This window comes from Rana temporaria, chromosome 11, assembly GCF_905171775.1.
Source record: "Rana temporaria chromosome 11, aRanTem1.1, whole genome shotgun sequence".
In the NCBI taxonomy this organism is placed as follows: Eukaryota; Metazoa; Chordata; class Amphibia; order Anura; family Ranidae; genus Rana; species Rana temporaria.
This window is the reverse complement of record NC_053499.1, coordinates 139872962-139945050: the sequence shown is the minus strand read 5'-3', so window position 1 is coordinate 139945050 and position 72089 is coordinate 139872962.

The window sequence follows — 72089 nt, the reverse complement described above, 5'->3', positions numbered from 1 at the left end:
TCCGATACATTTGTGTATCTTTCGGCGGGCATAGCGTATCTCAGACACACTACGCCGCCGTAACTTACAGCGGCAGGTCCCGTATAAAGAAAGAACTTGCGCTGTAAGTTACGGCGGCGTAGTGTAACTGGGCCGGCGTAAGCCCGCCTAATTCAAATGTGGAGGAGGTGGGCGTGTTTTATGTTAATTATTCGTGACCCCACGTAAATGACGCTTTTTACGAACGGCACATGCGCCGTCCGTGGACGTATCCCAGTGCGCATGCTCCAAATTACGCCGCAAAGCCACATTGGTTTCGACGTGAACGTAACTTACGCAAAGCCCTATTCGCGAACGACTTACGCAAACGATGTAAACAACGCAAAATTCGACGCTGGCCCGACGTCCATACTTAACATTGGCTACGCCTCATATAGCAGGGGTAACTTTACGCCGGAAAAAGCATATTTGATGCGGAAGTCTAGGGAAGCGTCCCTAGCGGTCAGCGTAAATATTGCACCCTAAGATACGACGGCGTAGGAGAATTACGTCGCTCGTGTCTAGGCAACATTGATGTATGTATGTATGTATGTATGTATGTATATATATATATATATATATATATATATATATATATATATATATATATACTGTACAGTTGCAAGAAAAAGTATGTGAACTCTTTTGGAATGATATGGATTTCTGCACAAATTGGTCATAAAATGTCATCTGATCTTCTTCTAAGTCACAACAATAGACAATCACAGTCTGCTTAAACTAATAACACACAAAGAATTAATTAAATGTTACCATGTTTTTATTGAACACACCATTTAAACATTCATAATGCACGTGAAAAAAGTAAGTGAACCCCTAGACTAATGACATCTCCAAGAGCTAATTGGAGTGAGGTGTAAGCCAACTGGAGTCCAATCAATGAGATGAGATTGGAGGTGTTGGTTACAGCCCTATAAAAAACATACACCAGTTCTGGGTTTGCTTTTCACAAGAATCATTGTCTGATGTAAATGATGCCTCGCACAAAAGAGCCCTCAGAAGACCTACGATTAAGAATTAAGAATTTTCCCAGAAGTCTGCCTAACATACAAGTCAGATTTCAGGCATCCCCTGCAACAATAATTTCATTTTTGGTGAGATACTCCGGGTAGGAACACGTCTAAAGTCTCATTTGTAACATGCAGGTGACTGATTGATAATTATGAAACCACTCCCATTAGACTCACTCATCACAGAGGAACATACATGGGATTACTTCAGAATAACAAAAGGTAGGAATCTGCAACAAAGTTTGTTCTAATCCTTGCAATGTACATAGATTACCCAGAGGGGAATGTTTTTTCTTAACAAAAGTGGAGTTACGATTGAAGAAGGGGGAGGCAATTCCGCCGAAAGGCACTGGCTGGCTCGATCTGTACATATTCTCCCATTTTCTCTTCTCTTCTTCTTCCCTTCTACATCCTCCCTCTCTTGCCTTCTATCCAATCCATCCTTCCTTCCTTCCTCGCCCCCACCCTTCCCTGTCTTTCTCCCTCCTCCCCCCCTCTTTCCTTCTATCCTATCCTATAATATTCTATCCTTCCTTCCTTTTTTTAAGTTCACCGTCCCTTTAAGTATTTGGACTCGCGCAGTGATAGGGGTGACATCTTACATGAGTGAAGGGAGGGGATGCATTAACAACTGACATACCATCCACCAGTGAGATAAAGTCAATACTAATTGGTAAACAGATACTTTTCGTGTTGACTATGTTATAGTATATCTTGAATTGATATGAACATTTTATTTATAGGACACAAAAATATTCTGATGAAACGTATTCTCTAGTTTGACAATTTTATTTTCCCGTTATTTGATATACCTTTCAGACACTGGGGAAATCAATGTTACATTTCGTTTCCCCTACTTATGTCAAAGCGTGAGCTTTTAGCTAACAAATTTTCTTTGCAAGATCCTTAAATGTAGGATGCTTTTAGCACTTGTTTGGAGTTGAATTTCATCACTCAGCAGTGAAATCTAGCATGCTAAAGAACGACTGTGTCAGAAAAACAAGATATCCGGGAAAGGGAGATGGCAATTTGTTTTACTGATTTTATTTTAAAGAGATACTCTAGTCAAATAGAAAAAAAATACATAAAATTCATGTTATAATGCCATCTGATCCATTTGCATGACCCTTTATATATAGTTGAGGTCATAATGTCACCTGACCCATTTACTTGACCTCTACATATAGTCAATGTTACAATACCACCGGATACATTTAATTGCCTTTTACATTTTGTGCCTAAATTGAAGTAAAATGCCAGTATGATGCCTTGCTCTGCCCCTACTATGCCATCTCAACTGCAAGTACAGACATTCCCACGGTCAGTCCAATTTGAAATTTTATCAAATTCTATCATTTGAGATCATTTTCAGATAACAATATTTTGTACAGTAACCATCAGGTGTAAGCAGGGCATTGCCACATGTGTGCGGCTCTCTCGCCATCTGCGTTAATGGTTTATTTTCTCCCATTTACAGGAACGCGAAAATAACCACTAAATCAAGGGCTGTATTGACCTGCGGGGTGTCCTATTCACATAATAGTCCCTAACTTCCATCTCATATTTCTTTCCCCTGCCCTCTCTGTTTTACAAGGGCCTGCGAATCAATGCACTTCAGCTTCTCATAGCGCCGTACACACTCAATAATAGCTGTTTCTCTGGGACGGTTTATAGAAAGCCTTTACGGAGTCCGCAAGTACGAGCAAAGCTCTTCAGATTCAATGTAATGATTCATTGTTATGTTCTGTAGGAAATCTCTACTAGTAAATGAGATGTGTGCACCATGCTGGAACAATGTTTAAGATATATTAAAGGAAACCTTTCAAAAAGAAATATATAGACTTCCAATAATGACCTCTTCTTCTGAAAATAGAAATTGCTCAATGCTCAAGGAACCCCTAGACACCTCTGAAGGAACCCCGGTAGAGAAAGGCTGAAATTTATTATTTAGTTACCAAAAGTAGAAACCATACATTCTACCTGACAATTACTGAAATAATGCAGACAAACATTTGTTCAACTTTTTAGGCAATATATTGACAAGCAAAGTTACGAAGACAACATTTTCAAATGTTCTTCTTTGTTCTCAAACTATAGAAATATCAACATACATATGTGATATGGACAAGCACTTATCACACCAGGGGTGCACAGTATATCTCCGCTGTCATTGATGGGGAGATATCACTACTGTTTTTATGTGGCTGGTCCTCGACCCTACTCGTGCAGTTGGGGACCAATGGGAGGTGAATCTTTTCTCTTCTCCAGGGTACCTGGGCCATCCATACGTGCTACATTATGACATCATTGATTGTTGCATGTCACATGCTGCGTCATTAGGGTTGCCACCTCATCCCTTTAAAACCGAACACATATTAATTACACAGGTTCTGTGGCTGATTAAGGTGGTAATTAAACTCACTTGGTGCTTTTATCTGCATGAAATTTGCCTCAGAACCTGTGTAATTCATATGTGTTTGGGTTTAAAGGGGTGAGGTGGCAACCCTATGCGTCATGTTGTCCCCCACCATATGGCATTATATTTAAAAAGGGGCAAGACTGTCCTTAGCCTGTTCTTGTGATCCTGTTCTGCCATATCGGGTGTGAAGGGAAACCCCTTACTGAGGAATTGTATGAGGCACAAACTCACAACAGGGTAAGCATATCCATTTCTTAGCTAGACCGAGCTACCTTCTGAGCTCTCTATTGAATTGAATTGTAATTACATTTATGGGCTATTCAAGACCAGCATTATTGTTGTTTTTTTCCCCATTTCCCCCTTTTTTTTCCGAATAACAATAAGGCTTAATAACCACTGAGAGGCCATAATTACCCAATATAAGTAATTTACAGTATACTCAGTCTCATATTTAAAGTGTTACTAAACCCACAAAAGTAAAATCAGTCTTTATATGCAGTAAAACCTGCTTGTTATACCAGTGTTTCTCAACCTTTTTTCAATCGAGGCACCCTTTAAAAATGATGGACAATCTTGAGGCACCCTAAATAATCAAACGGGTACTGACTAGTATTCCAGTGTTTCACTTCTCCCTCACTTTTTCTTCATCACTCAGCTAATGTGACCCCAACTCTGATAGAGAATGACAGGGGAGGGTCAAACAAGGATGCTATGCAGGCAACTGACATCCTCCTTATCAACTTATGATGCCATTGGTCGTTAGAACACCGGCAGCTAGAAGGCTGTAATGGTGCACAATGAAAACCTTTGACTTTGTGTAACTAAAAGGCAGATTTCATCCACACAGTGGCTAGTAGGGATGAGCCGAACACCCCCCGGTTCGGTTCGCACCAGAACTTGCAAACAGGCAAAGAATTTGTTCGAACACGCAAACACTGTTAAAGTCTATGGTACATGAATATGAAAAACAAAAGAGCTAATTTTAAAGGCTTATATGCAAGTTATTATCATAAAAAGTGTTTGGGGACCTTGGTCCTGTCACATAGGACATGTAACAATGCACAAAAAAGTTTTAAAAACATCAGTTTTTTCGGGAGCAGTGATTTTAATAATGCTTAAAGTAAAACAATAAAAGTGAAATATTGCTTTAAATTTTGTAGCTGGGGGGTGTTTATAGTACGACTGTAAAGTGGAGCATATTGCCCGTGTTTAGACCAGTACCGCAGCAAAATTACATTTCTAAATGAAAAAAAGTCATTTAAAACTGATCGCGGCTGTAATGAATTGTCAGGTCTTGGCAATACAGATAAAAGTCATTGAAAAAAACAGCAGGGAATCCCCAGTCCATTACCAGGCCCTTTGGGTCTGGTATGAGTATTAACCCCCAATCAGTCTAGAGCTGAGCTGTGGAGAGTCAGGGAGTGTCCGTCTTAGGGGCTCGCTGAGAGGCTGAGATGGCCATCAGTCCAGGCACCTGGCAGATCCAGACTTCAAGAGTCGGGATGACGAGGTGCCTGGACTGATCTTGGTGACGTTAGCGGAGAACGGACTTCAGAATCTCCTGAAAATGGGCCACAGGAGTGCCAAACAAATTGCACTCCTGTGACCCAGAGGAGAAGCCCAGCCAAATGAGCTCAGGCTAGACTTCTCCTTTAAACTACACTTCACAAAAAAGAAATTTAATTGAGAAGCAAGTGAAAAATAAAAATATTGTTACAAAAAATTACTTGTGGGTTTAACCAATCATGTTTGATTACCAGTTCTTCATGGTCCCAATAATTTGATATACCACTGGTGTGTGTCCTTTACCTACATACATTATACAAAAATGTGTCCCTTTTTCTCATCTCAGACTGTTAGAAGGTATAGCAACAGTTAAGCATTTACAGTAAAGCGAACCTAACCTGGTATAGACTTCAACTTACCAACAATTATGTTTGATCTGCAAGGCTTGTGAATCCAGAGAAAGAGGACTTTAAGAGTATGCTTTTTATACATAAGGCATAAGAAAACTAGATGAATAGATCAGCAATATTCATAAATATCCACTATAAGGCCAATCCCAGTCTGAGAGAATCAGTTTGCTCCTCTTTGCCACTTACAACCTATGCACTATGCAGGCCCGAGGGTCTGGATTGTTGTGTCAGGTAATAATAGCAGTACAAGCACAAGAAGATAAAGACAGGAATTTAATTTGATGGTCTGTGAGGCTTAGCCAAAATTAACTCAAGCAGAGAGAAAAGCTGAGGCAAGGATTCCTCTAACGCATTCATTTGCATGGCTTTGTCTCAGAAACTGTACAATTTAAAGAGAACATTAAGTGGGGAACAAACATATAATTTGGCCCTAGCAGCACACAGTGCCTCCAGGTATCTGCATGTCAATTCTGTTTTGAGTGTCCCTTTGATGCCCCTTGGTACTCTTGGTAAGATATCGATCAGATATTGACCCACCTTTCTAGGTCAAGAGCCTGCACGGCCTTCCACCTCCTCTGCCATTCTATTTAATGGCCACAATGATAGGCAGCCTCATTGGCCAAAAGGGAGGTTCAGGAGAATGGGGTCAGACTCTCAATCTATCATTACACAGGATTTCATCCCCTAAACTACACCCATCATTTCACAGGACTCCCCCCCCTTCATCATTACACAGGACTCCCCTCCTCCATGAATACACAGGACTCCCTCCCCCAGACTATTCCCATCCATTACACAGGACCCCCCTCCATCATTACACAGAAGGACCCCCACCCTCCATCAATACACAGGACTCCCTCCCCCATACTACCCTCATCATTACTCAGGACCCCCCCTCCCTCATTACACAGGACCCCCTCCTCCATCATTACACAGGACTTCCTCCCCCATAATTACACAGGATCTTATCCCCATATGTAACCCCATCATTACACAGGACCTGCCTCCTCCATTATTACACAGGACGCCCTCCCCATCCTCCACAGACCCCTGAATTGCCCTTCCCCCTCAATCGGTCTTTCCTTGATAGTGTCCAGAGGATGTCAGGCGAATACCAGACACCCCGCCAAACCCTCCAGCAAAGAAGTTCTTCAGTGGGCCAATGGTCTTCGGCTTGTCATACATGGTGAAGGAGAGGGGTCAAGCTGGCCAATCACTGCACAGGCTGCAGATATAGCACCCAACCAATTACCAGTGCCCCCAACGTTCAATTCTGTCCTCATTCCCTGAGTGATATCCAAATCCACTTATTAAATATTTGTGAGCACTGCAAGCTCAAGGGGCAGCTCAGCTACTTTGGGCCCCACAATAATGACTGGGTCCGGGGAAGCTGCCCTTTTTGCCCCATATTAAAGTTGGCCCTGCCTCTGACATTCATATTTTCTGAGTCACTGGTCTGGAACAAATATCTACATCAGGAGTTCCGTGCTTACAATGTTGTATACGTTTTAGGTCTTTTGACTTTCTTTGACTCTCCTAATGTGTATACTTGTTACAGGTTAATCAGAGGCAAAGTACTGAAACAAGAGGGATGTCACGGTAAAATCAGTTTTGCTGAAAAAACTCTGCTTATCCCCAGAGTTAAACATAGAACAATTAATTCAAGAGTTTTCTTTCAAATTATGTGGGAAAACCAGGTGATATCTGCGTAAATTTCACACAACTGTTTCTGCACCTAATGGGCATAATTAATACAAATTCCTTTTGCCGTTTAACAGCAAGTGAGCTTAATTACTGGGTAATATGCATTTGGGTTTCTGGCTTTATAGTGAATTAGCACAGCATTTAATTGTAGGATCCTGGCAGCTGAAGTCTAATTTCTAATTGGCTAGTGCAGAGTAGGGGAGGGGTTTATTGTCAGATTGCATTGTGTCATGGCTACTTTTCAAATGGCCTGAATTACAATTTAAGCGACTTTGGAAAGACCCATTGTCACTAGACCATTTGTTTCAAACACAATCTTCCCATAGGTTTATATTTATATTCAATGTAGCTCTGAAGAAGAGGGCTCTGCTATTGAAATGCGTAAGCTGTGCTCCTGTGCATGGACACGTTTCCTGTGTGGTACTGGACCTGTTACATGCACTTTATGGTGTACCTTTGCGAGTACATTGCTTTTGGTTTTATCTAATAAAGATTCTTAATGGTATTGCACTAGGCCAGTGCACCTTCTGCTTTTGCTTATATTTCAGTATTCATGGCCCAGCATAGAAAGAAAATAGACATTCCCATTATAGGTGTATTACAACATCTGTTTTTACAACAAGCTGACACTTGCAATCCCATGGTTTTAAAAGGCACAGAGAAATTTGGCCCCAGGAAGAATCTGCATAGCAGGGGGCCTGGCTCCTTTGTGTCTATGACAATAAGATAAGAATCAGTGATTCTACAAGCAAGCTTCAAAGAGATCCAGGGCTCATGGAGCCATGGACTGCAATACCGCCCCCATAGGCCAAGTATGGCAGGACAGTCAGTGAATAGGAAGATTTGCCTGTAAAAGGATTGGCCCAGAAGGCACAAGGGGTTGGCAATGGGGGGGGTTGAATGACTTCGTTTTTTAAAAAGAGTTTGTAACACAGAGCTTAGCGCCTTTCTCTTCGAAGCAAGGTTGTCATGAGGTTGCGTCTCTGCCATCTTGCTGGGACCTTGCTCTGATGGCTATTTTGGGCCTAAGATATGCGGCATACAGAGACCTACAGGCCTTCACTCTATAACATCTGAGACCAGCCAATCAAGAGTATCTACGTAATGTGTTAAGTATCTTTCATTATTATTATTGTTGTTATAGACTTTATAGATATCTGTTGTTAGAATATAATATTCCTACCTTAAGGGAAATAAATCTAACTTGTTTTACTCAAATGCATCTGTCTTCATAGTTAACATTATAGCATTAGGCCTAGCATATTGTGGTTAGATGATATTAGTTAATAAAGGGACATACAAATACACTTTAATACATTTATGCAATAGCTATATATTATAGGGTGCAATAGAGGATATATATTATTGCATATTTTACAACAGGGATCTTCAAACTATGGCCCTCCAGCTGTTGCGGAACTACACATCCCATGAGGCATTGCAAGACTCTGACATTCACTGACATGACTAGGCATGATGGGAATTGTAGTTCCTGAACAACTGGAGGGCCATAGTTTGAGGACCCCTGTTTTACAACAATAGGGGAGGACATTGATATGGCAGAAGAGAAGGGGAACTGTGGCTATGCTAAGGAATCACCTCTTTCTGGAGTGGTTGAATTCCCTAGAAAGTTCTAAGGCACATTACAAGTAAATAAAAAGTTGTTTATGGGAAAGACAAACCACTGCAAGTAAGCACTTCAAATACGTGATATGTCTATATTGTTACCTGCAATTTTTTAAAGTAAAACTATAGACAAACTTTTTTTTTTTCATTTCGGATAGAGTAAGAGAAGGTTGTAACCCCTGTCGGATTTATTTTCAAAATTCGATTTTAGAAAATTAGAACCACTGATATACATTATTCCAGAACTGTAATAAAATAATTATGATAGATTTTACATTAAAGGAGTTGCTGAAATGACTGTTTACAGGGTATAGAGACATAATAGTTAACTGATTCCTTTTAAAATTGATTAAAAATAGATACAAATCAATCATATAATGTACCTGTAGTTTTCGTTTTTGCATTTATTTTCGTTTTTGCATGTTATCCTGCCTGTGTGCATGTACAGAGCCATAGAGCAGTGATTGTTTGGAAAATGAAACTAGAATCTCCCAGTACTGTGGTCATCAGGAAACAGACAACCAGGTAGTGTCCAGAACAGAGAAGAATTACAGCAACATCAGAGCAAAAACGAACAATGAGGACATGAAACCAGGACTGCAGTAAGGTAAAGGAAGCTATTTAGCTAAAAAAAAAATCCTTTAGTGACCCTTTAACACTTACCTTAACCTGTTGCCACCCGTGTGACTAATATGTGTGGCGGATTTAATGCCCACACGCTGCACATATGCGTCACTGGGCAGCCAATGTTTCTGTGCGAACAGCGTGCTCCTTGTGCGTTCCCAGCGCAGAGACAGAGCTGTCACTCACAATCAGTAGCCAGAGGGACAGTCAATTACAATGGTCACATGATTGCCAATCCTTCCCACCCTCCCCGGGTATACAAACCCTATTACAGGGATGCCGCTGGGCAAGAATGGGTTAAAAAGAAGCAGCCAAGCATCTGCTATAGAGTTTGCTAAATCATTATTATTATGTACAGTGCGTATCTGATGTGTAGGCAATGGTTTTATTTTATTTCTCCGGCAATACAGGGTTTCACTTTAACTGGAAATCTTGCCTAATTTGAACAGCTAGAATTATTTTTTTCTGTGACAATTTAGGAATTCAATTACTGTTTTCTTAATCACATATAAATAGCACAGCACCTAATCTGCATAAAAAATGTATGTTCCTTTCGCCTTTCATTTCCTGACCTCACTTTACAGCAAGTGAGCCTAATTACCAGGTTAAGCCTCTGCTGGGAACAGTACGTCCCCTTGTGAAGGGCATGTTTTTTTTTTTGCTTCCTTTTTAACATCTAGATGTTTGAGAATCTCTGCAAGGAACAACATAAGTGGAAAGGAAAAAGTCAAAGTGAAAGTATTCTGATTAATGGATGAGAGCAAAGCCTGTGTTTAGATAGCAGTAAGCAGCAGGGTCTCTCCGCCACCGGATGGGGGGGCAGCGCTCTAACACCTGTGAATGCTCTGCAGCTTTTTTAGCAAATTTCACTCCCCTGTTTCTGCTCTAGCAGAATAAAATAATAGCTTTCACAAAGCCTCTATTGTTCCTGACTATGATATGAGTATATTCAGTCTGATTTTAAATTCTAATTGGTACTAATTTTGGCAATTATCTGCACTTACGTTTTTTTTCTTCTTTTTAAAAGACTGTTGACTGTCCGTTTTTGTGTTCTCAATTGAAGGTAACAGCATAATGTTTATAATTTCATTTTTTTACCTTCACTATTAACCAAATTTATGTTTTCAAAATGAAAAATATATACAGAGTACAGAGGTCACTTAAACATAATTGCATGTTTAATAAAAATATGTATTTGCTATTAAAGTAGATATGAACCGTAACAGTATTATATTATACAAATGCTCATAGAAAAATCCAGATTGTTAAAATAAAATATTTTTTTATCTTTTTTTTATCGATTGTTGCATGTCACCACTGCTGATTTCCTGTAACCTCCCTGTAGACAATTCCTGTCTACTTAAATGAGCTCCAACAACTGTCCCACATCATTCATCAGGGCAGGTTTACTGACAGTGGCAATTGTGAAACACAGTAGCCTCCATTGGGAAAATGTGTTATTGCCCTTAACAGAAACCTAAGACAGAGAGAGGGAGGAGAATATGAAATTGAGCATGAGCTACTGAGCTCTGTAAACATTCCTCAGATCAGATTTCCTGACAGTAACAATTGTGTTACATGCCCGTACATCAACATTGCCACTTGTCGTCTCCATTGAGAAAGTGTGTTGTTGTCCCTGACTGAAACCTTAGGCAGAGTCATACTGGGAGAGGAGAGGGGTGAATGTGAATTTGAGCTTGAGTTTCTGAGCTCTGTAAACAAAAGTCTTTTATAAGCACTGAGGTACGGAGAAACTGTAAAGTGTGAAAAGCCTAAAGGCTAGATATAAGACTACATAATATTCATTCAGAGTGGCTGGAGGAGACGCTGTGCTGCAAGTCTTTCTCCTCTCTCTTTACTGCTACTGGAGCAGCTCTGTTTGGATTCCCCCACTCGAGCCCCCTCCCTTCTGGCAGCATAAGAGCGGGTTGTGTGTCCTCTCACCGCTTGCTCCTGCACAGAGCAGTGGATGGAGCTGTGGACTCTAATACCTAGAATTCCCTGCTCACAAAAAGGAGTAGTCCTTTTCCTTTCAATTCTGGAGAGTTTGGGGACTTTAACCAGGGGAAAGGAGAGCATTTAGACCTGCCATTGGACCTGCCATTGCTCACCAGCTACAGAGGAGACAGACCAGTACAGGGCCAGATCATGCATATCTACTGTAGTGTTCTAAGCACCTAGAGAGCAAAAACGTTGAGCCAGAGAGAGTTGCTGTGTCTTGGGACCAGAGCTGAGGGAACCCATTGTAGGATATGCCTACATCAGTGACATCCTAATCAAAAAGTCTGAGACTTCTGGGACAACTGATCCCCAAGCAGAAGGGGCTGGACCTGTGACATACCAGGAGGAGTGAGCAGAACAACTAAGCTTCACTTCTTATCACACACAGTTAATGGCTATAGAGACTACTTCCCATAAGTAACAGATCAAAGTGCACCACCTTACAGGTGGGCACCAATATCAGTCTGGTTATCATTGCACATTAGGCACCAGGTATCACACAAACACCTTTCAGGGGCACCCTGTTCAGGAACACTTATTCATACTTACATCTGGGGCTATCACAATACAGTGAACTCTAGGACAATTTCTTTGATTGGTTATTGCAGAGTTACTATGAGACTTTCTTTACTGCCATTATATTCTTCACTGTTTATGTGATTCCTTATTAGTGCTGTGGATTGGTTTAGTGTTAATGGGGTTTAGGTAAATTGCCATACTTAGGGTAATATTCAAATTAGTTAGCCTTGCTTATTCTATCATGATCTTTAACCATTTTATGATTCGTGCCTTGTGTTACCTTGTCTTGCCTTAATAGACTTATTTTATCTACCATCCAGTTGCTTGCGGTGGCCTATTTCTGTGCTCTATTATAGAGTGCTAACATACTAAACACTTAAGTCACACAGGTGTGAGCAGAATTCAATCTATAACCAGGAGTGTCAGTGTAGACTTAGGCCTCTTTCACATGCATGGACCGTTCAAGGCCGCCTGTCAGATTTTTAGGCGGGCCTGAACGGGCGCTCCATAGAGGTCTATGGAGCCATGGATGTCAGCTGTGACATGCCCGCTGACATCCGACCTGCTCCGAATTACCAAAGTGTGACAGAGGAGAACCCTATTTTTCCATTCGTCTGCGGATCGGATGACAATGGACTCTACGGTCCGTCGTCATCCAATCCCCCATATGGGAGAGCGGTGCTCTGACAGGTCTATCCCTGCACAGTGTGCAGAGACAGACCTGTCATCTGCCTGCTCAGCGGGGATTGACGGAGCGATCCCTGCTGAGCAAAGTGGAGCCCGCACACGGACACGGACCATGTGAAAGGGCACTAAGCAGTTTTAAAAGTTTTGCATTCCTCTGGATCAACTCTGGGTATAGGATTCTGTATGTGGAAATTTTATGTATATATTTTTCTATTGGTTGAACTAGATGGATTTGTGTCTTTTTTCAATTTGACTAACTATATAACTCACACTATCATTAAAGGTTATCAAACACTCACGATTTTGCTTTTGTGTCCAAGCTGATCAAGTTATATTGCTGAGTTAGTGGTCTCAAGTGAAGGTACAGTAAAGAAATTGGGATTCTGTCTATCTGTAAAATATGATTGTAAAGTCTTTTTTTTTTTTTTTGTTAAAAATAACAAACATGTTACAGTATATTTACCTGCCCTGTGTAATGGTTTTTCACAGAGCAGCCAGGATCCTCCTCTTCTCGGGTCCCTCTCCGGTGCTCCTGGCTCCTCCCTCCTGTTGAGTGCCCCCACAGCATGCAACTTGCTATGGGGGCACCAAGCCGAGACGCAGCTCCCTGTGTCCATTCAGACACAAATCCAGGGACCAGCCCCGCCTTCTTTCACTCCTGGCTGACTGACTTTGATTGACAGCAGTGGGACCCAATGACGCTGCACTGCTGTCCCAGCCAATGAGGAGGGGAGTCCTGGGGCAGCAGAGACACTCCTGCAACATCACTGGATCTAGAGGGACCTCAGGTAAGTATTGGGGGAGGGGGGGGGCTGCTGCACACAGAAGGCTGTTTTAATTAAAGTATAGAATGCATTAAGATAAAAAACCTTCTGACTTTAAATGAAACCATACCAGAAAGAACCAATTTTTTTAATTCTTTGTTTTGTATGTGTTGTGCAAACAAAGAAGACTTGGAAAAGGCAAGAGAAAGGAAGAAAAATGGAAATATGGAAGGATTTTTTTAAAAAAAAAAACAATTATGTGTACTTTAATGTAACCAAGGAAGAAAAAGGAAAGGAAAATGAAGAAGAGGACTTACGGCAAGGTGCCAGAGAAAACTTTTTATCTTTGTAACTATTTTTGTGTATTTTATTGTGGAAGCAAGCAAGCAGAATGAAAGGAAGAAAGGAAAGAAGGAAGGCGATGAAGGAGATGAACTGTGGCAAAGTGCTACAGAAAACCTACAGTATTTTCGAAACCCCTTTGTATAGAACATTGTGAAATGAAAAAAGAAACAGAGGAAAGAGAAAGAGTGAATAATAGAAAAGGGGGGGGGCGATAAAGAAAAGCGAAGAAAAAAATGGTCTCTTTAGGTGTAAATGGAGATAATGTAAGCAATTATTTGAAGCAAAATATTGTCATTTGGACTATAATTATATTACTGTTATTATCATTATTATTTGCATTATTTAGAATGCAGGTTACAGTTATGAAACCGAAATGCGTACATTAAAATCTAACACACTTTCAATCTTTTTTTCCAAAGGAAAAACCTCCATTATATCATTCATAGAACAAGATATCTGTAAAATGAATGAGTCTTATGAATTGGACTTTTGGTGAGCTGAGTCGAGAGCATGTCACAAGAATATATGAAAGATCAATACATTGCTAAAAGGCTTATGGAACAATAAAGAAGCTAAATTATGGCTGGCTTTTGTATCTCAAATAGTCATTTAGATTTTTCTATTCCCAGTAATGAAGTCGAGTTGAACTCCAGGCCTTTTTTTAGAAAATTATAGAACATCAGACTCAGAAAGTAAGCAAGAAAAGTTTTGCTAATTAGGCAGTGTGGTCATAAAGTTAAAGGATAGTTTGGGCCATCTAAAATGCGTTATACATATTGGTCACAATGGACTTCATTAATCAGTGTTTGAGGTAAAAGCTGTCTCTTTTGGCCTATAGCCACCCAACAAATGTAATCCCACAATAGAACATAATTGTTGAGTCTCACTTAATATTGTGGAGAAATATATAGAACATACACAGAGAGCTAGTAGTTCTTCGGAGTCTACCTTGGCTAGAAAACGTTTCTAAATTAGCCAGGGACTATTTAGCTACCAGAAAATTATGGTTTAGAAACACTTTACAGTGAAACCTTGGTTTGAGAGTAACTTGGTTTGAGAGTGTTTTGCAAGACAAGCAAAATTGTGTAAGAAATTGTGACTTGATATACAAGCAATGTCTTGATATAAGAGTAGCGTCATGTCCTAACTGAGTATAAAAGAGAAGAGAGGCACCTCTAATGCCACGTACACACGAACGGTTTATCCGATGAAAACGGACCGATGGATTTTTTCATCAGATGTCCGATGAAGCTGACTTTCATCAGTCTTGCCTACACACCCTCATTTAAAAATCTGATCGTGTCCAACGCGGTGACATAAAACACTACGACGTGCTGAGAAAAATGAAGTTCAATGCTTCCGAGCATGCATCAACGTGATTCTGAGCATGCATGGATTTTTGACCGATGGATTTCCCCACAGACGATCGTTTTTTTTTTTCTAACGTTTTTTTAACCATCAGAAAATTTTATGACATCAATAGGCATGTGGCAGGTACTCTTTAAGAAGGCATCTGGGGTCAATAAGACTCCAAATCCCTGATCTGCACTTAAAGCGGGGGTTCACCCAAAACATTTTTTAATTCTACACACATTAGAGCCAGCATAGTAAGGGCATTTACATTCGGCGTTTTTTTTTTTTTTTCTCTGTACATACCTTTATATTCTGTTTTTCTTCAGGGCTTCCGGGTTCCGATGACTGCGGGACTGGGCGTTCCTATGCTTCCGTTGGATGATTGACGGCTTGTGAAACAGGTGACCTGCCGCACAACGCGCGTCACCAGATGTCGGGAAATACCCGAGCTGCGAGTTGGCACTATACAGCGCCTGCGCAGTGAGCTCTACACGGTGGGCGCAAGCACCGTATAGTGCCGTTTTGCAGCTCGGCTATTTCCAGAAATCTGGTGACGCGCGTTGTGCGACAGGTCACCTGTTTCACAAGCCATCAATCATCCAATGGTATTATAGGAACGCCCAGTCCCGCAGTCATCGGCACCCTGAGGCTGGGATAGGAACGCCCAGTCCCGGATTCATCAGAACGCGGAAGCCCTGGACAAAATCAGGATATAAAGGTAAGTACAGAGAAAAAAACAAACATGCCGAAATGAAATGTCCTTACTATGCTGGCTGTAATGTAAAAAAAACATTTTTTTGTTTAGGGTGAACCTCCACTTTAAAAGCATTCAAAAACACCAAGATCCAATTTTTTTAAAATGGCGCCGATGACATAAACTGGAAGTGTCACATCATCGCCCCTGGGCTACCATAGTGGAGACCCAATCAAAGCCAAATCTAGCTTTGTTTGGGTGTCCAACTAGCCAGCTGATGTGTTGGCTGGTAGCTTGGATCTCCCGGTAGGACGGGAGAGTCCTAGGAAGCCATGGAAGGCTGATGGAGGGGGGGATATGCCTTCCCACTGCTTGTAATAAAAATCATGCAGTTAATTAAGAGAGCCAATTGCCGGCTCTAAAAAAACAGTACCGAGAGGATGCCTGCAGCTTCATCCCGGTACAACAATGTGAAGACCAATGATGTACCAGGTACACTACTAGTCGGCAAGTGGTTAAAAACAGCATGAGCCCATTCACTTTATACACCACACACATGCACTGAAGTCCTTCAACTCACAAAATATGCCTGTGCACAAACCTTTCTAAAAACGTGCAAGTCGAGTAATCTAATGCCTCGTACAGACGGGCAAACATGTACGATGAAAACGGTCCGCCGGACCGTTTTCAGCGTACATGCCCGCCCGGAGATTTCTATATGATGGCTGTATACAACATCATACAGAAATCCGCGCGTACACGAAACGCGGCGACGAGGCCGCGCCGTCGCCACGACGATGACGCGGCGACTTGCGCGGCCCTGGCAGTTCAATGCTTCCACGCATGCGTCAAAGTCATTCGACGCATGCGAGGGATGGCGGCCGCTCGGACATGTACGGTAAGTCTGTACAGACGACCGAACATGTCCGACGGACAGGATTCCAGCGGGCATGTTTCTAAGCAAGTTTAGAAACATTTGCCCGCTCGAAAACGGTCTGGCGGGCAATTGTACGCTGGAATCCTGTCCGCTCGGCTGTACAGACGACCGAACATGTCTGCTGAAACTGGTCCGCGGACCAGTTTCAGCAAACATGTTCGGTCGTGTGTACGGGGCCTGAGTGTGAGTTGGAGATGTTCTTCACATTTTCAAACCTATGGCCAGTGCTGCCAAAGACTGGCACCTGCCAAGTTCAAACCAAGTTCTCTATTCCACTGCTATGACTGTACCTGGGAAAACAAGACACACTAAAACAGCCACTAAAAGCCTATTTGCCTAACCAATGTATTATTGGTGCAGAGGAAATTTTCTTGTAGTAACTGTCTATTGATGATAGTGGTTCTACAAGGAAATTACCAACACACCAGACACAAATTTATAGGTGGGAACACTGGAAGGGAGCTGAAAATTCCCCATCTAGGTGGCACAATGGCAGTTTATTTTATACCAGAAAGCAGTGCAAACCTAATAAACAGTTTGTTGTTTTGGGGGGATGCTATGGTGGCACTTAGGGTATGCTTACTGATGCCAGTCCCTGAAAGATGTTCCACGGGTATGCAGAGCTATTTAGTATCTAAATACATGCACTATGTCATAGTTTCTGTGTATTTCAAATATGTTGAAGCTATTTACTGTTAGATGAAGAATAGGCTGGTCTTTGTCTTGTCTCATTATTAACATCAAACTGTAGCCGTGAATACAATCGAGTCCTTTACAAGGATCTTTACATTCCATCTATTTGCAGATAATAATTATTTTTTAACCCCTTTGAACTGCACACTTACATTTGGCCTTGGTCAGTTCTCTGCTGAAGGCTATGTGGTAGGAATGAAACTCAGCACTTCTAGGTTCTAGGTCCAAGGTCAAGTTCATGGGAATCCTGTTATTGAATGAAGAAAAGAGGAAGTATGAGAGGTTTGTAGACACTGTATAGGCCCTTGACAAGTAAAGCAAGCAATTGATCTATGTCTCTATCCTCAGCTACCATTGTGAATTATGGGTGTTGACTGAAACCACATAGACCCCCACACTTCATATTTGCACCTCATGGCTAACAACTCTCTGAGGATCTGAAAAAAAATTAACTGTTGCGCTACATAAAGATGGCCTAGGCTATAAGAAGATTGCCAAGACCCTGAAACTGAGCTTCAACCAAGACCATACAATGTTTTTTTCAGGACAGGTTCCACTCAGACCAGGCCTCACCAAGGTCGACCAAAGAAGTTGAGTGCACATGCTCAGCGTAATATCCAAAGGTTGTCTTTGGGAAAGAGACATATGAGAGCTGCCAGCATTGCTGCAGAGGTTGAAGGGGTGGGGGGTCAGCCTGTCAGTGCTCAGACCATAAGCTGCACACTGCATCAAATTGGTCTGCATGGTTGTTGTCCTAGAAGGAAGCCTCTTTCAAAGATGATACACAAGAACGCCCGCACACAGTTTGCTGAAGACACGCAGATTAAGGACATGGATTACTGGAACATAGCTCCCAACTGTCCCTGATTTCGAGGGACTGTCCCTGATTTGGAGCAATGTCCCTCTGTCCCTCATTCCTCCTCATTTGTCCCTCATTTTGGTCTGATCCATAGAGCTGTATGTAAAATGCACTTTTTATCTTTCAAAAAGTGTTTCCCAGTGCTAAACCTTTCATCCAAATTCTAAATTGCTGCATTTGTAAATTTCAAAAGCCAATATATAGTAATAGGAGTGGTAAAAAGAAGCACTTGTGGATTTACCTAATCCTTTTTCTTTGTATATTTCTCCTTTAATGGGGCGTGACAGGGGGCGTGTCCTATGCCCACATACTTTTGCTAATAGGTGTCCCTCGTTTCCATCTCAAAAAAATGGGAGGTATGCTGGAACCATGTCCTGTGGTCTGATGAGGCCAAGATAAACTTATTTGGTTCAGATGGTGTCAAGCGTGTGTGGCGGCAACCAGGTGAGGAGTACAAAGACAAGTGTTTCTTGCCTACAGTAAAGCATGGTGATGGGAGTGTCATGATCTGGGGCTGCATGAGTGCTGCCTACACTGGGGAGCTATGAATGAAAACATGTACTGTGTCATACTGAAGCAGAGCATTATTCCCTCCCTTCAGAGACTGGGCCGCAGGGCAGTATTCCAACATGATAATGACCCAAACACACCTCCAAGATGACCAGGTGGAGGAGCGCAAGTCCTCGAACATCCACCAGCTCTGTGATGTGGTCATGGAAGAGTGGAAGAGGACTCCAGTTGCAACCTGTGAAGCTCTGGTGAACTCCATGCCCAAGAGGGTTAAGACAGTGCTGGAAAATAATGGTGGTCACACAAAATATTGACACTTTGGGCTTGATTTGGTAATTTTTTATTTAGGGGTGTACTCACTTTTGTTGGCAGCGATTTAGACATTAATCGCTGTGTGTTGAGTTATTTTGAGGGGACTGTTTTAAGCAAATTTTACACTGTTATACAAGCGGTACACTCACTACTTTACATTGTAACAAGATAAGAAAGAAAAGATATAATAAAATATTTACAAAAATGTGAGAGATGTACTCACTTTTGTGAGATACTATGGGCCAGATTCAGAGAGAAATACGTTACTCCGCGGCGGCGTAATGTATCCTATTTACATTACACCGCCGCAGGTTTACAGCGTAAGTGCCTGATTCACAAAGCTCTTACCTGTAAACTTGCGGCGGTGTAACGTAATTCCGCTCGGCGCAAGCCTGCCTAATTTAAATAGGGCGGGCACCATTTAAATTAGGCGCGTTCCCACGCCGAACGTTCTGCGCATGCTCTGTGTTCAAATTTCCCGACGTGCTTTGCGTGAAATTACGGCGCCCCGACTTTTTTTTAACTGCGACGTGCGTAACGGCGTTTCGTATTCCCGGACGTCTTACGCAAAAAAAAAAAAACGAAATTCGACGCGGGAACGACGGCCATACTTTAACATGGCTGATCTAAAGATAAGCCATGTTAAAGCAGGTGTAACTTTGCGACAGGAAAACACGACTAGCGACGACGTACGAGATTGCGAGGAACGTGCGGATCTTCGTGGATCGCCGTAACTAGTCATTTGCATATTCTACGCCGACCGATATGGAATCGCCACCTAGCGGCCGGCCTAGAATTGCATCCTAAGATCCGACGGTGTAAGTCAATTACACCTGTCGGATCTAAAGGGCTATCTATGCGTAACTGATTCTATGAATCAGCCGCATAGTTAGGACGGGCGGATCACAGAGATACGACGGCGTATCAGGAGATACGCCGTCATATCTCTTCTGTGAATCTGGCCCTATCTATCTATCTACCTATCTATTTTTTTTTTGTTTTATTATTTATAGCATACTTTTTTCCTTGAGCTGTGAACAGTTCATGTTATTGTAGGTTAGCACAGCTGGTGAGGTGTTATGTTCGTATCCTACAAGAACTATGATCAAATGTTTTATTGTTGTAGTGGGAAATTTCTTCAAACACAATAAATTGGGTTCACCACTAAGCCAAAGCAATAGATTGACTGGTACGAGAGACAAGAACAGCTTTCTGCTTGAAACAGGCAAAAAATAAGCTCTTTTATAGAGAATGGGCATCTGCCAGAGATAAGTGGCAGATAAATTAACTAAGGGACTTTTCAGAAAGTTATATTTCCTCTATGGGCTAGTTGAGGTTTTATGACTGCTCAGCAAGATCTTTTGTTGGTTGGGAAAATGACAGTCTCCATTCCCCAACAGTCACTCTGTAATTGCTGGTATTCAGGGAATAGATTAGAGCAAGTTTAGATGAGCTTTGGCTCTTAAGGTGTTGTTGAGCGTCTTCTTGATTATGGGAACAGAATCGCATGATTGCAGCCGCACAAAAAGATTTGGATGAAAGTATTAATGTCCCTTCTGGATTAAATCAGTTTGCCTTGGAAATAAAGGCTTTCACGGTTAATACTAACGGAAGCAAAGAAGGTCTGTAAAGCCCTGTACACACGATCAGTCCATCCGATAAAAACGGTCTGATGGATCGTTTTCATCGGTTAACCGGTAAAGCTGACTGATGGTCAGTCGTGCCTTCACACCATCGGTTAAAAAAACGATCGTGTCAGAACGCGGTGATGTAAAACACAACGACGTGCTGAAAAAAACGAAGTTCAATGCTTCCAAGCATGCGTCGACTTGATTCTGAGCATGCGTGGATTTTTAACCGATGGTCGTGTCTACTAACGATAGTTTTTTTTCTATCGGTTAGGAATCCATTGGTTAAATTTAAAACAAGTTAGCTTTTTTTTAACCGATGGATAAATAACCGATGGCGCCCACACACGATCGGTTTGGACCAATAAAAATGGTCTATCATTCTCATCAGTTTAACCGATCCTGTGTTCGCGGCCTTAGGCGTATTCCATAAGACTTTGAAAAGAGCAAAGCTAGTTATGCAAAGTGTAGTAAACCATAGCTACCAATTAAAACTATCCTCATAGAACTATTAGGCCTCATACACACGATAGGATAGCCAGAGGACAACGGTCTGAAGGACCGTTTTCATCGGTCAAAACCGATCGTGTGTGGGCCCCATCAGACTTTTCTCCATCGGAGTAAAAAAATAGAACATGTTTTAAATTCTTCCGATGGGAAATTCCGATCGTCTGTGTAGAATTCCGTCGGAGAAAAATCCATGCATGCTCAGAATCAAGTCGACGCATGCTCAGAAGCATTGAACTTCATTTTTCTCGGCCCGTCGTAGTGTTTTCCGTCACCGCGTTTTGGAGGATCGGAATTTAGTCTGACAGTGTGTATGGAAGACAGCTTGAACGAAATTCCGATGAAAAAATGTATTGGATTTTAGACCATCAGAGAATCCAATCGTGTGTACGCGGCATACGTGGATTTTTATCATGTATTAAAGCGGAGCTCCACCCTAATTTCAACAGTACCTTAAAGTGGAGGTTCACCCAAAAAATCAATTTTTAACATTAGATTGGGCCTAATTACGGGAAGCAGAATCAGGTGTTTTGTTTAAAATCAATGCAGTACTTACCTTTTTTTAGATAGATGTTCTCCCGCCGCTTCCGGGTATGGGCTGCGGGACTGGGCATTCCTATTTAATTGACAGCCTTCCGACCGTCGCATACAGCGCGTCACCAGTTTCCGAAAGTAGCCGAACGTCGGTGTGCAGGCGCCGTATAGCGCCGCACCGACGTTCGGCAATTCGTGACGCGCTTTATGCGACCGTCGGAAGGTTGTCATTCAAATAGGAACGCCCAGTCCCGGAAGCGGCGGGAGAACATCTATCTCAAAAAAGGTAAGTACTGCATTGATTTTAAACAAAACACCTGATTCTGCTTCCCGTAATTAGGCCCAATCTAATGTTAAAAAAATTTTTTCGGGTGAACTCCCGCTTTAATTGTACTTCTGATATTAAAACTGCTTAAAACAGATGTTTTTGTTTTTCATAAATGTACAGTACCTTTATATTCAGGAGCCTTCCGGTCTGCACAACTGCAGATATTCTTCGGGCATTGCGTCACTTCCCGTACCACGCAGTGTGCTCTGGGAGCTTCTCTCATAGCTCTAATTGCGTGCTTAAAAAAAAAAAATATTGAAAATCAAGCGTTCGCCCCCCTGCATGTAGATTAGGGGCTGAGTGCATGGATTAGGGGGGCGGCTACCCTGCACCCCATATATACGGGTCCCTACTGATGAGGGATAAGTTGATAGTTATAGCGTCTACAAAATAGGGGATAGTTATAGGTGTGCGCACAGGGTGTGCCAGGTGTGCCCAGGCACACCCTAATCACCCTGTGCAGCACAAATCCCCCCCTACTGCCCTAGCTCCTCCCCTTCTCCCTACAACTTTTCTGGCTTCCCTCCTCTCCTGCCGGCTGTTGCTGTGGGGATGTTTTAGAATAAGTGGGGGGAAGAGGCCGGTATTTATGTAATTTACGTGCCCCTTCCCTTTCTTAATGAAGATCGTGAGTGATCGGTAGTGTGTGTTTGAGATTTGGGGTGCACACCCTAATGCAATAGGCTGCGCAGACCTATGGGGATAGTTTTATGGCATTTTTATTAATATTTTTTTTACTAGTAATGGTGGCGATCATCAAATTTTATTGTGACTGCGACATTATGGCGGACACGTCAGACTTTTTTGACACTGTTTTGGGTCCATTCACATTTATACAGCGACCAGTGCTATAAAAATGCACTAATTACTGTATAAATGTGACTGGCGGGGAGGGGTTTAAACAGTAGGGGCAGGGAAGGGGTTAAGTGTGACCTCGGGAGTGATTCTAACTGTGTGGGGGCTGGGCTACCAGAGACACCACATAAATCACTGCTCCCGATGACAGGGAGCAGAAGATCAGTGTCGTGTCACTAGGCAGAACAGGGAAATGCCTTGTTTACACTGGCCTCTGCCTGTTCTGCAGCTCCGTGACACAATCGCGGGACATCGAGTCCGCGGGTCCCGTGGGCACGGTCACGGAGAACACCCGCCGCATGGCGCGAAATTTAAAGCAACGTATAAATACGTTACTTTGCGTAGCCGTTCCATTCTTCCGACATAAATCTACATGGCGAAATGGGCAAGTGGTTAAATAAAGACTTATTCTTAAAAATGAAATAGAAAGCATCGGTTTAAAAAAATATTATTAAAAAGAACAATAAAATAGACTCATAGCCACTGGAGTTTTCCTTTAAATTACCCACGGGAAATGAATGTGCCCTCTTTCACCTATCATTACTTCTGTGTGGATCTATCTTCAGACATCTTAAAGAACGACTTTCACTTCCACATGGCCCCTTTATATTACACATAGGTCCTTCACAGTGAACTTCCCACAATGCATTTCACCTCCCATCTCTCTCTGTTCTTTAAGTCATAATGGAGTGACATAATTTGCTGAGGCTCAAAGCATGACTGACTGCTACTATATAAAAGAATGGATGTCGCTTTCATGTCACCTTTCATGTTCGAGCCAGACAAACAATAACACGTCTCTCATAATATCAGTGCAGGGAAAACAGAATGGAAAAAGCCGACAGTTGGCCTGCAGTGGATTCATAGTGACAATAATGCAAGATTAAATGTATATGGATTGATGCATCAGCCTTTGATGTATATATTGAGAATAAAGTTGGTTTATTAAGTAGGACTTAAGCCATTCTTTCCCCATGTTACGATTGGACATGAGGTTCAGGTTTGCAGCTACCATGAGTTTGAGGCAAATTCTACAGCTTTAAGATTTGCAGCTCATGCAAATTTATATGCAGATTTACCCAGGAGACTTTTTTCTGAACATATGCTCAGATCTAGTTCAAGTCCTAACACTCTCTTAAGGAAACGGTTCCAAGTCTCTGAGGCAAGGTCCTGTGTGATGTGCAGTCTCTTTGCATCCCTGAGTTCTCACCCCATTGTGGTCAGCTATGGCATGGATCCATTCAGCCGGCAGCCCAGTCTTTTTCTGACACTCCCACTAGATTTAAGACTATCCTCTCATGTCCTCTCAGCCGCCTGTAGACACACTTCTCCGTACCAATCACTGTGCCCCAGCATTGATCCAGACCCAGCCAAGATGGCTGCCCTCTGTACTGGAGACACGCCATAGATGAGCATTGCAAAGTGGTTTCCTTAAAGATTCACAGTGCATTTCTGCATTAATGAATATTCATTTTAACCCTGTCCACATTGCAGAAGGATAATACAGCAGCAACAAGAAGTTCAGCAGCAGTTATTAGCAACAGGCCAGGTTACACTTTCTAAAATGATAATGACATGAAATCCAAATCTTGCAAGTGCTTTTAATTAAAGTGGAGGTTCACCCGGAAATACAATTTTTTACCATTAGATTTCTGCTCATTTTGTCTAGGGGAATCGGCTAGTTGTTTTAAAATCGAAGCTGTACTTACCGTTGTAGAGAGCGATCTTCTCCGCCGCTTCCGGGTATGGGCTGTGGGACTGGGCATTCCTATTTTGATTGACAGTCTTCCGACAGGCTTCCGAAGGTCGCATACATCGCGTCACGATTTTCCGAAAGTAGCCGAACGTCGGTGCGCAGGCGCCGTATAGAGCCACACCGACGTTCGGCTTCTTTCAGCTACTCGTGACGTGATGGATGCGACCGTCGGAAGCCTGTCGGAAGACTGTCAATCAAGAAGGAACGCCCGCTCCCGAAGACCCATACCCGGAAGCGGCGGAGAAGATCGCTCTCTACAACGGTAAGTACTGCTCAGATTTTAAAACAACTAGCCGATTCCCCTAGACAAAATGAGCATCAATCTACAGGTAAAAAATTTTTTATGGGTGAACTCCCGCTTTAACTAAGCTTCCATAGCATGTTGGATATTCTGTATCTATAGACATAGCAGAAATCCATTGCAAGAACATAAAACAACTTTCATATGTTCTGGGTGCATCTGGCTTTGAATTTCATTGCGGGAGGATGTGAGTGCCAGTGTGTGAAAACAGCAGATTTGAATCAATAAAAAGTGACTTTAGATAACAGCATGTGAAACTGGCATTACATTTACATAACACAGCTCACTAATCGAGCATCTAAAGAGGTGAAAAACATTGACTTTTGTTCTGTAATGAGCAGGAACACATTCAGCAGAACGTGTAGTCTGAGAAAATTCTCTGTAAATAATTAGTGCACTTTCTATTGTCAACTACGTCTTTTTCTTCTCTTTTTTTCCTAAAATGCTTCACACTTCATTTAAATTCATTGTACAAATTTACATTCCTATATTTAAACCTACATTGCCATAACTGTTCAGGAGTCTAGTGTGCCATTCCTTGCATGAACAGAACTGACACAGATATTCAATATTCTGTGTCCATCGTAGGACATCTCCTACTTATCGCTATTAAGGCTGAACTCCAGACAGATATAAAAGTCACAAATTATTACAGGTTTGTATTCACTAATACATTAATAAAGCCCAACTCAAGGCACAAAAATGCCCTTGTAGTGATGCCCCCATACTACAAGAATAAATGCTCATTAAGTCTATGGGGTTGGGGAAGAGGTTGTATTACTGACCTGACTTGCTGCTCCAGCAGACTCCATCGATCCATGTGACTGATCCCCAGCAGCCTCCTTTGTAAGCTGCACCTGGCCATGGTTACACACTCGCCCCCACGATAGTTCATAGCCTTGAATTGTACGTGATGATCTTAAGTTTAAAGGATAGCGCTGCAGCCTGCTGGATTGGTATGTGATATAGCCTCTACAGCCCTAGACTCAGAGTATAACTAAAAGTAAAAAGTTTATTTTTTTTCATTTTCGATAGAGCGGAGAGAGATTACAACATTTGTCAGGTTTGTATTGCTGTCTGTGCCCCCGTCAGGGAAATTTACAGCAATAGAATGGAAAGATTCCAATGAGGACACTAGTTCTGGTGTTTATGGTGACAATTATGGATTCCCTCATTTTGGAGGGATTTACTCTTACTTCCTGTTTTGGTTTTGGGACAAAAAGTGAAGGGAAATCTCCCCAATGGCAGGGGAGGGCTGGGCCGGGGGGCAGGGTGGCAATTGCCTTCCAGGCCGCCCTAACTTATGTTCAAAATTCCTGCTACCATTTTATTTTATATTTTGGTTTTTGAAGCCTGGCCGACCACTAGCTGTTGCTTTCCAGGAGTTGTATTCCACGCTCAAGCTTCCAGTGGGTGGAAAACAGAGCAGCGCAGAGGGAACTACAACTCCCTGGGACTGGATTCTTGGAAGCAGGCAGAGGCAGGGCATGCCAGCGAGCCGGGACGCAGAGCTACAGGGCTGGGCGCTGGCTGCAACTTGACCCCAAGATCAGGAGCATTACCCCCTCTGGAGGCTGTGTCGTTCAAGGGCCTGCTGAGCTGAGATCACTGAGGTGAGAGACCCTGACACCCCTAGCTGACCCCCATCCCCCCCATACACCCCATGTAACCTGTCCCAGTGATCAGGTTGCATTGATGGGCACTGGAGTTGGCTGCACTGATGGGCACTGGTGAAGCTGCATTGAAAAGATGGGCCATAGATGGTGAGCTGATTCAGCGGTTCAATGGGCCACTTGACTGGACTTTCCCCCCAGGCCTATGGCTGCCAGCCCTCCCCTGCCCAATGGTATACAGATACAGTTAAAAATACCCAAAAGAGGTCACAACCCTCCCTTACCTTAACTGAAATGAAAAATGGAGAAAAAACATGTTTACCTTTAGTTCAACTTTGCAAGTATTTAAGCCTTGCAGTCGGGGGGCACAGCAAGGGTTGATAGCACTGCGCAGTACATGATGACATTGAGTCTCCACCCTCAGACTAGAGCTTTGGGAAGTGGAGGAGAGCACTGTAGCCTGCTGGATTGGGGAGTCAGGTAGGTAATACAGCCTTCTTCAACCCTCTTAGACTTAAAGGGGTTGTAAACCTGGCCGGGTCCTTTAGCTGCCTAAAGGTCCGGGTCTTAAGTGGTTAATGAACGATTTATCTGTACATGATGGCACTATCGTTTGAGCTCACGGCTGAATTTTCGTTTTTTTAAAATGGGTTTGGCCGATTTTTTCGTATAGTGTATGGCCAGCATAGGTGTCAGGGTTACATGGAGGGTTTTGAGTTTTAATTATGGTAATTTTACAGAGATGGTTATTGTAAGGGGGCATGTGGGGTAGGGCATCATTGTCCGTGCCAAGGGCTCTGCCCCCAAAAAAATGTATGCTGCCCCATGTACTGTACCTGTATAATAAAACATGATTAAAGCGGGGGTTCACCCTAAAAAAAAAAAAATCTTTATCTACCATCCCATCTAGCATACTAGTGTCAGCTATAGTATGTTTTTTTTTTTTTTTTTTTTTTAGCTGTATTTACCGTTTAATCGTCCAGTTTCGTTTCAGACTCCGGCGGGGAAATAGGCGTTCCTATGAAGAGGGGAACATGATTGATGTCTGGCTATGGCGCGTCACGCGTTCCGAAAATAGCCGAAATAGGACTTGGATATATACGGCGCCTGCGCAGTCAGCTCCTAGCCTGTGCGCAGGCGTCGTATAGCGCCGTGAAGAGCCAAGTCCTACTCCGGCTATTTTCGGAATGCGTGACGCGCCATAGCCGGACGTCAATCATGTTACCCTCTTCATAGGAACGCCTACTCCCCGCGGGAGTCTGAAATGAAACTGATGGATTAACCACTTGGGATCCGCCTGCCGTCAATTGACGTCCGCCCCTTAGGGCGGTCCCCGCGCGCGCCCCAGAGCGCGCAGCGGGGAAAATCTGTGTTGGCCGTGTCCCTCGGACACAGCCAATTACAGATCGCCGCGAACGGCCAATCAGAGTGGCCGTTCGCAATGCGATCTGTGCGGCCAATGAGAGATGATCTCATATGTAAACATATGAGATAATCTCTCATTGCCGTTTTACACAGAGACAGCGGTGCTGTCTCTGGAGAGGAGACCGATCTGTGTCCCTTGTACATAGAGACACAGATCGGTCACCCCCCCAGTCACCCCCCCCCTCCACCTACAGTTAGAACACTATATAGGACACACATTTAACCCCTTCCTCACCCCCTAGTGTTAACCCCTTCAATGCCAGTCACATTTATACTGTAATTAGTGCATATTTATAGCACTGATCGCAGTATAAATGTGAATGGCGCCAAAAATGTGTCCGATGTGTCCGCCATAACGTCGCAGTCCCATTAAAAATCGCAGATCGCCGCCATTTCTAGTAAAAAAAAATAATTAAAAAATAATAATTCTGTCCCCTATTTTGTAAGCGCTATAACTTTTGCGCAAACCAGTTGCTTATTGCGATTTTTTTTTTTTTTTACCAAAAATATGTAGAAGAATACGTATCGGCCTAAACTGAGAAAAAAAAATGTTTTTTTTTTTTTAAATTGGGATATTTATTATAGCAAGAAGTAAAAAATATTGTATTTTTTTCAAAATTGTCTCACTTTTTTGTTTATAGCGCAAAAAATAAAAACCGCACAGGCGATCAAATACCACCAAAAGAAAGCTCTACTTGTGGGGAAAAAAGGACGTCAATTTTGTTTGGGAGCCACGTCGCACGACCGCGCAATTGTTAGTTAAAGCGATGCAGTGCCGAAAGCTGAAATTTCACCTGGGCAGGAGGGGGGTATATGTGCCCAGTAAGCAAGTGGTTAAACGGTAAATACAGCGAAAAAAATAAATAAAAAAACATACTATAGCTGACGCTAGTATGCTGTATGGGATGGTTCATAGATGTTTTTTAGGGTGAACCTCCGCTTTAATTAACTTACTTTTTGTAATATTCTTAAACATTGATGAGGTTTTTCTCATTAAAACAACCAAATCTACACATATATCTAAAAAAAGCAAACAAAACTCTATTTTCCCTTCGAATTATCCAGATTGTTCAACTTCTTTGATACCTAGAATGCATTTTCACTCCACAATCCACATATTAATAAGAAAGGAGACAAAACAGATCGTTATCATGTTGTAAATGCTTTCCCTAATCCGTAATAAAAATGTATTTATTATGAACCACAGTTCCTGCCGAAGAACAAATATAGAAGTTTGTTATTTCATTACGTCTGTGGCTTTTGCTGTTAATCCAAATATACTTGATCAATTATGAATATGGATGATTGCAGACAGACTTTTTCCATAAGCGGTGGCGGTGGTGCACTAACAGGCATCTGGATCCTCGCTATACATAATAACAGATCATCCTTCTCCGGCTCTTATAGTTTTATGAGGCCGCCCAACCGGACAGAATGACACCTATGACAGCTTTACATTAAAGATGTTATTTAAGTATTGATGATAAAGTCTGAATTGCTGCTTCATTTCTTGTCAGGTGATTAGATCCAATAAAAAAGTAGAAAATAGGCCACTTTAATTGCATAAAACTTTATGCCTGGCTCAATAAACGCGCGTTCTCTTTATTTGTCTCTAAATCTCCCGTCCTCTTTGTCACTCATAATGTGAAGCTATTTTTACAATGCATAATAATTACCAATAATAAAAAAAGATAAATCATAATTCAGAAATGAACAATTTTACAGAGACACAGCTTGTTTACAGAAAATAAAGAGAGTGCATATCTGAAAATACAACTTTTAGACCCCTTTCACACTGAAGTGTTTTTACAGCGTTTTAGCGTTAAAAATAGCGCTATTAAAACGCTCATAAAACGCTCTCCATGCATCTCAATGGACCCTTTCACACTGAGTCCTGCAAGCAGCATCTTTGGAGCAGTTTTAGGGCGCTGAAAAAAAACGCTCCAAAAACACCCCTCTCCATTGAAATGAATTGAAAGCGCTGTAAAAACGCCTTGCCTTTCACACTGAGGCACTGCAAAAATGCACTAAAACGTTAGGGTCTTTACCAGCGTTTTTCAGGCGCTGGCAGTGTGAAAGGGCTCTGAAAGCACTCGGTCTTTCACATTGGGATTGCAGATGAGGCTTCTTTCAGGCGCCTTACAGGCCTTTTTTAATGCCAAAGAGCCTGAAAAACGCCTGAAAAACGCCCCAGTGTGAAAGAAGCCTTAAAGTAGAACTTTAGGAAGCCAGAAATACCCACCATTTCGAAAAATCTACCTGTGGTGTGTTGGTTTAAACATTGTTACAGAACTCCAGACACATGTAGGTTTTGGGTTGGATACTGTGGCTGGGATTAAAATGGCTGTAGGGTTTCCATAGCCCCCAACATTCTGAGATGAGACCTTTACACACAAAGGCCCGGATTCACGCACAGCGGCGTATCTTTGAGCGGGTGTAGCGCATCTCATATGCGCTACGCCAACGTAACATAGAGAGGCAAGATCAGTATTCACAAAGCACTTGCTCCCTAAGTTACGGCGGCGTAGCGTAAATGGGCCGGCGTAAGCCCGCCTAATTCAAAGTAGGAAGGTAGTGGGCGTGTTGTATTAAAACCATTCTTGGTTTTTGTTGGAGAAATAGTGTCCCATCATTGGTTTTAGTGGGAGTAGTAGTGCCCCATCGTTGGTAACAGCAGGAATTTGTGCTCTATTGTTGGAATTTAGAAGAGGAATAGTGCCCCATCATTGGTGTCAGTGGATGGAAGGGTGGCTCAAAAGCCGCATAAAGGTAAGCAAAGGGCCACATGCGGCCCACGGGCCGCAGTTTTTAGGCCACTGATACAGAGGTTAGTTAAAAGGTTTAGTGCAATAAAACACTTTTGGTAGTTCAATAGTACTGAGGAGAAAGAAGGACAGATGAATTTGCTTTCAAAAGAGGGGCAGTCCCTTAAAATCAGGGACAGTCCCTTCAATTGTGTGAAAGTTGGAACTATAGATTTTTTATTCAGTATCTCCTTTGGGAAAATTTTACAAAGATTTTCTCTGGAAGAGGGCAAGAGGATTATCAGTTCAGACACTATATTATCATAGGGGAGTGCTCTCCGGCGTCCCATTTCATAGCTGTCCCTACTTTGCTTGTTCCTCTAGGGCAGTGATGGGGAACCTTGGCACCCCAGATGTTTTGGAACTACATTTCCCATGATGCTCCACTACACTGCAGAGTGCATGAGCATCATGGGAAATGTAGTTCCAAAACATCTGGAGTGCCAAGGTTCGCCATCATTGCTCTAGGGTAAGCAACCATAAGTCCCATGTCCCATGCCCCATGTACAGGGCATAAGTCTTGCTTTGTCTACAACGCTCTCAGCTGCTAATATTTGGCCCGTCCTCCGATTCCTCCTCTATTGGCTACATCCTCATTGTTAATGATTCTATGCAGCACAGGAGCCCCAAGAAACTCTGCCCCCAGTTATCTCCTATGACTAGACAGAACAATCTGGTTGCTCCCTAACATTCCATTAGCAACCTCTTTTGTGTGATCCGATTCCTACAAACGCCTGAATACTCATTACACATACATACCAGAAAGCACTAATTAGTGCATAAACTCCTCCACTATCTACACACAATTAAAGACTTCCATAAAAAATCATTGCCATTGTATTTTTAAAAGTCTGTCATATGTTCATCCAAATAAATTCCCAATATATTTGTATATTTCCTTGCCATTAAAATCAGCAGCCCGTGGGTTAAACACTTTCTAACTGTTCTGCTAACAAGAGCAATTAGGGGAAATGATTGTAATGTGGGCACAGGTCCAAACACTGAGCCTTAAATAGAAAATACAAACTTGGGCCATTGTGAGAATGTAACTTAGCGTGCGTTTTTGGTCACAAGAATAAAACATTTGTTTTTACAGAAGTTACCCCACTTAATCTCCTATAAATAAAAGAATTTCAACATAGCTTCTTATCTGCTAACAAGGTTCTGGCAATTTGAATGGGAAGTCGCTTTTCAGGATCACCAGAGTGATTCCGTTACACTGAACTAAACAGTAAAGACATATTCAGTTTTATACAATAAGCAGTGTGAAAAGCAAAGTTTATGCAGAAACTGGAATAACCAAAGTAACTAAGCAGAAATCCTTTGTTGTCCATATCCAGGCAGTTATTAGGCTCTTGGTTGGTGGTTCTGAGCCTCTTAGTGCTCCACATGCAGCAAAGATGGCTAAGCTCACATATGAAGCCCTGTACACAAGGGCCAGAATCTCGTCAGGAAAAAAACATTGTTTTTCCTGACAAGATTCTTGGCAAGAATCTCTTGCCTCCCGAGTATACAGACACTTTTTTCAAAAGAAACGCGGTTCTTTTGAAAGGCAAGAACACGGTGACGTCATTGCGTACGAGGACCATGCGCTCGTCACATTCGATGCCGTCGCCGCCATCTTGCTGCACTCTACCTATGCCTAAGAAGCTACCGCGTAGCGTCAAAGTCATTTCGAGCACCGCGTCTGGTAAGTATACACACTCTCGGGTTTCTCGGCAGGAAAACACTGCCTAGAATCACAACGAGAAAATAGAGAACATGCTCTCTATTTTTGTCGTCGAGATTTTAGGCCCCGTACACACAACCGAGTTTCTCGGCAAAATTCAGCCAGAAACTCGATCGGAGCCGTATTCTGCCGAGAAACCCGGTCGTGTGTACACTTTTGGCCGAGGAAGCCGACGAGGATCTCGTCGGGCCAAATAGAGAACATGTTCTCTATTTCCTCGTTGTTCAATGGGAAATTTCGGCTCGCCAAAAACCTTGGTGGCTTCACAAGGAACTCGACGAGCAAAACGATGTGTTTTGCCCGTCGAGTTTCTCGGACGTGTGTACGGGGCCTTAGGCAGTTTTCTTGACGAGAAACCTGAAAGCCTTGTACACACGCTCGGTATACTCGGCAAGAAAGCTCTGCCAGCAGTCTTTTTGCTGGTTCCTTCCAAGTAAACCAAGCGTGTGTACGAGGCTTAAGAGTTTGACAACTGGGACAATGACCTGAACGTCTGATGAGATGTTTGAGCTATGAAGGTCTATAGACTCTGTTGCCCCCTGCTGGGAACATTCTTGTTTCATTGGATGCTGTGCTGCTTCCAATAGAGTGTGTAGTAGAGTCTTGTACTTTGCCATGGCATCTCACCTCTGCACCCTTCTTTCACAGCTGACCTCTGCACCCCTATCCACTGTTTAGTTCTATACTTCCTGTCCCCTCTCAGCTTGCTAAAGAGCAATACCTTTGCTCAAAGGGGACTGTGCTATGTATCTGGCCCTCATTATAGAGTTTGTTTACTGCTTGGGTGCTCAATCGATTCATCTGTGTTGCCATTTCTACTTGTTGCTGGTGTCATGTTCCCTCACTGCCTGACCTAACTTCTGTCTCCTAAAACCTCCTTGAACAATACTTGCTAGTTAGCATTTTAGGTCTGTTGCTTTGATTCTGTCTCAGATTAACTTAGCTCTGGCCTGGCCTCTACTACATTCTGTCCTTATACTCCAAATGTCAGGTCACTTGAGTCCAGGTTACAGATGCATGCCGTTGGGGTCAAGAGTGCACCGCTAAGGTAGTGGACCTTGCGGCTGACTGCCGTGGATGGGGCTCTGGGTGGTCCAGGAAAGCAGGTCCTCTGGAGCCCTGGCATGGATCACACTGGGAGCTAGAGCATGAGATTCCCCAGGGCGCAGAGTCTAAGAGCCAGCAGGTGTTCACCAGAGCCTCTAGTGGTGAGGATGGACTGCGCTGCAACTGGCTCCAGGTCACGCCCCTCAAGGTCTCCCAGCTTACGCTCACGGTAGGCTAATGGAGGATAGAGAGGAAACAGCAGTCCAGGACAACAAGGGATAGTCAGGAGATAAGCCAAAGCTCAGGGCAACTAGCAGACAAGGATACATAGAGAACATACCAAAGGTCAGGGTATCAGGCAGGGATAGTCAAAGAACAAGCCCAGGATGGTAAACAGAATCAGATGAAGAGCACATGGCAAGACACACACAGGAAATATTGACTAGCAAGGCTTGGCTTGCTGTACACAGGTTAATATAGTGTTTCCTGATAGGGGCTGGGGTGGAGCCATGCTTGAGGGAAGATTACTTAAGCATACAGGTGGACAGTGACCCGTCTCTAAGCTGACCCAAGAGAGAGGTACTGTAAGCAGACAGACAAGACATGAATATTAATATTAATTGCAGATTCATGACATCACACAATGCCTCAAACAGGTTGACCTGCCTTTTGTGAGGGCATGGCTAGGTGCCTGCCTTACAGGTTTCAAGCACACCATCAGACTGGCTGCTTAGGGCAACAAGTGCACAGACATTTCTCCCAGCATTACACAGAATAATCTATAAACGTATTTGAATGCATAGTGCTATTTCCATTTTGGGTCTGGTTGGCAATGCAATGTTTGAAAATTGCCATGAACATATTGCACATTCAGGGTCTGTTATTGATCATTATGTCTACAAGCATCTGCTCTTCACAAAGACTGCATTAGGGCCAAAATATTTGACTATGACAATGGCATATAGGTCTGACCTGCAGCAGCAGTGAACTGTAGCCAGCCCTGCTATGAAATACATGAATTACCTTAATGTGCAGTTTATCTTCTATGATGTATATTACAAAATTGTCATCAATATTAGCACAATCCTAACATTATTTTTTTGTTTTAGGTCTCAGAATATACTTTCTTGAGTTAGATATTGGCTCAGAGAAGCCCCAATCATTTAAATCCTGGTAATTCTGTGTAATTCTGTGTCCAGAAATGTCTGATACAGATCAGCCCCCTGGAGACCTCTATTCTGTCTACTTTATACTTTGTAAAGGTTTCTTTTCACTTGTTGGTGCCTTTCAAACAGAAAGGGAAATCAACCCATTTGGACACAGACAATCAAATATTTAAGAGGGGTTCTAACCAATCTTTATCCATCCAAAAAAAAAAAGAAAATATTTTTTTTGGTACACTATAGTAAATCAACAACATTATTTAATGCTTCAACTATCTACAGTTGTAATCCATTGCCGTTTTGGTACTTTGTTTAAACCAGTGGTTCCCAACCTTATTGAGACCAGGGCCCAGTACATTCTTCAAAAACCTTATTTGCCCCATCAATGAAAAATGTTGTTTTTACTACCACAATAAAAGTATGGGAATATAAAATATGTACTGAAGTTCTGAAAGACTCTGGATGGGACTGGGTGTAACTGAAGGAGGTTCGGTGAACTTGGTGGCCCTGTAGACGATTTTGGATGGATCTGGGGGAAGCTGTGAAGGATAGGATCTCTGGAGGGGGCTGTAGGTTTTTAGGAGACTGAGGGCTTTCGTGGGGCTCTGTGGTAGACTGCAGTGTGCTGCAGGGACTGAGCAGGGCCCTATGGGATAGTGTTGGAGGTTGGAGGCACTATGGAGGGCTGGAGGCACAGCAGCAAGCTAGCACACACTGCATGAGACTGGGGGGCATTGTGGGAGACACCACTAGGCAAACTAGGTGGTCGTCTAGGGCGCACTTCTGCCTAGGGCGCCCAGCCACTGGTGTTCCTACTCTCTTCTCTCTGCAGCAAGCAACTAAGTCTCAGCATCAGAAGGCAGCTGCTGCTCCATTCGCACATAGTGTCAGAGGTGCAGCCGCGGCAGAGGACTGTGTCTGTGTCCCGACCCCTGAATGAATGGAAGCAAGCAAACATTCATTGATGGGCACTGGTAGGCTGCATTGATGGGCGCTGGTGAAGTTGCATTTGATGGGTGCTGGTGAGGCTGCTTTGATGTGTGCTGGTAGGCTGCATTTGATGGGCGATGGCAGGCTGCATTTGATGGATGCTGGCAGGCTGCATTTGATGGGCACTGGCAGGCTGCATTGATGGGTGCTGGCAGGCTGCATTGATGGGTGCTGGCAGGCTGCATTGATGGGCGCTTTATTAAAAAGGTGGGGTATACATGGGCAGGACAAAGGGGGTAAAGCCAAGGAGGGTGGCAAAATTAGGTTTCGCCTAGGGTGTAAAAAATCCTTGCACCTGCCCTAGTGGGAGATTCTGAGCAATGTGGAGACTGAGGGTTTTTAGGAGGCCTGCAAGCACTGTGGGAGGTTGAGTAACATGGTAGACAAGTTTGGGTTGGGTGGCACGATGGGAGGCATTGTGGGAGGTTAGGGGATCCACAGGTGGCTGGAGGCCCAGGAGTAGGGAGCCAGGTGGTTGAGAACCACCATTTTAGATCACCACTGAAACATCGAATTCAAGGCTTTGTGTGTCATGTTCAGGGCCTTTAAACAACATGGCCCATTGTTCATTAATAACTTGGCCATACACTACCATCCCCCTAGGGCACTGAGATCGGCTGATCAGGACTTTGCTGCCATCCCTCCATTAAGGTTGATTTATTTCGGTGGCCGATCCTTCAGAGCCAGAGCCGCCTCGCTTTGGAACCTTCTCCCGTTGCCTTTGAGGAAGTCTACTGTTCTTATTACCTTCAGAAAAGCTCTGAAAACTTTCCTCTTTGGGGCAAGTTGATTATGACCACGCCTAATTAAACTGACCTGGCCCCTCCTCCCCTTGTCCTATGTCCCGCTCACTCCAAACCCCTTTGCTACTGTTTGTTTTTATTGTTGATATTTTACATGGTTTCTCTTTTCTTTTATGTACACGAGCTATCAGTTCGTCTATAAAGTATTTTTTCTTTATTTTCTTGGATTGCTTTTTGGTCCAGAATAGACCAGCGGACCTCCTTCCAGCGCTTAGACACACCCTTCAGGGTGTATGTGGCGCTGTAAAGAAATATTAAAATCAATCAATCAATCACTGTGATCCAGGTAAGTAAAGGTTTGGCACTGAAGGTGGGAGATAAGCAGACTTTATATGATATCCTGTCTATTTCTGTGTAATATATCAAAGGCTACCGTTTTACTACGCATATATTAAATACCTTTTTCATTAGGGATAATATAGCCCTTTTTAAATCTATAGATAGAAACAAAGTGTTCAGAACATTAACACATTGTGATAACATTACTTAAATTAAACAGATTATATTTGCATGATTTGATATATATTAAGGCATTTTTAAAAAGACAAAAAATACCTTTAAAATGCATGACAGTCTTTTTGTTTCCATCACAGAAGGTGTGAAAATGACTTCAGTAGGGTTATGAAAATGTGTTAGGTCATTCCTAAATGTCTGGGCTATGTAAGGACAATTTAATAGTAAGCAGGACCTCGACAGGTGACAGTAACAAAACCGGTAGTTGTAACATGATAATCCATTGAAACGCAGATGTTGCAGTTGCTAAGAAACCACAAAACATAGGTGAGTGTGACTCAGTGGAATACTAGACAGAATCTAGACAAATAAAATCTATATTCTATAAGGCTGGTAATAGCTAAAATGAGATGAGAGCATGTGGTGGAACAGGTAACATGACTGTACTTGGAACAGGTTGGGTTCTGCTTTTTGCATGTTGACCGGGAAGGTTAAAAGTATCTATGGCAAATCGTTTTAAAACTCAATAATCAATTGTATGACAACTTTATTTTAAACTTTTACTTTTATACATTTACTTATTATATTCAAGATCTTCAGGCCTCGTACACACGACCGAACATGTCCGCGTGTGTACGGGGCCTTAAAGTTAAAGTGGAGTTGGAAAACTGACCGGTTTACTTGTAAGAACATCTCCCCACCCAATTATACACAAATTCCCTGTGCCCGCCGTTTGTCAGAGCCAGGACTTTTAGCCTGGAGTAAGTGCAGTGTCAAATCAGAGTTTACAACAGGGTCGAAGCCTAATACAGAATTTTTTTTATAAAAACATTGTCTGGGGATGTGAATTCATCATCAATCATGGCATCCAAAAGTGTAAATATTTGTCAATAACGACAACCCAACGGCTTATGATGTTGTGTATCCGCTGCACTCTCATCATTGAATGACAGTTCTTCGGCACTGCAGGATTGTAGATACAGCACATACAAAAATGCTCATGACATAGTTGGTCAATTATGTCATCAATAATTCCCAGTACTGTGTTTTTACCACCATTTTTATTATTCAGCTCGTATCTAAGCTTCGACCCTGTTGTAAACTCTGGACTGGAAATGGAGCGAGTAAAGAGAAGGGCAACAAAGCTAATAAAGGGACTGGGGATCTTAGTTATGAGGAAAGGTTACAAGCACTGAACTTATTCTCACTGGAGAAGAGACGCTTGAGAGAAGATATGATTTCAATGTACAAATACCATACTGGTAACCCCACAATAGGGATAAAACTTTTCTTTAAAAGGGAATTTACAAAGACACGCAGCCATTCACTAAAATTATTGTGCTTGCTTTGCCTGCAGCAGCTTGGCATTGCATGCCATTGCTGAGCCTACCATCTACTAGGACCCCCAGGTCCTTTTTCATCCTAGACTCCTCCAGAGGTTCTCCCCTAGTAAGTAGATTGCGGTCATATTTTTACCACCCAAATGCATTATTTTAAATTTTTCTACATTAAACCTAATTTTCTATGTAGTAGCTCACCACATTAATTTGGTTAGATCTTCTTGGAAGGTTTGCACATTCTGCGGAGAAATTATTGTCCTGATTAGCTTAGAATCATCTGCAAATACTGAGATTGAGCTGTTTATCCCATCCTCTAGGTCGTTTATGAATAAATTAAATAGGATTGGTCCCAGGAAAGAACCCTGAGGGACCCCACTACCCACCCCTGACCATGCTGAGTGCTCCACATTTATCACTACCCTCTGAACGTGCCCCTGTAACCAGTTTTTAATCCATGTACTCAACCCTATGGTCCATGCCGACAGACCATAGTTTGTACAGTAAACATTTATGGGGGACTGTGTCAGGCCTCGTACACACGACCGGACATGTCCGGACCGGACATGTTTCAGGGGACAGATCCGATTGTGTGTACAGGCTAGCGGACAGATTTCCAGCGGACAAATGTTTTTTAGCATGCTAAGAAACATGTCCGCTGGAAAGCTGTCCGACGGACATGTCCGCTGGAAGCATTGAACTCGCGCGAGAGAGAATGTCGGTGTCGTCTACGTCACCGCGTTCTCTGTCTGCGGGGATTTCGGTTTGATGGTGTGTACAGCCATTCAAATGCCTTTGCAAAATCCACATACACCACGTATACAGGCCTTCATTCATCTAGATGGCAGCTACTCATAGAAGGTTAATAGGTTGGTTTGGCAAGAACTCCTGGCATTAACCCTGCAATACAGAAAGCTAACATAAAAATATATTCAAGTACATATACTAGAGAATTGATGAAATAGTCAGGAACAATAACCATTGGAGCTGAGGAATCAACTTAAATAAGTATTGAAAAGTCATCATCACTGCACAACAAGTCCAGTTGAATTTCATTAAAGGGGTTGTAAAGGTAAAAAAAAAAAATCTAAATAGCTTCCCTTACCTTAGTGCAGTCCTCCTTCACTTACCTCATCCTTCCATTTTGCTTTTAAATGTCCTTATTTCTTCTGAGAAATCCTCACTTCCTGTTCTTCTGTCTGTAACTCCACACAGTAATGCGAGGCTTTCTCCCTGGTGTGGAGTGTTGTGCTCGCCCCCTCCCTTGGACTACAGGAGAGTCAGGACGCCCACTAACACACAGCTCTTTTCTCTATCTGCAACGTAGAAAGCGTCCTGACTCTCTTGTTGTCCAAGGGAGGGGGCGAGCACGACACTCCACACCAGGGAGAAAGCCTTGCATTACTGTGTGGAGTTACAGACAGAAGAACAGGAAGTGAGGATTTCTCAGAAGAAATAAGGACATTTAAAAGCAAAATGGAAGGATGAGGTAAGTGAAGGAGGACTGCACTAAGGTAAAGGAATCTATTTAGGAAACACATTTTTTACCTTTACAACCCCTTTAATGAAATTCAACTGGACTTGTTGTGCAGTGATGATGAGTTTTCAATACTTATTTAAGTAAATTCCTCAGATCTAATGGTAATTGTTCCTGACTATTTCATCAATTCTCTAGTATATGTACTTGAATATATTTTTATGTTAGCTTTCTGTATTGCAGGGCTCATGCCAGGAGTTCTTGCCAAACCAACCTATTAACCTTCTATGAGGAGGTGAGCTGCCATCTAGATGAAGGAAGGCCTGTAGACGTGGTGTATCTGGATTTTGCAAAGGCATTTGATACAGTCCCCCATAAATGTTTACTGTACAAACTAAGGTCTGTCGGCATGGACCATAGGATATTTAAAAGCAAAATGGAAGGATGAGGTAAGTGAAGGAGGACTGCACTGAGGTAAAGGAAGCTGTTTAGGAACAACATTGTTTACCTTTACAACCCCTTTAACTACCATATTTATCGGCGTATATCGCGCACTTTTTTGCCCTGAAAATCAGGGAAAAATCGTGGGTGCGCGATATACGCCGATACCCACTTCCCACACCGTGTTTGAATGCCTGCGCCGACATATACCGAACGCAGTACACTCGGGTACATTCGGCCAGGCTCGGCTTCGCTCGTAGTCACGCTCTGTGACGTTTATGCGTGAGAAGCCGAGGCTGGCCGAATATACCCGAGTGTACTGCGCTCGGTATACGTCGGCGGGGGCTTCAAACTGAGCGCGGGAAGCGGGGATTCGACATGAAGACAGCGCGGGAGAAGCCGGGAGGACACCACCGAGGCCACAGACGGACGCCGGACCGGACAAGGCTGCCGATGGACGCCGGGCAAGACACCAAAACTGTAAGTAGTAAAATGTAATACATTTTTTTTTTTACAGGATTTTAGGGTCAAAATTAGGGGTGCGCGCTTTACGCCGGAGCGCGTAATACCCCGATAAATACGGTACTACTTGGTTTGAACAATACTGTTTTATCCTACTAGGCTTTATCCGCCTTAGAAGAACCATAGACGTGACGTGACCTGTGCACTAAGTACAAGTAGGGTGACCCCGATGGCATTGTCCTCAGCTGAATGCCCTGAGCTAGCAAGGGCAGCTTAACAATACCCGTTTCAAGCTAGACATTAAATCATTTTTTTAAGGAACCAGAACGTTCAAAATGATCTCCCATTACCCGACTGCAGTGGCCATCACATTTCAGTTCTTTATCTTGCTTAGCTCATTTATCGTAGAGCCATTTTTCCGCTGAGCTAATGAAATGTACGTGAACAGCAGTGTTCCCATTCTATCAGCAATATGCCTAGTCATGCTATATGAAAATGATTCCCATTTTTAAATAGACAGCTTGTAATGTAGGCAAATTGTTTACATATATAAATAAATATATGCAATAGAAATGTCAGTTTATTTACAAATTTTTGTGTTCGGAGCCGCGGCGGTAATTGCATCTGTATGATTAAAATCTGTGTACGAGTCAAGAACTAGGAGAAATATGAAAGGGAATTATTATCTCTACACAATGAAATCACATTCTTTTCTGTCCCATGGCCCTTTTTTTTAAGATTATGCAATAATAATTCATTAGTATTACAATCTCTGCATACTGGCGTGTGAAAGGAAAAGAAAAGAGGCTTCTGCAGGGGATAAACAAGAAATAACAATTCTGTGAAGCCTACTGCTGTTCATTCTTTTTGAGAGATTCAGATTGGAGTTTAGGTGTTAGACTACAAATTCTTAAAGCCGAACATCAAGCAGATATAAAAGATCACCCACTTGTCAAATCTAGTGTTGAGCAGAATACGCCATATTCGATTTCGCGATATATGTCGAATATATAGTCGAATATTCGAGATATATTCGCTAAACTCGAATATTCGTGATATTTTATCGAAATGAAATGATTGCGAATTTTCGCTATTGCGAATGCGAAAATAATTGCGAATTTTCGATAACTGCGGTAGGAGCACTCTGATTGGCTCAGAATATTCGTGATATTTTATCGAAATTTAGCAAAATGCGAATGCGATATTGATGGCGAAATTTCGACAACAGCGCTAGGAGCACTCTGATTGGCTCAGAATATTCGTGATATTTTACAATACAAAATAATTGCGAATATTCGGCAAATGCGGAAGGAGCACTCTGATTGGCTCAGAATATTCTTGATATTTTACAATACAAAATAATTGCGAATATTCGGCAAATGCGGAAGGAGCACTCTGATTGGCTCAGAATATTCTTGATATTTTACAATACAAAATAATTGCAAATATTCGGCAAATGCGGAAGGAGCACTCTGATTGGCTCAGAATATTCTTGATATTTTACAATACAAAATAATTGCGAATATTCGGCAAATGCGGAAGGAGCACTCTGATTGGCTCAGAATATTCTTGATATTTTACAATACAAAATAATTGCGAATATTCGGCAAATGCGGAAGGAGCACTCTGATTGGCTCAGAATATTCGTGATATTTTACAATAGAAAATAAAAAGTGTTTTGCATTGGTGGTGATTCTTTACTCTATCCATCTGTCACAGCCGTTTGTCAATCAAACACCTTGAAGATTGAACACGTTCATGCTGCATGCTTTGGACTTTTTTTCACTTCACATATCAAAGACATTTTTATGAAAGATTATTTTTCTATTATTGGGACTATATTTCTTTATATATTTCTTTCACTGTGTATTTCACAAGTTATTTGCGCTTGCTTATTTTATAATTTGCCCACATGTCTTGTCACTAGACATATTTTTTATTCTTGTAGAGCGACTCCATTTTCTGTCTTGTATTAATTTATGTTGTATAACATTTTTGAGTTGCTGCTGTATTCTCCCCTTTTTTTAAGGTATGCGCAATTTTTTCCTTCTTACAAAAAAAAATAATATCAAACATACACATATTCATAACAGAAACATACACAAAGCCCCCCCCCCTTTTGCATCAGAGACAATCAGAGTTCTCCTACCACAGTTATCGAAAATTCGCAATCATTTTCGCATTCGCATTAGCGAAAATTCGCAATTTTTTTTTTTTTATATTCGGCAACATAAAAGGATCGCCTCAGCTTAGCTACTCGGCCCAGGGTCTCTAATCATACCAGCAATGCTTTTAGACGTCGATAGGATGTGATCTGTTTTAAAAATAAAATTGAAAAAATGCGAATATTCGAAATTGCGAATATTCACCGCGAAATTCGAAATATATCGCGAATACTCGAATATGCCATATTCGAGCCGAATATTCGCAATACGAATATTCGTGAGCAACACTAGTCAAATCATAATGCAAAACAAAGTGGGGGATCTCTCGCGTTGAAAACAAACTTAAAATAGCACTAGTAAATTCTCCATCCGCCTTACTTTTCTGGCTATTAATATTTGTAGCGCTGCCCCTGCAGGAGCCGCTTAGTGATGTGGGTTCTCTGTTCTGTGCCTAAACTCCAAAAACATCCTCAAGCCTTGTACACATGATCGGATATCTGATGGAATCTAATCCGATGGATTTTTTCGTCGGATATCCGATGAAGCTGACTTTCTTCAGTCTTTCCAGTTCGGGTTCGCTCAACCCTAGAAATGACCAAAATATCTCCACAAGAGAGAACACTATATTAACCACTTAAGGACCGGACCAATATGCTGCTAAATGACCCAAGGGGTTTTTACAATTCGGCACTGCGTCGCTTTAACAGACAATTGTGCGGTCGTGCGACGTGGCTCCCAAACAAAATTGGCGTCCTTTTTTCCCCACAAATAGAGCTTTCTTTTGGTGGTATTTGATCACCTCTGCGGTTTTTATTTTTTGCGCTATAAACAAAAATAGAGCGACAATTTTGAAAAAAATTCAATATTTTTTACTTTTTGCTATAATAAATATCCCCCAAAAACATATATACATTTTTTTTTTTCCTCAGTTTAGGCCGATACGTATTCTTCTACCTATTTTTGGTAAAAAAAAAAAAATCGCAATAAGCGTTTATCTATTGGTTTGCGCAAAATTTATAGCGTTTACAAAATAGGGGATAGTTTTATTATTATTTTTTTTTTTACTACTAATGGCGGTGATCAGCGATTTTTTTCATGACTGCGACATTATGGCGGACACTACGGACAATTTTGACACATTTTTGGGACCATTGTCATTTTCACAGCAAAAAATGCATTTAAATTGCATTGTTTATTGTGAAAATGACAGTTGCAGTTTGGGAGTTAACCACAGGGGGCGCTGTAGGAGTTAGGGTTCACCTAGTGTGTGTTTACAACTGTAGGGGGGTGTGGCTGTAGGTCTGATGTCATCGATCGAGTCTCCCTATAAAAGGGATCACTCGATCGATGCAGCCGCCACAGTGAAGCACGGGGAAGCCGTGTTTACATACGGCTCTCCCCATTCTTCAGCTCCGGGGAGCGATCGCGAGGGGGCGGCTAGAAACGAATAGCCGCGCCCTCGTCCCGGATCGCTCCTGAAGCCACAGGAACCGCCGCATGTACTGGGGGGGGGGTCCCGATCGGACCCCCGACCCACGTCTAGGCAGGGACGTACAGGTACGCCAATGTGCCTGTCCGTGCCATTCTGCCGACGTATATGTACATGCGGCGGTCCGGAAGTGGTTAATATAATACTACCTAACACTACCACCTAGTGGTAGAACTAGTAATTGCAGTACAATATATGGGAATGTTGTTTGCACCTATGCCTGTATAAACAGCGTGCTAACACTTTATATGTCACAGCCTTCACATATCCACGAATGGTTGTCATTTAGTGGTAAGCATAGGTGTGCACAGGCTGTCTCCACCCCAAAGCTCAAACACACATGAGTGCATATATATATATATATATATACACACACACATACATACACTTATAAATAAATGTACACAATTTTCTAAAATGTATTAAAACATGGATGGTGTCAGTAGAGTAGTGAATGTGTCAGTAGGACAGAGATTGGTGTCAGTAGGGCAGTGGACGGTATTTTTTTTATTCTTTTTTTAAGTGCCCAGTTAGTGGGCTTTGGTAAAATAGCAGGGGGAATTTGCACCACACAGAGTGATTAGGGTGTGCCCAGGCACACTCGGCACCCCCCCTCTCCCTGCGCACACCTATGGTGGCAAGTACAAGACCCCCAGTGATACTACAGTTATGCCCTGTACACACGATCAGTCCATCCGATGAGAACGGACCGATGGACCGTTTTCATCGGTTAACCGATGAAGCTGACTGATGGTCTATTGCGCCCACACGTTAAAAAAACGATCATGTCAGAACGCGGTGACGTAAAACACAACGACGTGCTGAAAAAAACAAAGTTCAATGCTTCCAAGCATGCGTCGACTTGATTCTGAGCATGCGTGGATTTTTAACCGATGGACGTGCCTACTAACGATCGTTTTTTTCCCATCGGTTAGGAATCCAACGGTTAAATTTAAAGCAAGTTGGCTTTTTTTAACCGATGGTTAAATAACCTATGGGGCCCACACACAATCGGTTTTGACCGATGAAAATGGTCCATCAGACCGTTGTCCTCTGTTTAACCTATCGTGTGTACGAGGCCTTACAGCATACTTCCCAACTTTTTGAGATGGGAACAAGGGACGCTTATTAGCAAAAGTATGTAGGCATAGGACACACCCTCTGTCACGCCTCCTTAAAGGAGAATTAAAAAAACAAAAACATTTGTTTAACTGACAAATGCTTTTTTTTTTACCACTACTATTGCTTTATATTGGCTTTTGAAATTTACAAATGCAGCAATTTAGAAATTGGATGAAAGGTTGAATACTGTGAAACTTTTTGAAAGATACAAAGTGCATTTTATATACGTGTGAATCTGTGCCAGAGTTACAAAATAGGGACAGTCCCTCGAAATCAGAGACAGTCCCTCGAAATCAGGGACAGTTGGGAGCTATGTTTACAGGTCTCAGGCTTACTGTTTTATGTCTTTTTCCAGATGAAATGGATGCCTTGTCAGAGACAATAATGTTTTTTATTTTATGACTTAGATCTACAGTCAGAGGATTATACTGTATATGTTTTAGCTGAGCGCTTCTCCAAACTGATTAAAAAAATGAAGAGCTCTGGGTATACGCGCTCTTCCTGGCCAGCTTGCGCTCCTGCATGACAACCCTCAAGTGGATATTTAGTGCACTAACTACTATTTTCCATTTTGCAGCTGTGAAAAATCTCTCCTCTGTGATGGAGTGGAGTTCAATTCCATCGAAATGAATGGGATTAATATCTTTTAAAGCGCGGATTAGTCATCAACGCCGAATGCCGAGTGGGGGGCCCAGGGGTAATGACGGAGGCACCCACAGTTTTCATCTCACCAACGAACAAGCTTTTATTCCTTAATATTTCCCTTTATTTCTATAAACGTCTTCTCTGAGCTGCCTGCTAGAATCTCCCCACCGCGGTCTCATTTCAATGTAAAAACCAATTCCAATTCTTTCAAGAAGCGATGATAATTCCAATTGGACCTTTTTCTTTTTTTTTTTTCTTTTACATTGGAATAGACTGAGTAGAGAAGCTGAGGTTCCTTGATTGAAAGAGACAGAACTGAGCAAGATTACATTGCTAAACACTAATCCTGCCCTGTTCCTCCATATGAATGCAAAATAACTATTTTGCCTGAGAATGAGTTTTAACCAATTTCTCAGAGATGACACAATTCATACAGTACGAGGACCATACGGTTAACCTGTGTGGCTCTGGATCTATCTATTTTTTAATGGTGGTATAAAGTGACCTAATTTATTGTGTTATTTTTATATTTTTTTTAATGCAGGAAGGTTTCGGCACTTAACTCCTTTAAATGTTCTTAAAAATGTCACCCCCCAACCCCTCCTCTTACCTATCCTGCATACCCTGTATACAAAATATCTGTATACTTATTACCTATTTTTAATAGGGAGAGCCAGCCAATGTCTGTGATGTCAATGAGCCATGACATCACCCATAGGCTCCCATGGATCCATCCTCTCCCCTGCAGCAGCCGCCCACTGCCACAGGTAAGCTGGAGTTGCAGGAACACATGACCAGACCAGAATGTTTTTAAGAAAAGTTAGATTTCTTAACCTACCTTTCGACTTTAAATGTACTGTATGTATCATAACCAAAACCTTTTTTGGGGCTTTGGATAGCGTAGGGAAGGTTTAAATCCCTTATTAGATTTATTTTTGCAGTCTGTATCTTCGAGAGACACAAATAGAAGTTAGACAAAACCTGATCAAGTTAGGGGAATTCCCAACTTAGTTAGTTTTTACTAGAACATGTGTTTCCACTGGATGATTATCCTTCACCTCTGATTTTCATGACTACTCCAGCATGTGCTATTTCCCATCAATATTTTTCTCAGTGACAGTGGTCACCAAGAAAACTAGCTGTAGCCAGAGGCTGGCACAAGGATTCTTCTCTGGGTAAAATAAGATAAAGACAAAGGGGCAGATCCACATAGATCTGCACCCGGGCAGCGTATCAGAGATACGCTACGCCGCCGTACCTTACCTGGCGTTCTATTAAATCCTCAAAGATTTTGCGCCGTAAGTTACGGCGGCGTAGTGTATTTCTGGCGGCGGAATTCAAATCGGCGATTAGGGGGCGTGTTTCATTTAAATGAAGCACGTCCCCGCGCCGAATGAACTGCGCATGCTCCGTTTCGAAATTTCCCGCCGTGCATTGCGTGAAATTACGTCGCAAGGATGTCATTTTTTAAACTTAGACGTGACTTACGTCCATCCCGATTCACGGACGACTTACGCAAAAACAAGAAAAAATTCTCATTTCGGCACGGGAACGACGGCCATACTTAACATGGCAAATCTAACTATACGCCGCAAAAAAGCAGCTTTAACTATATGCCGGAAAAAGCCGACTAGAGACGACGTAAGAGAATGCGACGGCCGCGCTTACGTTCGTGGATCGTCGGAAATAGCTAATTTGCATACCCGATGAAAACTACGCAAACTCCACCCAGCGGACGCCGAAGTATTGCATCTACGATCCGAAGGCGTATGAAGCCGTACGCCTGCCGGATCAAACCCAGATGCCGTCGTATCTTGGTTTGAGAATTCAAACTAAAGATACAACGCAGGAAATTTGAAAGTACGCCGGCGTATCAGTAGATACGCCGGCGTACTCTTACTGTGGATCTGGCCCAAACTTTTCAGAGTTATTAAGTCCCATAATGTTCAGAAGCTATGCTCCATTGACTTTGCATGCCCATCCTGAATTGGCTGACCTCACACTGAAGGGAGGAGGCATTGTTAAGCCAAGGATTGTGGGAGATGTAATTTCACTGAGTACAAAAGGCACTGCATCCTATCGTTAAATAAACTACAACTCCAGGACAGGTAGGAGGAGTGGAGGAAAATTCAGCGGGCTGCTCGGAGAGGATCGGAGTACTTGGCGGACATCCAGGGAAAATGCTGAGTCCTCAGGCACCCAAAAAACAGTGGTGCCTAATCATCTGCATCCACAGCCATACCAAGGGGGTTTACCAGTTATCATCTGTACCCACAGCCATAAAGGGTCCCTCTGCTGTTGGTGCACATAGCTGAAGTGCAGGATTGGTGAGAGGGTTGCCAATCTACCAAACACACTGCACTACAGAACAGAGCAAGACTCTAGCAAACATAGTTTGCCATCCGGTCTTTTAGACACCACTGTGCTTATGTTGCATACCACCACCAAGAAATTCCATACCACCTGTTTTGGATTACTTGGCTTAGAATTACTTAACTCCCTTGTGCATTTGTTGCTTACCTTTTCATTACAGTTAAGCCCTGTGCAGGTTCCTTCATATGAGAACTCCTTATCAACCCCCCCCCCAATCAGGAAGCCACTTAGCATCATCAATAGTGCACTGAAAGGACCCCAACCATGCCGGCAGAAATGTTTTTTTCTTCTTGATTTTTTGGAGATTATCCCTTCCTGTTTTATAATGTTTACATCGACTTTAGCAATTTCCACTTTCCTGAATACTAAAGTCCTGCCGGAAGGCTTGGTCTAAACAGAGTCACTCCAGTGTCTAAGGCAATGTAGACGCCAAGGGTTTATACTACCAGTTTCTGGCTGCCCCTACAATACTCTGGGTGACTCTGTTACAGTTTATGCTGGTTGGTAAAACCTGAGCCTAGTTACCTCTAGTGTTGTTTCTTGCACACAAATCTGGTATATAACTACTCTGTGTAGGAGTTTATCTTATCTTATCTTGGTCACAGTTTGTATTACTCTGCTTCATTTAACCACTTTACTATCAATACAAACAGAGTTTACCTAATCCGGTCTTATTAATTTAATAGAGGGGGTGTGTCGGAGTGGTAAGGACAGAGGATCTCAAAGGGCTCATCAACCTAGTGGCTCCTCCGGGGTATGTTGTGTTGTGAATAGGTCACATGGAAAGCAATTGTTTTCTGGGTTTCCTAGAGATGACCTGTGTTCATCCAGTGCTATAAAACACAGGTCACCGCGCTACAACTTATATATGATCAGGTCCCAAACATTTTATAGAACATTATGGATAGGTTTTATGAAAAATGAATCTGCATGCTTGGGAAAGTCAGGCTGCATGCTCAGATAATGGATTTTGGGGGAACCTCTCGGCAGAAGTCCCTGCTAGAAAATTAACCTAGGATAGATACCATTGTAGCAAGGCAGCATGCTGTCCTTGTGTATAAAATAAACCAATTGGAAAAAAATGCAAAATTAAAAGCCGTAAGCTGACCAAAGTTGAAAGTAACCTTTTTAGCTTTTAATACATTGATTTTACTTTGGCTGGTCGATTAATGGTAAGGCATCTCTTATCAAGTCATAACCATGTGGGGCAATAAGCATTGCTTTGCAAACAAAGGGTAGTGCGCGTTTGGTAACCGAGTGTGCATTTATCGCAGGTTGCCATGACAACACAAACTGTAAGTATAGATCTGGGTTTTGTGTCCCCATGTGTCTTTGATCTTTTGCACTTAAAGTCATTTCTCATTTTCTACATGTATACTTCTCCCTTCTGTAAGATCTTGCACATCTGTTGTTGTTCTAAAGTCATATATACCTCCCCATATAAATGTAGGCACAAAAGCCACAATTACACAGCAGGGGTATTCAGAAACAGCAACTGCTGGCAAAAAGTGAAACCAATCATTGAGTTGCTTTAGCTATGGAGGATAAAATTAAACTGTACCAAAGTCAGAAAGTTCACTCAATTCACTGTAATGTGAGTTTTATACAGCCCATTGCAGCCTGGTTCAGCAGGCTCTGCCCAGAGATTTTGGTTAAGAAGTCAGACTTAAATGTAGAGACAATCAGACAAGTTAAAAAGGAACAGGCTTCATGTTAGGCCTTGTACACACGAGCAGACATGTCCAATGAAAACAGTATAACAGTTTGAGCGCTGGAGTGTTTGAACTTTTCTGTGGTTTCTGGCATGCAGCCCATTCCTTTCTGACTTGTGTGCAGTGCGGAGTTGAGCCGGGCTACTGGGCTTTAGCATCCAGCTGTACTATAAGATAGAGGAGCATTGCAGGATGTTTAGAAGCAGTGGCATTATTTAGATCGTCCAATAGAGACAATCAGAGATTATAGCCTGTGCCCCAAGAGTGATTCACTTACCTTTGGGTGGTCCTTTAATAAAGTATGTGAAAATAAATCTGTAAATAGTTAAATCAGCCTTTCTCAACCTTTTTAACGTGGAGAACCCCTTGAAATAACTTTACAGTCTCAAGGAGCCCCTGCTAATAATTTTTATAAAACTCATATGTACTACTTTAGTGTAATGGTCATTGGGAAGAATACTCCTTACATGTGTGGTCAATAGAAGGAAACCACCCATGCAATCTGGGTCCAATGGTGTCACAACCTGTAATGCAATCTGGTTATAGTGCATTTTTTTAAGTAGAATATGCACTGCTCCTATTGCAATCCAATGTGATTTATACCTATTGAAATGAACTGGCTGAAAATCACATCAAACAAAACCAAAGTAATCTCCAAGCTCAATTTACCAGTCTGTGGCCAATCAAATTGTCCTGTCTAACAATATGCGTTAAAACAGTTTGCGCACATTTGCAAATACATGCATAAGCTACATGCCCCATCAAGGCACCCCATTTTTTTGTTGTCCTAACCCTAAATTTTGAGATACACAATGGAAGCACATGCATTACAATTGATAGGCAGAGGGCAGATGAGCCTGGAGGAAACCCACCCCTCCTTAAAGGCACCTGGGCACACTGAACACCTAGCACAAAGCACTATGGCAAAGGTGTCCAGTGCGTTGTCTCTCCAGTATTTTAACAGTACAAACAAATGGCCACTGCCCCCATCTATTACTGGCCTTTACAGCAAGGAGCTCTGTAAGGGTGATGAGGCTCAGCAAATATTATCCCCCACTTGTGCTTGCTGCCAACCAATCAGCAGCTGTGTGCAATGCGGTGTGGTGGTGGAGGTTTTTTGGGGTAAAAACAGGCAATGAGGAGGGGACATATCACCTTTGAAAAGCTGTGACCTGAAAAAAGACTTGAAGAGCCTCTCCAAGCGAGAGGAGAAGTTCTCTCCCCCAATCCTCAGATATGCCGGTGCTGACATCTAAACAACTCATCCAACTATAACCATACCAAGCATTCAGGATGCCGCTCTCCGGACCTAACTTGTGTAAAATGTTGGACGGCCTTGGCCTGCACTACTCCATTAACCACACACAGTTTACTTGTTTCGACCCACCAACTAAGGCTTAGAGCGGATTGCTCTGCAGAGGGCAACAAGCCTTTTCAGATAGTTAAAATGATCATTGTTGTCAATGGTTACTTATCTTAGAGGCTGGAATTTCTCATTGCTCAAGGAACCCCTAGCAACCTCTGAAGGAACTCTGTTTAAGAAAGTCTAGACTAGATTATCCAAGTTGCTTCTTCAGTTCGAATGGTTGTCAGGACAATTCCCCCAGCATATACAGTAGCTGCATGGGTAACTCAGTTACCTAATTCAAACACCATGCAATGTGTCAAGGCAGATGCTGATTGTTCAAGAACAGGATGAGAAGTGTTATGATTTGTGAAACCATCCTGATCTAAATACATAATTTAATCCTTTGGTGTCAGAACATCTGGGACATGTATTGAATCTTTTATGTATATGGTTGAAGATGTTAAAATGGAATTATATGTGGAAGACAGATGTGTTGAAGCTTGTTCAGGGATGGTTGCTCCAGTTTTCCGTAGATAGCCTATTTCACACCTCTTACAAGCCAGTTTCCCTCTCTTTGTGCCATGCACCTCGATGACCTTGAAAGAATGTCTAATTTCCTTAACCTCTTGTCTACCAAGGTATTTTTAAAACGTCATGGTAGACAAGTGGCTTAATAATGTCGTTTGTTTCTTTTTTTTTTTTTTAAGTGTATTTTGTGCGTGTACTCGAGAGAGGAGCCGGACTGCAGGAGTTGGGATTAGGCAGGCCTCCCCCAGAGGCAATCTGCCACCTTTCTCCATGCCCCGGGTGGCAATGGCGGGTGTGTGAGGGGGTCCTCCCACACAGCCCGCCCTACCTGCTCCGCTTTGAAGCCCAACGGGGCAGAGGGACTCCCTATAAGGGAGTGAGAGGATCTAGCCCGCTCAACCAGCCCCGTTAGTCCTTCGCCTCTCTTTTTAGAGACAGCGTGGTCAAAGTGCGTGCATGTTAACCCAATTTCGAGTGCGTGTAAGAGTGGTGGTTTTTGTGGGAAGGGGGAGGGCGTACTAAGCACAGGCTTTAGTCGCATAGCACACCCACCGGGAGCCGGGCTGAGACCACCAAACTCAATTCACATGTAGCCGAGACCGGGATCAGAACCCCTAGCTGCAGAGGTGAATGGCTTGTCAGCGCAGTGCCAATCGCGTTGAGCCACCGCAGCTCCTTCTTCAACTTGGTTGGACTTTGTGGGCACCTTCAAGTGCGGCACCAATGGGTGCAGATACTGCCCCCTAATGGGAGCTGGTAAAGTTATACGGTCATGCTCCAGTGGCAGAAATTTTTACATTAAGCAATACATAAACTGCAACACTAAGTTTGTGGTTTATGTAATTACTTGCAACATCTGCAATGTCCAATATGTTGGTAGGACCATTAGAAGACTACGTGACAGACTCAGTGACCATCTGTACGACATTGACAAAAATCACAATACCAATGTAGCCAGGCACTGGAACAACGTACATGACAAAAACATTTCCAGCCTGTCCATACAGGGTATTGAGAGGATTGTGTGTCCGGTTAGAGGGGGGGACAGATTCAAACTTCTTTGTAAACGGGAGGTATATTGGATATTTCACCTCAATTCTAGACAGCCTTGGGGCCTCAACTTTGATTGGGATGTTTCCCATTTCCATGATTGAGAGTAACATCTCTCCCCCCCCCCCCCTCCCCTCTGCTTGGCATACTCACTGTTTTTGTCCTCTTTTTCTAATGTATTTATCATCACACGTACATAACCATGTTCCCACACCCAATATTATACTTGTCATCTTGTGGGAACACAAAGTGTCTTTTTTGATTTGTTGAGGCTCTATTACTTGTTCCTATGGTTTACACCCAAGTTGTTAATGGTAAACTCATTTACATTACCCACTTGCTGCTCACCTGCTGTTTATTTCGGCAGGTGGGCTACCATACGGGTTTCAGTGTAACTTCCCCAATTTAAGTTTGAGACTACATTCATATTTACATAATTATGCAATTTTGCTCACCTTTGCACTGTCCATACTTTGCATATCTCATTCACGAACAGGCGGGTCACCATATGGCTCTTGGTAATAATTTTTATCAAGACACCATAAATTAATATATGGGTTCTCGTGTGGCCTGTTAATATACAGGGTACGAGGGCTCTACGGGGGTTTTGGGAGGGGGGGGTTTTTTGTCGGGTGAACATGCAGGTTATGCATTAAACATTATTTTTAATCAGGCATTAGCGGTTGGATTGATGCCATATCTGGAGGTGATAACATATACAAGTCTTCTTCTACTGTAATTGGAGACACATTACACAGCTTCACCTTCACCAATATTATTAGTGCATCCTGCATCATTTTTCATCTACCTCTCATAATATATCCCCCCCCCCCACCCCTAGGTTCAATTAGCGCTTCATTATGAAGCATACACATTTCTATACAATCTATGTTACACATCCCATATTCATATGGGTATTGTATTCGTCCCTCATTATACATATACTATATAAAAACCTATTTTAGATATACCTATTCGCAATTTTGCGTTTTTATACCTCTTTAATCTTTGTTTCCTTTTTCTTTATTTTTCCCCTGGGTTTTAGGAGCAGTACGCTATACTGGTTTCATTGTATGGCTGATGAGGTACCATTATAGACAGTTTGACTTATGTCGACCCTTGTCCCTTGTCATATATAACCAGGTGCCACACCATTGCACAGGTTCTCGGGTTTGAATTTCTTTTCTATTCATGTGCTAGCCCCGTTCCTTATAAGATCCAATTGATTGTCCGGTTCGGTATAATAATCTTTTTATTTTTATTTTTAATATCGATGATTGACACCGGACTTTCATGCAGGATCATATCCATACTTGCTTGTATTCTTATTTACATTTGCCCTCGCGACTATTATGTCTTTTTAACGTATAGAGATGTCTATTCACACTCTTTACTTGTGCGAGGTCACTCACACAGTTCCTTAACCGGATAATAAATAAAAAAATATATATATAAAAAAAAAAAAAAAAAAAAAAAAAAAAAAAAAAAAAACCCAACACTTATATGTATATGGTCGCTGGTCTGCTCTTTCAGAGCATAACCAGCTTCTTTATTATGTATACTCTTACATTCATGTATTAGACCTCTGAATGGATAAATATTTAGACAGATCGATTGCACATTACCACACTTGACCTCAGACTTTTGCACTAGATCATCATCTACCTAATGGTAAAATAACCGTTACCATGTTCATCACGATCACATTTATTGGGTAAGGCACCTTAACAGATGTTGTCATTACCTGCATGATGTTCACGCACATCATATCCATATGATTTTGTTTTCACTGACTCATTCATTATAAGGTCTTACTCACTATTGAACTTTAACTTAATGTCCATTCATGTAGCGATTCTCCCATCAATTTATTATTTGATTTTGCTATTTCACAGTTTATTCCCTAAAATAGGTCTATTTTGGCTTCACTAATTAATTTATTCCAATAACTTATGCATTTTTGAGTCACTAAATGACCACGGGTGAGAGCGCTTCTATATATATATATATGTACATGTATACACATAATAGAGAATTTTTTTATTATTATAATTATTTCTTATTTTTTAAGTGAGACTATACCTATACATATATGTTGTGGTCTGATTTTGAGAAACTTTATAAGTAATTTTATGGGTATTTCTATTTTTATATATTTGTTTATCTTCATTGTCATTTCATTTTGATTTTCATTTATACACAGGTTTTTCACAAATCAATATGTGTTTTTCACGCTTTCTCCCTTTTTTACAAAGGGACACACTTGAGGGAGGTTTAACCCATATTTCAGCTGTTTAAAGTGCCGTTTGATTTACTGCTTGATTAACTTAATTGATTCCTCCCTGCTGTAGGCAGGGCTTTTCATCACATGATTGTATGTTTTGTGTATATATTTCATTTGTAGTGTGAACCTTGCTAGCCATGACTAAGCACTGACGCCAGTGCGAAACGTTGGCCATACTGATTTTTGTGGGCTTGCAGTGACTGTATGCACAGTTGAAAATAAAGACATCTCTTTTAAAGAAAATTTTGGAGTGCGGCTGTCCAGCTTTTGTTCTTTTGTTTTTTAGCTCCCTCATGTCGTTCGTTTCTGAATCGGCGTAAATCCTCATTTGCATATTCCTCGCGTAAAAATATGGAAGCGCCACCTAGCGGCCAGCCTGGAATTGCAGCCTAAGATCCGACAGTGTAAAACACTTACACCTGGCGGATCTTAGGGATATCTATGCGTAACTGATTCTCTGAATCAGGCGCATAGATACGACCGTCGGAACTCAGAGATACGACGGCGTATCAGGAGATACGCCGACGTATCTCTTTCTGAATCCGGCCCTATGAATCCGGCCCTAATGAAAGTCTCAAGTATACAAAAGAGTACAAAAAGGATTTTTTTTTTGTCATTCTTATCCTATATCAAATTTGGAGTGAGAGACAGAAGGGAAAAAGAAACTAAATACATGTACAGAAGTAAAACTATATGAGTGTATAAGTATAAAGTATTAGTAATTTACAAAATTGTTAATTCACCTTCAAAAAGCCTATAGGAGGGTGGCCAACAGTACAGTCTCCCCAGCCCGTGGGCAGAAGCAACCACCAAATTCCTACACACTGACCACTGTGAAAGACAATGCATATATACAGTGTATGTGCATCTCCATAAATGTATCTATATTTGAGGTGCTTAAAGGCCAAAGTTGAGTAGATAATATGAACAATAATGACGGTGTTCACTATACAGCCCATTGCAGCCTGGTTCAACAGGCTCTGCCCAGAGATTTTGGTTAAGAAGTCAGACTTAAATGTAGAGACAATCAGACAAGTTGGAAAGTGTAGCTCCCCAGCGAGGAAAAGGGGAAAAAAGGAAAAAAAAGGGAAAGGAAGGGAGGGGCAAACGGAGGTTTGAGGGGTTCACATCACATACCAATGGGCCACATATTGCCCTCTGGCAGCAGGTTGAGCACCAGGGGCCAGATTCACAGAAGAAATACGCCGGAGTATCTATTTTCAAATTTGCCGCGTTGTATCTTAATTTGTGATTCACAAACAAGATACGACGGCATTTGGCTAAGATCCGACAGGCTTACGGCTTCGTACGCCTTCGGATCTTAGGATGCAATACTTCGGCCGCCGCTGGGTGGAGTTTGCGTCGTTTTCCAGTGTCGGGTATGCAAATTAGCTTTTACGGCGATCCACGAATGTACTCACGTGCTTTACGTCGTCGCAAGTCATTTTTTCCCGTCGCAGAGTTAAGCCAGCTTTTTCATGGCTTAACTTTACACCAGCCATGTTAAAGTATGGCCGTCGTTCACGCGTGTCGAATTAAATTTATTTTTTTTTTGGCGTAAGTACGTTACGCACGTCGCCATTCACAAACACGTTGGGGCGCCGTAATTTTGCGTAAAGCACGGCGGTAAATTTCCAAACGGAGCATGCGCAGAACGTTCGGCACGCCCCATTTGAATTAGGCGGGCTTGCCCTGGACGGCTTTACGCTACGCCGCCGAAAGTTTACACGCAAGTGCTTGGTGAATCAGGCACTTGCGCTGAAAACTTGCGGCGGTGTAACGTAAAGACGATACGTTACGCCGCCGCATTTGTACCTGAATCTGGCCCCAGGTGTTTACACAGTTAGGGGAAGAGATATTGAGTATACTGTTGGGTTGAAGAAAGAGATTTCATGAGTTGTGGGGAGGGAAGGAGATACTGCATATGCTGCATAGTTTGGGGTAATGTATATATTTCCCAGGCATACGTAATGTATACATTGCTGTGGGGACTGGTGGGTTCTATTTATATTGCTAGAAATACGTGCTGTACATACTACTGGGTAACAAAAAAGTGTATCCAAACGATGAGTATCCTATCACATAATGACCAATATCTCCATAGCTTAGGATGAAGCCTGACTTTTATAGAAAAAGTCAAGATTTGCATATAATTATAATTAGGCTGTTGTGTAGTTTTCACATTTGCATTTCAGTTTGGCTTAGTTTATTTTTTTTCCCACCAGTATTTGCTCCCGTCGTTTTAATTATGGCCAACTTGTAAATATAACATCCAAGGAAGGCTTTGTTCTGCTTCCTGCAATGTGCTTGTGCTGTGGCAGACCCACAACTGCTTGGGGAATAACCCGGCCTTATATATCTTCCAAATCACCATTTGTTTCCGTACTGGCTACATGATATACTATATCATTTATAACTTATGTTTACTATTCCTTTCCCTGCTTCCTTGAGTCTCCTAGGACTGCATTTGTAGGTGATGAATCATCTGGCCGTCACAATACAAATGTTACGTGCCATTTGATACATAAAAGAATATAGGAATGCCATGAATTTATACTGCAATCAAATGGACCCTTCATTTGAATTTTTTTGTATGATCATGTACATACTATCATTTTTTCCCATTTATCTGTTTCTTGTGTTGAATTACGGTAATATGATTTAGTAATAGCTTAGAAGAAGCATTGTACACACAGACAATTGTTGCCCTCCTGAAAATATATCTCTTTTTCGATTTCTAGGTCTTTATTGGGGAAAACAAGAATATGATGTAAGAAAAGAAATATAATATTTTCTTAATACACTGCTGACCTGAAGGTCCTTTAACCACTTCCATACCAGGCACTTACGCACCCTCCTGCTCAAGCCAATTTACCGCTTTCAGCGCTGTTGCACTTTGAATGACAATTGCACGGTCATGCTACACTGTACCCAATTTTTTTTTTATAATTTTGTTCCCACAAATAGAGATTTCTTTTGGTGGTATTTGATCACCTCTGCGATTTTTATTTTTTGCACAACCACAACAACTAAAAAAAGACCGACATTTTTTAAAAAAATTAAGTTTTTATTTTTTTCTGTAATTTTTTTGTAAATAAGTACGTTTTATTCTTCAATTACGGGCACTGATGGGCACCAATGAGGTGGAACTGATGGGCACTAATAGGTGGCACTGATAGGCGGCACTGGTATGCGGCACTGATGGGCTGATAGGCGGCACTGGGCACTCATAGGCGGCACTGATGGGCACTCATGGGCGGCACTTATAAGTGGCACTGATGGGTACTTATGGGTGGCACAGATGGGCACTGATAGGTGGGCACTGGGCATGGATGGGCACTGAGAGGTGGCACTGATGGACACTGAGGGGTGGCACTGATGGACACTCAGGGGTGGCACTGATGGCATTGCTGGGCATCACTTCAGTCAGTGCCCATGTTGCCAGTCAGTGCTCATTTGTGGGCACTGATTGGCATCTATTGTGCTCCTTTTTTTTAATTTTTTATTGTTGCCTATTTTTTCTTTATCGTTGTTTTATTGGGTCCTGGCGGCTTTCCTGGTGGTCCAGTGTGGGCATCCGAGGGGGGGCTGCGCTGATAAACAATCAGCGCAAACCCCCCCTGTCAGGAGAGCCGCCAATCGGCTCTCCTCTACTCGCGTCTGTCAGCCAATCGGCTCTTCCTCTTTACATCGTGATCAGCTGTGATTGGACACGGTTGATCACGTGGTAAAGAGCCTCCGCCAGAGGCTCTTTACTGAGGTCGGAGATGCGGGGTGTCAGACTGACACCCCGCATCACCAATCGCCACGCTTTCTATTCAGCTGTTGCCACCCAATTGGGTGAACCTGGGGGAGAGGACCAGATGTCCCACAGAGATTACTCCTGAAGGGTTCCCACACCTACTATTGGTGTCATAGTGGATCCACATTAATCTGCGACACTCACAGTGAGAATGCCTCTATGATCACTAAATTATTTTAAAGAGAACAAGGTCAGTAAACCAATGAAATTGCTCATAACTGGTAAGTGCCGCCAATTAAATCAATTCTGCAAATTGTATTACATCTTATTGAAACTCCCGAAATAAAGCTAAAATCATATTAACGTTATTATATTTATTTGACTGTGATGGATAATTAGTCTGATATTTACTGCAAAAGTAATTATATCTTCACAATGTAATGTATTAACTTGATCTTTGCTGGATTTGATTAGGTAGAGATAGAGTAATCATTTAATTGACTTCCATTGTAATGGGCAGAACATGTTTTAAAGAACACAAAAAGAAAAAGGAAAGCTGTAAAGTAGCCTATACTGCTAATGAAAGGCAGTATAAGAGGTCTCCTGCAGCCAAAAACAACAGACCCCCCAGAAACAATAGATCCACACAGCAAAATAGATGCATCCACAAGAAAATACCCCAGCAATAATAAATCTACCCCAGCAACAATAGATCTACCAGTATCAAGCATGAATAGACTCTCCAGCAGCTAGCAACAATAGACCCCTCCCTCAACAGTAAATCTCTCCCATCAACAATGGACCCCACAGAAATAATAGATCCTTCTACTAGCAGCAATAGCGCTCCCCAGCGACAATAGATCCTCCAGTGACAATAGAGCCCCTCAGCAGCCAGTATTTTGCGGATAAAACCGCAATTCAAGAAAAAATATTTCAGTGTGTACATGTCTAATATACACTCGTAATTTTTTTTTTTTTTTAAGTCAGCAGCTACTAACACTGTAGATACTGGCCCAGATTCAGGTACATTTGCGCTCTATTTGCGGAGGCGCAGGGCAACGATTTTGCCCTGCGCCCCGCAAATATTTTGCGCTGCCCTCGATTCACGGAACAGCAGCTCTGTAAATTGCGAGGGCGCGCCGGCAAAATTGCCCGGCGTAGGCGCGCGCAATGTAAATGATCCCGCCGGGGGCGGGAATCATTTAAATTAGGCGCGCTCCCGTGCCGAGCGTAGAGCGCATGCTCCATCGGGAAACTTTCCAGACGTGCATTGCGGCAAATGACGTCGCAAGGACGTCATTTGCTTCAAAGTGAATGTGAATGGCGTCCAGCGCCATTCACGAATCACTTACGCAAACGACGTAGATTTCAAATTTCGCGACGCGGGAACGACGGGTATCCTTAGCATTGGCTGCGCCTGCTATTAGCAGGAGCAGCCTTACGCTAAGCACGCCGTACGGAAACGACGTAACTTGCGTACGCAGGGCCCGCGCAACAATTGTGAATCGGTGTTAGTATGCCGTTTGCATACTATACGCTGATCACAATGGGAGCGCCCCCTAGCGGTCAACGCAAGAATGCAGCCTAAAATCAGCGTGGCATAAGAGCCTTATGCCACGCAGATTTTAGGCTGCAGTCGGCGTTACGATGTTCCTGAATCAGGAGCATTCGTAACGCCGGAGAAAGTAAGCAATTGCGCTGCGTAACCTATGGTTACACAGGCGCAATTGCTTCTTGAATCTGGGCCACTGACTTTTAATAAGGACACTTACCTGTCCTACTCGCCCGCGCTGATGGCACCCCCGATGCCGATCCCTCGATCAGTGCAGGTCCCGCGCCGCCATCCACACTAACGGCTTCACTGCCCGTTTCCCACTGCGCATGCGCAAGTGTTGTGCCGACTTGTGAATGGGCGGTTGCTCTCTGGGATTACACACAGTTCCCAGAAAGCAGCGCGACCCATTCACTAGAAGAGGATGCAGAAGAAGACAGACCGCAGTTACAGAAGAGGCAGATTACGGACTTTCGTAAAAGCAACAGGTATTTCGGGTGAGTATAAAAAAAATAAATTATATATACATTTTTTTTTTTTGTGAAAAAAAATTGTTGTGGGTGGAACTCCACTTTAACTAAGACAGAAGTCACCAGCACAGATGATGCTTTTGATTGAACATAATTGCCTTGCTTACCAAAAAAATAAAAGATAAATATAACAACCTAAGCATTAAACAGTTATAGTACCAATTTCATAAATATGAGGACGTGACTGAATTTCAAAATCAAATATTGTTGCTCATAAATGAAGATAAATTCAAAAGTAAATCTATTACATGATGTTCTGGACATGATTTGTGCATAAAATATATGATGTCATTGCTGCTCAATGGACATTTTATTAAGTGAAAAAACGATTATGCGTTGTAAAGTTCTGGAATACGTAGGAAGCTCAAAATTATTCAAAACATTCACTAATTCACTAAACAAACAATCTTAAAGAGTAACGCAACTTTCATAGAAAAAATATAGAAAATAAAAAATATTGTATCACATACGATTGCTACACTGCTATTAACCACCTCAGTACTAGTCATTTTCCCCCCGCCATTTTTAGGTTTTAAGCGATGTCACGCACTGAAGGAAAATTACTCAAATTACAATTATTCAAATAAAATAAAATAAAAAATTGAAGACAGATAGACCTTTATTTTTGTGATATTTAATCACTTACTGTGTTTGTTTATTTTTTTTGTTATATAAACAAAAAAATACAGAAAATTTGGGGGGAAAAAAACACGTTTCTTATGCCCTGTACACACGACCGGTTTTCCTGACATGACAAAACCTGACATTTTTCCCGACGTGATTCCTCTCAAGCCTGCCTTGCATACACACGTTCAGTAAAAAAAAATGCTCGACCAAAGCGCGGTGACGTCCAACACGTACGACGGTACTATAAAGGGGGCGTTCCATTCAAATGGCGCCACCCTCTGGGCTGCTTTTGCTGATCCTCGTATTAGTAACAGTTTGGTGAGAAACATTTTGTGCTTTTCAGTCCGTTACAGCGTGATGAATGTGCTATCTCCATTACGGACAATAGTTTTACCAGAACAAGCGCTCCCGTCCCATAACTTGCTTCTGAGCATGCACGTTTTTTCGCCGTCGTTAAAGCCTACACACAACCATTTTTTATGACGTAAAAAACGACAACGTTAAAAACTACGTGAAAAATTAGAGCATGTTCGAAATTTTTAATGCCCATTTTCAAATTGGGAGCGTAAAATTATCCAAAATGTATTGGTATGCTGACGCCACTAAGGGGCCAAACTCAACACCACACCATAACCCCCCTCCACCAAATTATTTAGACCAGTACACAAAGCAAGGCCCATAAAGACATGGATTAGCGAGTTTGGGGTGAAGGAAGTTGACTGTCCTGACCTCAACTGGATAGAACACCCTTGGGAGGACTAACAGATAATGTGAGCCAGGCCCTCTCATCCAACATCAGCGCCTGACCTCACAAATGCGCTTCTGGAAGAATGGTTAAACATTCCCATAGACACATGCCTAAACCTTGTGGACAGCCTTCCCAGAAGAGTTGAAGCTGTTATAGCAGCAAAGGGTGGACCAACTCAATATTGAACCCTACAGACTAAGACTGGGATGCCATTAAAGTTAATGTGCGTGTAAAAGTAAGTGTCCCGATACTTTTGGAAATATAGTGTAGGTTGCCACCTGAACAGCAGATGCATTCAATCAGATACAGCCTCTGTGTGGCAGCTGTCAGAACGTAATAGGTAATTGTTTATTCTTGCTGTTTAGCATGGATGGAGGAATCTGATATTTGTTTTTCCTTTCAGCTCACAGTGTACTGCCAACTTTATTTTAGAGAAAATCATTGCAATGTATGTCATCATCATGGACAACTGCACTATGCTCACCTGGTCACCGCTGCCATAGGATGCAGTATATGAAAAGATGTATAGATGACTTAAAGGGGTTGTAAAGGTACAATTTTTTTTCCTAAATAGCTTTACCTTAGTGCAGTCCTCCTTCACTTACCTCATTCTTAAATTTTGCTTTTAAATGTCCTTATTTCTTCTGAGAAATCCTCACTTCCTGTTCTTCTGTCTGTAACTCCACACAGTGGCCCGGATTCAGAGAGCAATTGCGCCTGCGTAACCATAGTTACGCAGCGCAATTGCTGACTTGCGCCGGCGTTACGAATGCTCCTGATTTAGGAACATCGTAACGCCGACTGCAGCCTAAAATCTGCGTGGCATAAGGCTCTTATGCCACGCATATTTTAGGCTGCATTCTTGCGATGGCCGCTAGGGGGCGCCCCCATTGTGCTCAGTGTATAGTATGCAAATTGCATACTAACACCGATTCACAATGTTGCGCAAGCCCTGCGTACGCAATTTACGTCGTTTCCGTACGGCGTGTTTAGCGTAAGGCTGCCCCTTCTAATAGTAGGGGCAGCCAATGCTAAAGGATACCCGTCGTTCCCGCGTCGCCAAATTTGAATTTCACGTCGTTTGCGTAAGTGATTCGTGAATGGACGCTGGACGACATTCGCGTTCACTTGGAAGCAAATGACGTCCTTGCGACGTCATTTGCCGCAATGCACGTCGGGAAAGTTTCCAGACGGAGCATGCGCTCTACACTCGGCGCGGGAGCGCGCCTAATTTAAATGATTGCCGCCCCCTACGGGATCATTTACATTAGGCGCCCTTACGCAGGGCAATTTTAAAGAGCGCACACGCAATTTACGGAGCTACTGCTCCGTGAATCGCGCGCAGCGCAGATAATTTGCGGGGGCGCAGGGCAAAAACGCTGCCCTGTGCCTCCGTAAAAAAGGGCCAAATCTCTTTGAATTCGGGCCAGTAATTCAAGGCTTTCTCCCTGGTGTGGAGTGTCGTGCTCGCCCCTTGGACTACAGGAGAGTCAGGATGCCCACTGACACACAGCTCCTTTCTCTATCTGCAACGTAGAGAGCGTCCTGACTCTCCTGTAGTCCAAGGGAGGGGGCGAGCACGACACTTTAAAATTTCCTTTAACCAATACCCATCATACTGCCGTAGTTAACAAAAATAGAACTAGTTAAAATCTGACAGCTCTGGACTATTTTAAAAAATAAATACCAATTTTTTTTTTTTACATGCGATATAAAGCGCCTTAAAAACTGTCATTATAAAAATCATCTTATCATAAACTGTTAAACTGTTAAAAAATATATAAGAATATTCATTAAACAGAAAATAAAGAGCACTACAAAATCATGCAAATAGCTCCTTTGTATTCTCAGCCACACATTTGGCTGCTGAGTAACAAAGGTTTTTGACTGGTTCATTAACATAGAACCTGTGTCTCTGACGCACGTCATACTGGGCTTATTTGCATCTAGAACTTTGAAGAACTTTTCAAAGTAATATTTCATTAAGGAGCATACTGAAGAGCCCTGACATGCTTCTCTACTTAATTAGCCTGATGTGATTCCTCTTGTAGGTATTTAACAGTATAAAATACACGTAGATTTATTCACTCTGGTCAGCAATGGCCTATGCAGGCAGCAATTGCTTCTGTAAGAGGAGGCACTGAAGGACTGGATGGAAAGACAATATGCAAACGTTGACTTGGAGCCCTTGTCAAGGAACCTCACTCTTATCATGGTGTCCGAAAGGGATGAGCTTCGTGTTCGAGTTGAGCCCATGTTCGACTCGAACATCGTATGTTCGACGAAATACGAATGTTACGGGCCGTTCGCGACAAATTCGAGTGGCGCGTCACGGCCCATAATTCACTGCGGCATCGCAGTGCATTGCTGGCTGATGATTGGCCAAGCATGCACTATGACCCGCATGCTTGGCCAATCACAGCGTGCAAAAAAAGGAGAGCCATATTTGGCCAAAGCCAGGGTAGCTTTGGCCAATTATGGCTCGGGGGTTTGTACACGCCCCACACTATAAAAGGCCGCCTGCAGGTCGGCTTTGTGTAGTGTGTTGCGGCGATGGTTAAAGACAGACAGAGAGAGAGAGAGACAGTGTAATTTTTTCTAGGTAGATAGAGCAGGCAGGCTAGTCAGTTAAAGTTACAGTGTGTAAAGGATATATATGCATCCCAGGTGTTGTACATATATTTATACACTGTGTAGTTTAGGTAGATCAGCTATTCCTAATTTACTGGCAAATAGGTGATTGTGCTAGCTGCAGTATTCTCACGTGGTGTATTGCCTGTGTCCTCTGCAGTGTGCACCATAAAGCTACTTGGTGTGTACTGCACGTGTCCTCTGTAGTTTGCACCTAAAGCTACTTGGTGTGTACTGCCCTTGTCCTCTGTAGTTTGCACCTAAAGCTACGTAGTGTGTGTACTGCCTTTGTCCTCTGCAATTTGCACCTAAAGCTACTTGGTGCGTACTGCCCGTGTCCTCTGTAGTTTGCACCTAAAGCTACTTGGTGTGTACTGCACGTGTCCTCTGTAGTTTGCACCTAAAGCTACTTGGTGTGTACTGCACGTGTCCTCTGTAGTTTGCACCTAAAGCTACTTGGTGTGTACTGCACGTGTCCTCTGTAGTTTGCACCTAAAGCTACTTGGTGTGTACTGCATGTGTCCTCTGTAGTTTGCACCTAAAGCTACGTAGTGTGTACTGCACGTGTCCTCTGTAGTTTGCACCTAAAGCTACGTAGTGTGTGTACTGCCTTTGTCCTCTGCAATTTGCACCTATAGCTACTTGGTGTGTACTGCCCGTGTCCTCTGTAGTTTGCACCTAAAGCTACTTGGTGTGTACTGCCCTTGTCCTCTGCAGTTTGCACCTAAAGCTACGTAGTGTGTGTACTGCCTTTGTCCTCTGCAATTTGCACCTAAAGCTACTTGGTGTGTACTGCCCGTGTCCTCTGTAGTTTGCACCTAAAGCTACTTGGTGTGTACTGCATGGGTCCTCTGTAGTTTTCACCTAAAGCTACTTGGTGTGTACTGCCCGTGTCCTCTGTAGTTTGCACCTAAAGCTACTTGGTGTGTACTGCATGGGTCCTCTGTAGTTTTCACCTAAAGCTACTTGGTGTGTACTGCACGTGTCCTCTGCAGTTTGCACCTAAAGCTACTTGGTGTGTACTGCACGTGTCCTCTGCAGTTTGCACCTGTACACACCGCCCTGTCCCTTTACACATTGTCCCCCCTTCTGTACACATTACCACTTCTTGTACAAATTTGGTCCCCTCCCTGTACACACTGACCCCCCTTTTTTTTACACATTGCCCCTACCTCCCTATCTGCCCCTTCCCTTTATACTCTCCCTGTACACACTGCCTCCTTCCCTGTACACACTGCCCCCCACCATAGGAACAGAGGGGTACAGCTTCCACATGAAGACACCATTGGCTCCCGCTGCTGTAGATCAAAGTCAGTTAACCAATGAGGAGAGAGAGGGAGTGTGGCCAAACCATGGCTCCATGTCTGAATGGACACAGGGAGCTGCAGCTTGGCTCGGGTGCCCCCATAGCAAGCTGCTTGCTGTGGGGGCACTCAACAGGAGGAAGGGGCCAGGAGCGCTGACAAGGGACATGAGAAGAGAAGGACCTGGGCTTCTCTGTTTGTTATTTTAAAAAAAACAAGACTTCAGTATCACTTTAAATAGCTGTAGCCTTGCCAATTTCTATATTATTTGATCCTGAGTCATTATTGGCCAAGGCACCCTTTTGACTATATTTGTTTTTGCAGTTGTATATACCTACGCTACTCTTCAGCTATGTCTGATAGATGTGATGGTGCTTGTGAAGATGACCAGGGGAGGGCTGGCAGCCTTAGGCCTGGGGGGCAAGTCCAGTCAAGTGGCCCTACAGTCTAAGATTTTTCATGATCACAAGAGTCCGCACAGAGGCCCCCCTTACATCAGAGTCCGCACAGAGGCCCCCCTCACATCAGAGTCAGCACAGAGGCCCCCCTTACATCAGAGTCCGCACAGAGGCTCCCCTTACATCAGAGTCCGCACAGAGGCTCCCCTTACATCAGAGTCCGCACAGAGGCCCCCCTTACATCAGAGTCCGCACAGAGGCTCCCCTTACATCAGAGTCTGCACAGAGCCTCCGCTAACATCAGAGTCCGCACAGACCCCATATACATCAGAGTCCGCACAGACCCCATATACATCAGATCTGATGTAAGGGGTGTTCTGGGAAACTTGATTTAAGGGTGCATGCTGTGGACTATTGTGTAAAGAGGGTCTCTGCTCACCAAAGCCTGCCCCCCTCCCCTTTAAAAAAAGTCCACAGAGCACCCCTTTTTATACACTGGGAGGCAGGATAGACTAGAGAGGGTGAGCTTACCAGGATGGAGGCTGAGGCGCAGGCAGGCTGCTAATGCTTTTTTGGGTTCAAACTTCCTGTCCAGTGCCCACACATGCCCGGGGAGTGTGGGCAGGGCAGACTCAGAAGGAGGAGGAGCAGATGAGCTGTATCTCTCCTTGTGTCTGTGCAGAGAGAGAAGGGGATGTCAGCGGATGGTGTGCGCTGAGGCTGAGCTATGTGTGAGACGAGACATAGCTCAGTTTTGCAGCCATCTACCTCAGAGCTGACACAGGCATGGCTGCACAGTGGGAGGTGAGCAGCGGCCGTGACCTGTGTTAACAGAGCTCCAGCAGGCATATTCCTGCTCTGCAAAAACAGTATTTGGTAGTGGCGGCCGGTGGCTGTGCATAGTATCACCAGCCCAGGGGGAGATTTCCACCCTGCCCCCCCTGCCAGCCCTCCCCTGAAGATGACGCACCCACTATGACTGCTGCAAAACCTCACTAGCTCCTTCTTCAAGGCCTGGTAGGCTTAGGACTAGGTCACTCTGGCGAATCTGCGTCTGGTAACACTTGGGTAAAATGTACATTATCCTATAAAGCTAATACCTTGCTGTGCATGATATCTCTATGTCAACATCCACAAGAAATAACTGATGTTGAATTTTAGCAATTTTGCCACTAATAAAATGTCACCAGCAACAGTATTGCTTGTGTGACATGGATTAGAGACTATACTGACCCTCTATCTCCTCTTAGCCTCTCCATTAATGTTGTTCTAGTTTGGAGCGACTTTCCTTAATCACAATGTTTTGACTGTTCACAAAAAAATATACTATTTCTTCGGGGGTCATGCAAATTCCTTAGCAATGCAAGGTATTCGAAAATGAACTCTTCACCCAACATTGATTGCACTTTTTGAAAGCATTAACTGTAACACCGGAAATATAGTTGAACATTACTTGCAAAATAAAATCCTACTTACGATGGAACGGCTGTAAAATAAGCTGTTGCCATTACTCTATGCCACTAATCCTGTAAATATTAAATCAGTTATTCTATGTACTGTACAAACTGAGCTAACAAACAGAACTAGCAAAGAAACACTGACAACAGTGGCGGCTGGTGCTCAAAATTTTTGGGGGGCGCAAACAAAAAAAAATTGCAGCCTCACTGTGCCCATCAAATGCAGCCACTGTGCCATCAATTGTCACCACTGTGCCATGCAATCAAATGCAGCCACTGTGCCATCAATTGTCACCACTGTGCCATGCCATTAAACGCAGCCACTGTGCCATGCCATCAAACGCAGCCACTGTGCCATCAATTGTCACCACTGTGCCATGCCATCAAACGCAGCCACTGTGCCATCAATTGTCACCACTGTGCCATGCCATCAAACGCAGCCACTGTGCCATCAATTATCACCTTTTTTTCCAACACTTGAGATTGGTCTTCACTGCTACAACGATTGATTGTCCTGATAGATCTGTGAATGAGGGTTCTCCTCTTCTTCTCCAGCACTGGAGATGAATGGTTTTCACTGTTGCATGAAACAATGCTTATGTTGGGACCTGTAAGTGGGGGGTACTCTTCTTTTTCTCCAGGATTGGAGGTTGGTGGTCTTCATTGCTCCATAGAATGATGCTCATGTTGTGACTTGTAAATGGGGGTATTCAGTTTCTCTTTGCCAGCATTGGAAGTTGGGGGTCTTTACTTCTGCATAGAATGATGCTCATGTTGTGATCTGTGAGTGTGTTGGGGGGCAGCATTGGAGATGGGTGGTCTTCACTTCTACAAAGCGTGACCAGTAAATATAATTCCATGCAGCATTCTCCTGTGAGCCCAGTCTGCATAATGATGCAGCCCAGACATCCTGGCCTCACGGGAGTTTGTTGATTATTGCTGGGCCATCAAAGGAGAGAAGAATCCAGAGGGCAGCTTGGCATCACAAAAAAGTGAATTGTATTAATTTTGTTTGGCTATCAGGAAGAGGGATGAGCCTTTTGTAAAAAAAAAAAACATAAACTGGAGTTGGGCTTTCATTTCTCCTGCTATCCATGTGAATTGCCTATAGACATAATAACACAACTGATTAATATTGCGATCATGTGAAAGAATGTTATATTTTTCAAAAACTGATGGCACTAAGCTGTCACTTTAATCAACAAGTGATCATTTTCATGGAAAAGGAATGATTATTTCTGCTGGAAAATCCAATTAAATTCAACCAAATTGATCTTTTGTTTACTTCAAAAGATCATTTTCAACCAAAAGATGATGAAAAATTATGAAATCTATTTCTCATGCTTGATCATTATGTGTATAGCTAGTATGTGCATGGAAGGATATACTGTAGGTAGCCTAGGAAAACACAGGAGATTTTATTATCTGAAAGATTTAACCACTTATTGGACTTTTTATTGTTCACAGCATATTGAGCTCTGCACTGCAAATGTATATGTAGCACCATTTAGGGTGCTACTAGTGTCAGAGTAGGTAAAACATAGCCTGACTCATGTTTAAACCCTGTGAGTCTTAATCTGGATCAGGGTTATTAGCGTTCAGGGCAGTATGACTCATACATGCAGCTCTCTGGTTCCTCCCCCTGGTTCTGGAAAGTTGGAGAATATTCTGGAAACTAGAGGGCAGAGGCTGGGGGGGGGGTGCTCTGCATATTTAGGGGTGCTTAGCCAATCCTCAGGAGATGGGCCTGGCAGGGCACTAAGTGAACCCCTTAAATAGGAATGAGTCATGCTGGGAGAGGAGTTGGGTGGAACATGGAGATGTGGGGCAGAGGAGACTGTCGTGGCCCTTGAGGCAACCCCCCTACTCTGGGGAGGGGGGTGCTCTTTCTCAGGCGGGGGCTCAGAAACTGGCCTGGGAGGATCCTTACCACAGGAAAAGCTTGGAGGGAGTCTTCCCCGAGAGGCAGTAGAAGCAAGGAAAACAGTGTGAGTACTGCAGTAAGGTGCAGGGACACACAAGGGAAGAGATTGGCGCATGTAGCAGGTCTCTCTGGAAGATAGCAGTGTGTCTAAATCTTTCCTACCTTACCCTGGGTGATCTCCAGGGTAGACTGTTGAAGAGAGTCAGTCAGGTAGACTGGTGAAGAGTCAGCCCATTAGACTGGTGAAGAGTCATTCGTAGACTGGTGAAGAAGTAGCCAGGTGGGCTGGGCTGCAGAGGTAGAACTGGGACCAGTGTCTACAAGGGAGTTGGAGGTACTCCAGGATGCAGTTCACAACACATTGAGCTACTTTTATAAAGAGACTAAGATTTCCTAGCCTGTAAGGGGCTCTTGCTGATCTAACAGAGACTGTTATGCCGCGTACACATGACCAGTTTTAATATCATGGAAAACACAACGTTTTTCTCAACGTGATTCTTGTCAAGCCTGCCTTGCATACACAGGATCGTGAAAAAAAAAATGCTCAAGCAAAGCACCGTGACGTACAACACGTACGACGGCACTATAAAGGGGAAGTTCCATTTTGATGGCGCCACCCTTTGGGCTGGTTTTGCTAATTTTGTGTTAGTAAAAGTTTGGTGAGAGACGATTCACGTTTTTCAGTCTTTGTGCTTTTCAATCTGTTACAGCGTGAAGAATGTGCTATCTCCATTGCAAACGGTAGTTTTACCAGAACGAGTGCTCCCGTCTCATAACTTGCTTCTGAGCATGCACATTTTTTCCCCGTCGTTAAAGACTACACACGACCGTTTTACACGACGAGAAAAATTAGAGCATGTTCTAAATTTTTAATGCCCATTTTTCACGACGAGAAAAATGCTCTGGAGTCTACACATGGTCATTTTTAATGACCAATTTAAAAAAATAGCATTTTTCACGTCATGAAAAACGGTCGTGTCTACGCGGCATTAGCCACTAAAGGTGAATATTTTACACAGTTTTACAGAGGAATCCATTGGAGTTGTACAGATAAATCAACTGGAGTTTAATACAGGAAGGAAGTTGTCCCTGGTTTTGTCACTATCAAGCTGGGCATTCCATAATTCCAATCCCCATCCAAGTTATTACCCCTAATAAAAACACAGAACAAAACCTCAAGGACTGTTCACTGTGTTTGAATGCAAGCTGAAGATGTGTGCTTGGCTGTGCAGAAGTGGGGTACCTTGTCATCTGCAACCCCTAGTAGGGGTAGTGCTACATGAACATCTGGTTTCAGTAGGCATGGTAGGTCAGTAATGGAAAAAACATCAGCTGCAAAGAGACCACAGGCAATACTAATGTCTAGTCATTTGTAGACATGTGCATTCGTTTTCGTCCGAATGCATTTTCGTCCGAATTTCAGGTATTTTCGTTATCGTTTTAACAAATGATAACGAAAGCACAGAAAATGAAAAACGAAAGATCCGACATAAACAAATGTATTATTTTCATTTTTGTTGCGGTCGAATGTGCCTAACCTTAACTCTATTAGTCCAATATTATTCTACATAAAGAGAAAAGATTCGACATAGAGAGAAAAGATTCGACATTATAGAGACATGAAGAAGATTCGACATAGAGACAAAAGCTTCGACATAGAGAGACTTGAAGATTCGACACAGAGAGACAGTTTCGTTGCTCCGTCGAATCTTTTTTTTCTTTAAAGATTCTGTCGAATCTTTTTTTTTTCTTTCTTGGAACATTCGACAGACACCATAAGCCTTCAATGACAGATTCG